General features: G+C 34.8%; 7 protein-coding genes and 1 pseudogene across 18 annotated transcripts; 5 read left to right on the top strand and 3 right to left on the bottom strand.

The window, feature by feature from the left end:
* Positions 1-7,359: 7,359 nt before the first annotated feature.
* On the top strand, positions 7,360-8,020 carry LOC109128435 (protein RESPONSE TO LOW SULFUR 2 pseudogene; annotated as a pseudogene). The gene has a single exon (XR_015578791.1). The product of XR_015578791.1 is annotated as a protein RESPONSE TO LOW SULFUR 2 pseudogene (transcript).
* Positions 8,021-10,304: 2,284 nt separating this feature from the next.
* On the bottom strand, positions 10,305-12,351 carry LOC104736487 (chloroplastic import inner membrane translocase subunit HP30-2). Its single transcript, XM_087482664.1, has 6 exons — positions 11,867-12,351; positions 11,638-11,753; positions 11,001-11,124; positions 10,743-10,891; positions 10,570-10,632; positions 10,305-10,480 (listed from the first exon to the last, which is right to left on the bottom strand). Exons 1-6 carry the CDS (start codon positions 12,152-12,154, stop codon positions 10,444-10,446), a joined length of 777 nt encoding a protein of 258 aa, XP_087338790.1. The 5' UTR covers positions 12,155-12,351; the 3' UTR covers positions 10,305-10,443.
* A 314-nt stretch (positions 12,352-12,665) lies between these two features.
* On the top strand, positions 12,666-16,011 carry LOC104736489 (DNA-binding protein BIN4). Of its 7 annotated transcripts, none has more exons than XM_087482659.1 (12): positions 12,666-12,868; positions 12,972-13,066; positions 13,163-13,424; positions 13,574-13,635; positions 13,975-14,212; positions 14,285-14,352; positions 14,429-14,482; positions 14,645-14,753; positions 14,981-15,027; positions 15,115-15,141; positions 15,326-15,401; positions 15,540-16,011. In XM_087482659.1, the coding sequence occupies exons 2-12, from the start codon at positions 13,016-13,018 to the stop codon at positions 15,692-15,694; spliced, it is 1,149 nt and encodes a 382-aa protein (XP_087338785.1). In that variant the 5' UTR covers positions 12,666-12,868; positions 12,972-13,015; the 3' UTR covers positions 15,695-16,011. The 7 variants fall into 7 exon arrangements, with proteins under 7 accessions (XP_087338785.1, XP_087338781.1, XP_087338784.1 ...); XM_087482658.1 differs by having other exon boundaries at positions 12,704-12,868; positions 13,972-14,212; XM_087482660.1 differs by having other exon boundaries at positions 12,710-12,868; positions 13,972-14,212; positions 14,297-14,352.
* Positions 15,903-20,446, bottom strand: LOC104736490 (pathogenesis-related thaumatin-like protein 3.5). Of its 4 annotated transcripts, none has more exons than XM_087482662.1 (6): positions 20,317-20,446; positions 18,604-20,011; positions 18,339-18,446; positions 17,953-18,041; positions 16,652-17,279; positions 15,903-16,549 (listed from the first exon to the last, which is right to left on the bottom strand). In XM_087482662.1, the coding sequence occupies exons 5-6, from the start codon at positions 17,146-17,148 to the stop codon at positions 16,087-16,089; spliced, it is 960 nt and encodes a 319-aa protein (XP_087338788.1). In that variant the 5' UTR covers positions 17,149-17,279; positions 17,953-18,041; positions 18,339-18,446; positions 18,604-20,011; positions 20,317-20,446; the 3' UTR covers positions 15,903-16,086. The 4 variants fall into 4 exon arrangements, with proteins under 4 accessions (XP_087338788.1, XP_010454792.1, XP_019090405.1 ...); XM_010456490.3 differs by having other exon boundaries at positions 18,549-18,708; positions 20,317-20,412; XM_019234860.2 differs by having other exon boundaries at positions 18,604-18,708; positions 20,317-20,412.
* LOC104736486 (uncharacterized) lies at positions 19,254-19,955 on the bottom strand. The gene has a single exon (XM_087482663.1). The coding sequence runs from the start codon at positions 19,953-19,955 to the stop codon at positions 19,506-19,508; it is 450 nt and encodes a 149-aa protein (XP_087338789.1). The 3' UTR covers positions 19,254-19,505.
* An 18,348-nt stretch (positions 20,447-38,794) lies between the features above and the next one.
* LOC104736483 (uncharacterized) lies at positions 38,795-41,215 on the top strand. Its single transcript, XM_010456478.3, has 2 exons — positions 38,795-39,256; positions 40,467-41,215. Exons 1-2 carry the CDS (start codon positions 39,095-39,097, stop codon positions 41,049-41,051), a joined length of 747 nt encoding a protein of 248 aa, XP_010454780.1. The 5' UTR covers positions 38,795-39,094; the 3' UTR covers positions 41,052-41,215.
* A 1,588-nt stretch (positions 41,216-42,803) lies between these two features.
* LOC104738150 (NAC domain-containing protein 91) lies at positions 42,804-45,266 on the top strand. 2 transcript variants are annotated; one of them, XM_087481720.1, is made up of 5 exons: positions 42,804-43,336; positions 43,505-43,785; positions 43,872-44,141; positions 44,230-44,733; positions 44,823-45,266. In XM_087481720.1, exons 1-5 carry the CDS (start codon positions 43,171-43,173, stop codon positions 45,009-45,011), a joined length of 1,410 nt encoding a protein of 469 aa, XP_087337846.1. In that variant the 5' UTR covers positions 42,804-43,170; the 3' UTR covers positions 45,012-45,266. The 2 variants fall into 2 exon arrangements, with proteins under 2 accessions (XP_087337846.1, XP_087337847.1); XM_087481721.1 differs by having other exon boundaries at positions 42,858-43,336; positions 43,488-43,785.
* A 9,399-nt stretch (positions 45,267-54,665) lies between these two features.
* LOC104736482 (heavy metal-associated isoprenylated plant protein 9-like) lies at positions 54,666-57,038 on the top strand. Its single transcript, XM_010456477.2, has 4 exons — positions 54,666-55,127; positions 55,217-55,451; positions 55,647-55,913; positions 56,459-57,038. The coding sequence occupies exons 1-4, from the start codon at positions 55,107-55,109 to the stop codon at positions 56,899-56,901; spliced, it is 966 nt and encodes a 321-aa protein (XP_010454779.2). The 5' UTR covers positions 54,666-55,106; the 3' UTR covers positions 56,902-57,038.
* Positions 57,039-63,868: the final 6,830 nt, after the last annotated feature.

The raw sequence follows: 63,868 nt of genomic DNA, 5'->3' as shown, positions 1-63,868 counted from the left end.
AGAGTATATTAGCAAAATTAGTATTAAAATAGTATATTAACAAAAATAACTTAATCCGCGGTGTACGACGGGTTATAATCTAGTTGTATGATAATCTTGTTCGAGTGGTTAAATTGACATGTTTGATAAAAGTTATTTCCATATATATATTTAATCCATGTGTCTCTGAAGGAGTTTATAGGTCCATTGAGTCGTTGACCTGAGTGGAATTGCAACAGATAGTAGAAGCACAGAACAACGCTTAGTTTCTGACGTACCAGAGACAAGGTGACCTGACCTGAGACTGAGCGAACAAGTCTGGTCCAGATCCTCTTTATCCAAGACAACCCTTTAATTCTACAAATATAAAATTATTGCGAATTAAAAAAAAAAAAACTAAATATATGCAATTTATTTATTTTGAAACACTTTTATGTAAAGGAGCTTGGCACGATACGCTTTTTTTGTTTCTCTTCTTATATCAGACAGAAATGCGTCTTTATTCAAAAAGATTCGGCGACCTTCGGGATGGCGGAGCCAGCTAATGTGATACTTACCTGAATAGTTGGAAATCTAAAGCCTAAAGAGAAGTATATGTTATTTGGTAGGCGAATAAAGAGATCCAAAAATTAGATATATGGCCTCACATCACATGCCATCGAGTTATTTCCATATATATATATATATATATATATGTGTGTTTATATCGATTGGTTTAGATGTCGATGTGATATATACCTAACATAAACAAAATAGAATACAAACAATCCAGTTTTTAAACTACACATGTAAAGTTTTGAATGGTGAAACGCAATAAGTCTCTTTAGGAATTTAGGATGGTTATTGAACAAATAACTAAGATATATATTGTGTTTTTTTTGTTAAAAGGTATTCAATTAAAAATTAAGAGAGAAAACAAATGAGGTTTTATAGGGCAGTTCAGATAAATTTAAAACATACAGAAGCCCAGCTGGGTAGAAATAGTAAAGCTAAAAAGATAAAACCTAGTTAGAAGAGAACCACAACTTGAACCAGTAGTTGTAATTGAACCAATAAAACGGTTGAGCTCGCCAACCACTCCAAACTAACTTCAATTATTGCCACCCGAAGACTTATCGATGGAAAGTTTGTTTTCTCAGATCACAGCCAGAAATTAGGTGTTTGCAATTAGGGTATCGTCCTCGCAGAGTTGGAAAACCAAAGGTGGAGAAGGTCAAGAGAGAGCGTCGGGTTCGTATCACGAAAGCTTGAGGCTCTGTTCTGGACGATGTTGTCAATCTGGCGAAGTAGAAGATCAGAGGATTTGTAGTTGTTTCGATGAAGCCGATAGTTTCTCTCCGTCCATAGCGTGTAGATTGTAGCTTGCCAGGCCAGAAGGATGAGTTTCTTTAAGACCCGAGATCCCCTGAATGATAAGAGACTCTGAAGCGTCACAGACCACGATCTAGAAGGGGTAAATAAACACCGCTCCGCAACGGTACGCCACACCAACCAAGCAAACGACCAGTCAAATAAAAGATGGTCCCGGCTCTCCGGTTCGGCGGCACATAGTAGGCAACAGGAATCGACCTGCAAGCCCCAGTTCAACATTCTATCACGAGTTGGGCATCTATTCAACACAAACAACCAAGTGAGGAACTTATGCTTAGGGATTCCTCCAGAAAACCACACAATACTATGCCAAGGTACGGTCGGTAACTTCTCCTTTAGAGCTGAACAAATGTTTCCTGTTGTATGAGAATCTTTAAGATAATCATCGATCCACCAGCAGTAAGAGTCCGGATGTTGCAGTAGGGTGATAGTTGAGAGCTCAATATGCACATTGACCAGCGCATCTGATCTTGCAGGTGGTAGCCTCCAATCCCCCTGTCTCCATAAGTCAGCTAGTCGAGCTCCACGTGGGATGCCTATTTGATAGAGTCCGACGCCTGAAAGATAAGTTTCCACTCTTCCCAGTTTACTCCAGTGGTCTGACCAGAATTGACAACTAGATCCATCTCCCACGTTCACCTTTATCCATGGATAAACTGAATCTCTGATCTTTAGAAGCTTGTTTGTTATCCAAGAGTATTTGCTGTTAGGTTTAAGAGTCCAGAATTTGCTGAGGTTATCCGACAGGAAAGCTGCGCTAAACCAAGCAACCCAAACTGATCCTGACCTGAAGAAGAGAAGCCAAATGAGTTTCGCCATACAGGCTTTGTTCCAGGTAAACAAGTCACGAATTCCCAACCCTCCTTCACTTTTCTCTGCTGTGACTGTTGTCCATGCGACTCTTGCTGAATGGGAACCCTCAGTCGTGCCTTTCCAAAGGAAAGCACTAGACAGTGAGTTTAAGATCCTAATGCACTTTTTTGGCAGGACAAAACCCGAGCACCAGAAGTTCGAAATACCTGCAATGACCGAATTAAGCATTTGAAGCCGGCCAGCAAAAGAGAGAGTCTTAGTAGACCAAGCGTTGAACCGACTCTTTACCTTTTGTAGCAACGGGGCACAATCCAATAAGGTGAGTTTCTTAGTGCATAGAGGTAATCCTAGATATCTGATTGGCAGTTTCCCGTGAATAATGCCAGAAATTGTTTGGATGTGAGCAATCTCAGATTGGGAGAGGCCTGAGGTAAAAAAACTAGTCTTTGGTAAACTAATCGCTAGACCAGAGACTGCTTCAAACTCACGTAAGACCTGAATAATATTTTGCACTGAAGAGGCAGATCCATCTGTAAAAATCAGCAGATCATCAGCAAAACACATGTGGGTTAGTTTTTGTTTTTCACATTTATGGTGATATTTGATCTTACCCTCTGCCGCTGCTTTGTCCAAACAGGCGGAAAGACAATTCATGGCAAGGCCAAACAGATAGGGAGATAAGGGATCCCCTTGCCGCAAGCCTCTGGAACCTTTGAAATACCCGTGAACAGTCCCATTAAACCCAACAGAGAAAGATGGCGTGCATATACAGGCTCTAAGCCACCTGAGATATAGTTCTAGAACTTCAATACCTCTAAGGCAGCTAAATATAAACTCCCAGCGTACAGTGTCAAAAGCCTTTGCAATGTCCACTTTGATAGTAATTCTCTTAGCACCATTCTCTTTGTGATACCCACTGACTAATTCAGCAGCTAATAAAGTGTTTTCAACTAACAACCGTCCTTGAATAAATGCAGTTTGGTTTGGCTGCACAAGATCAGGGAGAGCAGGCTTTAGTCTCGCCACAAGTAGCTTTGACACTACCTTGTACAAGGTGTTTAGACAGGAGATGGGCCTAAAATCCAATATCATTGAAGCACCAGGAGATTTGGGGACTAGAGCAAGTATGGTGGCATTGACCGCAGATGGGAGAAAAGCCGTATGAAAGAAGTGGATGATACTCGAGATGACCTCTTGACCAAGAATACCCCAAGAAGACTTGTAGAACGCTGAGGTAAATCCATCCGGTCCTGGAGCTTTGTTAGCATTGAGCTTGAACAGCACAGTCTTTATTTCCTCTGCTCCTGGTATTTTGACCATTGATTGTTTCAGTTCTGGTGGACAACGATAGCTCAAAATACTCTGAAACCAATTCATCGAAGCGCTAAGTGGCTGTAGGAATGCCGGATTTAGCAAAGACCGGAAGTGATTTACGGCTAGATTGCTCATCTCAATAGGATCTTCAATGACAAATCCTGAGGCAGAGGTAAAGGATCTAATGGCGTTGAAAGCATTCCGCATTTGCATAATCCGATGGAAATAGGTAGTATTTAGATCTCCCTCTTTTAGCCAGTTAATACGGGATCTCTGTCTGAAATAAGCTTCCTCTATTTTCCTGAGAAACTTCCATTTTGATTGAATGTCTTTTTCTTGTTGAAACAGAGCAGGGGTGGGATTCGTCAAAGCTTGGACCTGCACAGATTGAAGCAACATGTTAGTCTCTCTCACTCGGTTTTGAATATCCGAGAAGTTCTCTCGAGAAAGTGGTTTTAATTCTCTCGTTAAAGTTTTTTGTTTTGCACTCAAAGTTGACAAACATGTTTCCTGAGAATGCAGAATTTCGGCCAAGTTCCAAGCAGTATCAACCGTGTGGAGAAAATCAGGGTGTTTGGTCAGAAAGTTAAAAAATTTGAAAGGCTTTGTACCGGCTGAGGGTAGGGGTGCAAAGAGGTTTAAAAGGCATGGAGAATGATCAGAGATTTCAGGGGCTAGGAAGGAGACAACACTATTGGGGTAGGTAGTAAGCCAGTGGTTGTTTGCTAATACTCTGTCTAGCTTCTTTGCAATGGGATTAGAAACACTTTTGTTTGACCAGGTGAACAGGGATCCTTGAAAACGCAAATCAAATAACTCCAGTTGTAACAGGCAGTCCCTTAGCTCCAGCATACGAGAAGTTAACCGATTGACATCAGGACTAGAGTGCTCTGCGGGGTGGATAATTTGGTTAAAGTCACCACACAAGATCCAAGGATTGGAGTCAAGCATTAGTCTCTGTTGGAGCCCCAAGAGTTCACACCAAAGGTCAGTTCGCTTTTCACCAGTATTAGGCGCATATAAAACTGTGAAGAAAAACCTATGACCACCCTGAATGATGATTTCGCAGGTGAGCAGGTTTTTGGATTGGTGGATGACTGTAGCTGCAGCCGGAGCTTTCCAAATGACAATAATTGGTGAAGGATCCAAGGATTAGTGAAGTCATTACTATCGAGGTTGAGTATCCGTGGATCCCGCCTACGTGTACTCACTGCAAGGAGATAGGTCATGTAATCAGATTATGTCCGTCTGTACCCCTTCCTGGACGCAAACGAAAAAATCATCAGTCAAAGAAACTGTAAAAAGCACCGCAGTTAAAGCTAATGAAACAAAGGGACCAACTACACATGTAAGTGTGCCTGGTTCCCTTCCAAAGACTACTACTGAAGTTGGCTGTTCGTCGGGGCCTTCTTCAAGGAGTCAGCATGCCCCACCTCCTGAACATAGTTCCTCTCCCCATCAGCCTCAAAAAACCACTAAAGTGCTCATCCCCTCCATAAACGGTTCCACCTTGACCCCCACTCAAATAGCTACTTCTAATCCTTTCGATGTTTTAGCTAAGCCTCCTTTGCCACACCCTTCTGTTCCACCTTCTTTTCATGCACCTGTTTCAACCCCAGTTCTCTCGCCCACTAAGAAAACTGACCCCCTCTCTAAAACCATTGTCACCTCTTTGCCTACTGAAATGGTTTTAGACTCCCCTCCTGCTGCTTCTGAGAAGCATCTTCCTATCCAGGAGGATGTTTCTACTAGTTCTTAAACCCTCTTTCTTTTTCCTTGTATATACAACCTTTTTGTTGGAATATTTGAGGTCTTAATGATCCGGATAAGCTTCGGCCTTTTGTGTCTTGGCTAAATTTTCATAAGCCAACTTTTGGTGCTATTCTTGAAACCCATATAAGAGAACCTAACTTGAACCGTGTTATGAGCCTTACCTGTCCTGGTTGGCACTACGCCTCTAACCACAACTCTGATGACAGTGGAAGTATTGTGTCTTTTGATTGATGATGTTTTACCGTCGGTCGTAGATGGTACAACTTCTTGTGTAACCAAATATGTATGTATGTTTAATCTTCTCCCTTTCACTCTCTAAAAACTGTATGAATTCGAGTCATGGCTGTGTAATATATACGTTTTTAATTGTACTCTTTAACAAAAGAAAAAAAAAAGTAGAGAACTTCATGAATACACATGGAGAATTTTTCTAGTGTATAATCTATTCAATACATTGTTAAATCTATGGGTGTCAAAATGGGTAAAAACTAATGGTTCAACTCAATTCAACTCAAATCAAGAATCCTAATGAGTTGAAAAATTTAACAATGACTTGATGGATTAAATGAGTTGATGATTAAATGAGTTAATGAGTCAAATGAGTTTGGTTATAATAGGTTTATGAGTTAACCCACTAACCCATCAGTTTCTATCTTATCAACCTAATATCATCAACATCATCATAATTTTCCTGCCAAAATCTCAAACCCGCAATTTTCCCGCCAAAAACACAAATTCCTAATATTTGCTAAAAATTGAAATCCGTAGTTTCTTGCCAAAATTCAGAATTTATAATTTTCCCGCAAAAAACGCAAACCCGCAATTTTCTTACCAAAATTCAAATCTGCAATTTCCCGCCAAAATCTCAAACCCACAATTTTCCCGCCAAAAACGCAAACCTGTAAATTTCTCTCCAAAAACGCAAACCCGCAATTTCCCCACCAAAACGCAAACCCATAAATTTCTCGCCAAAAACGCAAACCCGTACATTTCCCGCCAAAAAAATAAACCCGTAAAATTTCCCGCCAAAAACGCAAACATGTAAATTTCCCGCCAAAAATGTAAACCCGTATATTTCTTGCCAAAACACAAACCTGTAAATTTCCCGCTAGAAACGCAAACCCGCAAACGTAAATTTCCCGCCAAAAATGGTAATTGTAATTTTCCGCCAAAATCTCAAAACCACAATTTTCCCGCCAAAAATGCAAAATCTGATTTTTCCTCTATAATTTTTCACTAAAAGTTATGTAATGGTGATAATGATGATGATAGTGAAAAGGATAGTAAAGATTAATTATTATTATTATTTTATATTATATATTAATTAATTTATATTGTAGTGGGTTAACCCAATTATTCATCTAACTCATTTAACTAAATAAATTGATGGGTTGATCTAACCCAATTGTTAAATGAGTTGAAAATGAGTTGAGTCAACTCATAAACTCATTTAACTTTTAACTCATTGGATAATGAGTTGAGTTGGGCTCGGTTAATCATTTTCACACCCATAGTTAAATCCAAAGCGTAATACAAATTTTTCTTTGTTTTTTTTTCTCTTGAAAACACAATGACCACTCACGACCCACCGTCAATAACATTTTTTATATGATTTATTACGTTATAGTCGGAGTATTATTCTAGTGTACGAAGATATTTTCATTAACATAGTCAATAAGCACAAGAAAATATGAAACTGAAATATATATACAAGGAGATTCATTACTATGGCTCTAAACTATTAAGTATAACAAAAGCTAGATATAACATATGAGCAAATACTACAATATTATGTGCTTCAAGTTTAATATTCTTTACACTTACAATGCTTCCAAAAATCTTTAGAGAACAATTTGCATCTTTCTTCAACACACAATGATCAAAAATAATACATTTTATGGGCCTCCCAATCATTAATGCCTACAATAGATTCAATAGTAATATAGCCACCGTAAAAAGATTGGTCAAGCGTTTTCAAATTTCCTACGTAAATCTACAAACGTTAAAAAAAAAAAAAATCACAATCTATTACTGGATCCAACGTGTATATCGGGAACATTTATTTTTTAAATGTGTTCTAGAGGACGTAAATAACTAACGATAAATAAGAACCAAAAACAAGAGATACCAATGAACCTAGACATGTACCCACCCAAAGCCCGGTCGCAGAGACGCCTATATAAGGAACATATCAATTACCAAAAGAAGAAAAACAACAAGTAAAAAAAACTAAGAAAAACTCAAAGATACAAAAAAAAAATATGGGGAAAGGAGGAAACTACGTGAAGATGGCGGTTTCGGAGGTGGAGGAGCTACGACGAAAGAACGGGGAGATGGAAAAGGAAGTGGAGGAGATGAAGAAAGAGATGTTACAGCTTTGGAGGCGGACGCAGGTGGCAGAGGAGGCGGAGGAGCATCTTTGCTCTCAGCTGGCTGAGCTTGAAGCAGAATCTTTAGACCAGGCTCGTGATTACCACTCTCGCATCATTTTGCTCATGAACGAGCTCTCTCGTCTCTCTTCCGACTCGGACTCCTGCTCACCATAGACAAAGATAAATATCTGTGTAAAGGATAGGTTCTTAGATTGTTGGATGCATGATGTATCCTCCAAATGGTTCATATCAATGCCATCATGTACAGTTTTTTGTTTTGTTAAAATTCGAAATTCCTTCGTAAATTCTTATTGCTTGCTCTCATCCCATTAGTTGGATGTCTAGCAATACCGAATATTCAATGCTAAATCTGAAACACATTTATGTTGTCTGAAAAAGGTGATGGATGAAGACGTTTTTGAAGGTAAAGCAAAAGATTTTAGAATATTACTGCTTGATTGAAAATATTCAAAATTAAAAATTAAATTAAAGACCTCTAAATTTCTTTTTAAGATTTTGAAAGCAATTAAGAAATCATGTGCTCTTCTTTCTCATTTTTTTCATACTCAATTCAATTCTAAGAAAATATAGCAAAGATAAAATAACTAGTTTGCTAAAAAAAAAAAGGATTTCGTTTTTTTTAGATTTCGTTGGGACTATTCCTGCATCTATGAAGGATTTGGGTCCCGTTGTTAATTTTCTATGGCATTGTAACAGTGGTTTTCTAGTCTTTGATGAAGTTTAGTGCAAGAAAAACATATAGTAGTAATACATATGGTTTGTTTTCTAGGAAAAGAATGAAAACCAATTTACGGATCCAATATTAGTAGTGTAAACATATATATAATGGTTATGATTAACAAATCTAGTTTCTAAAAATAATTCCGCACTTGAGTGTAGTTGAAAACACAATTATAAAAAGGGTCTGTTTCGGAACAAAATTAGTTTCTAACATACCATATTACCTGACCTAATCTGAGCTAACCAAGTTTGTTCCAAATTCTTTATTACCAGTTTTTTAATTAATTAGGTCCTTTTAATTCTCTTTTTTTTTGGTGCAACAAGACCTTTTAATTCTAAAATATTGCATTTAAAGAAAACAAAAAGGAAAATATGCATTATTCATTTTTTTTTAAGGGAGATTGACAGTGAGCTTTTTGAAGCTTTTTTTTCTTATCTTGAAAAACAATGTGTCTTTATTCAAAAGATTCGGCGACCTATTGGTGAAACTAATGTGATCTTTACCAGAAAAATTTGGAAAGCTGAAGTGCTGAACCCAAAAGAGAGGACCCATAAATATATCCTAATTCGTGGGGAAAATGAAAAAGTCTCATATATATGTAAGACATATGACCTCGCATCTACATGCCTTCAATGCGAGTCATTTTCATAAATATGTGTTTATATCAATTGTTCTTAGATGTCGATGTGATACCTAACACAAATAAAATAGTAAATAAACAATCCTATTTTCTAACTACATCCAAAAGTTTTGAATGGTGAAACGCAATCGGTTAGTTTTATAGGAAATTTAGGATGGTCATTGTCTCAACAACTCAAATATGTTATTAAACTACTTGCGCTTTGTTTATCTGGTTTATGTTTTTCTTGAAATGTATACGTTAACCTGTTTGAACCAATGTTATAAAGAAAACATCATGAATTATTATAAGGGAAAGCATATGCAATTAAGAATATATGATTCATTTTTAAAGCCAAGTACACTACAATTTTTTTCTTTCTTTTCTCTTTAAAACACAATGACCACTCACGAGCCACCGACGAAAATGACATTTCATATAGTTTATTAGGTGACTTTTGCGTACTATTCTAGTGAAGGTATTTTAATTAACATATTAGTCATTAAGCACAAGGATATGTGAATAAAAGAAGTACAAAGGAGGTTCATTACACTAAAACTAGCTATAATTTAATTTAAGTAACACGAGATTCAACATGAGCAAAATAATAAGTTTCTTAACAAATGCTTCCACGTTCCAACATCAATTTTTTCTTTCTTAAGTTCCAAAATCATATTTTACCAAAAAACACCAAAGTTCCAAAATCATATAGTGCATCTTTCGAAATCCATACTGAAGGTAAGAAAGATGATGTTGATTGTTATTGTTAAAAAACTTAAATTGGACAAACTCTTTTCCCCTTTCAGTTGTTTACTTCGAGTAAGAAAGATGATGCAAAGTTGTATAGGAATTCTGTTAACCACACAAATGTTGGGTTTCCAAAACCCATCAACAAATCTGTTAAAAAACTCAAAATCCATGTGTTTAGGTTTCTGTTAAATTAAAATAACCACAAACATGACTGTTTAGAGTTTAGAGTTTAGAGTTTGGCTTTCAATAATCACATTTCTGCTTGATTAAGAGTTTTTATTGGATTGTCCCTTTCAACCATTTCTAGGTCCATCATAGACAAATCAGATGTGGATTACATTTTTCTTTGCTATTGAGACTATATATTTGGTAAAAATATTTGAAAAGCGTTAATGACAAAAACACATGGGAAGATACAGATTCGTACTACACTTCAAAATTCAGCACAAATCAAGGGCAAGTTAAGATCATGAATCATTTGAAGATATGTTGCGACTTTATATAGTTTCGTTTCAAAGAAATCTAACATGAAGTATTTAGTAACCGAATCAAACGATAGCTCGTCAGACGATAGAAGAAATCAAAGTTTATTGCTAGCAACATCAGCCAATAATAATAATAATTAAGAATAATAATAGTGCTTGAGATCCTTATAACATCATCTTACAAAGACAAAGACACAGCCGAAGACACACAGAGGCTCTCAAGTCTCAACCACGACCCCGTTTGCCCTTCAGCTCAGGGTCCCTGCGTAATCACCAATATCAATTCACTTCACTTATTTGTTATTTCACATATTCAAGTCACTGAAATAGATAGAGAAGTTATATTCAAACCTTTGGATGTGATCAAGTATCAGTAGCCTTGGTCCAGGCGGGATGCTCACCTCTTTTAGCGCACTAGACACACGGAACAGAGTTTAGATGGCATAAGGTTTCAGTATAAAGACAGTTTTTATTTTTAAGTTGATACAGAAACGAAATCTCAGGAGCTCAAAACAGTACAGTACCTATCAGTGAGCAATGGCAAAGTGGGATCTGCTAATAAACCCTTCTTGAAGTTCTTTTCATACTTCTCTAGACCCAGTTTCAACAACATAGATCTGCCTTGATTGTAATATGGATCTTCAACGCTTGGTTTAGTGAATCTTTCACCCAACTGAACAAAACCGAAAAATAAGAGAATAGAAACTGATGATCTAATGACATGCCTACCTAGTTTCAAGAAGAGTATTATCTTCTACTATCCTCTATATATGATCACTCACCTTGAAAAATACTCCTTGAAAAAGAGCGAAACCGGCCGCAGTGGTGATAGCATTCATAGGCTGTCCTTGTAATCCTGAGCTCACCAGAGAATATGCAACTCCAGATCCAAATGCTGCGGCCACACTGCACAATTTAAAATCATGACTCTTTCCGCACTCATCGAGTTTCAAAAAAAAGAAAAACAAATAAGCCACTTTGAATCACCACACATCAAAGATTTGGGTTTATGTTGTTTCATTTATAAACACAGGTCAAAGCCCTACAAAGGAACAGTGAATCTTTTCTTAAGCATCAGAATGATCAATAACAAGCTGATTCCGGATAAGATTGTACTTCTGTCATCATAAACGATGAAATTTTCATTAAATCAAAGTCATATTTTTTCCCCTGTCATGGAATCTATACTATCCTATGACAGAGAAGCTGATTAAGACCTGTAACTTAAGCCAGCTTTATTAAAAAAACCTAACTGATAATCAGAAAACAAGTGCAGAACAGAACTGAGTCCTATGGAAATGTAATAACCAAGAAACAACAATTCACACACACACACACACAATACAATCTCTAGTGATAGCTACAGATCCATATAGGTTACAGCTACAATTCTCAAAGATCAAAATAAAAAAAACTTACGCAGATTCTAAATCCTCCTTGCCTCGAATCCGTTTCATAACACAAGCTATACCAGCATTAACACCAGTTATAGCAGCAAAGTTCCGAGCTTGAACCAAAGGTCCACCAACAAGAGCCTACAACAAAGTTTCACAACATCAAATTCAAAACCTTCAAAAAAAAAAAAAAAAAAAAAGCAATAAAGTGACATAAAAACCAAATTAGGGTTTAATAGAAAGGTTTTAAAAACCTGGGTTTGCTTTAACGAAGCCATAGCTTGAGGGTCAACACCACCAGCCTGAGGCATTTCAGGAGATAGAGTACCCATAAGACCACCGATAAAAGCTCCCTGAACACCACCCATGGCAGTGACTACGGCAGCTTCCACAGGTAACTTCTGTTTTGACAACCATGACTTGACACCAGTCTCAACCTCCTTGAATTTGACTTGGAACTGTTGAATTGGATTCTGTTGATCTTTCATTAAGCTCATCACCGCCATTGTTTCTCGTTTCTTGTCTCCTCCGTCTTTCCCCATTTTTTTTTTTTTTTTTGTCACACTTTTCGTCCTTCTTCCTTCTCCTTATCTCCCTCCTTTTGCCGTTTCCGTCTACAATACCTTATTGGGTCTTTACAAGCCCATTTGATTAGTTTATTGGCCCAAACGTTAATAGCGGCAAATTTCAAAACGATTAGAAAGAAAAAAATAATAAAAAAAAATCCTAAAATTGTGTTAAAAAAAACTGTAACAAAATCTTTAAAATTTATAATAATACATTAACATTCTATATATACATTATAAATTCACATTTTCGCAAGAAAAAATCTCCTCCTGCTGATTAAAATTTTTGTTCTCTTTTGCCTTAAAACAGAAATTGAAAACACTAACTTTCGCGTCACATCAAACATCACTAACAAAAATAGAGCGACATCTCTATTTATGACGATTAGGAATATAATTTTAATGAATCAGTTAGTAACCGTCGTTGTTGGCGACTACAGTGCAAGACAGGCCCATTATATCAATCTTTAGACCCATTGGGCTTTTTGTTTCAACCCGTAAAACGCTAACAAGCAGTTTGTGCCTAATCTTCTTCTTCCCGCGTCTTTCACACACACAGCTTCAATCTCGCCGCCGGCGAAACCTTTGCTTCTTCTCTCAGTCAATTCAGATTCCTTTTTCTAGATCTCGTCGCCGGAATTCAACCTCAATTAGATTCGCTGATCACTCAATTTCGTCTTCTTCTTCAGGGTAAGCTTCAATTTCATGAAAATTTCAGTCGAATCTATGGGTTTTAAGGTCTCTTTTAGGGTTTTTGATTTACAATGTATATTACCTATATGGATGTATCTAGGAGCTAATTGAGTTGAGATTGAAGTTGGGAAGAAGTGAAAAACTATGAGCAGCAGCCCCAGAGAGGGATCTCCCGATTGGCTTCGCTCTTACGAGGTTCTCAGATTCAATCTGATTTTCTAATTCGAATGATTGGTTTTGGGGTATTTTACAGTATCGAAATCGAAAAATTGGAATGATTTTGTTACGCAGGCACCTAAAATTACATCATCGTTGTCACTATCATCATCATTGTCTAAATCATCTCCAGATGATAGTCCTTTTAGGGAATCTGAAGTCCTTTCGTCTCTTGCTGTGCCTGATGACTGTGATGACATTTTGATTCTTGAGAAAGAATCTGTGGAGTCTTCTTCGTCTAGGAAGAAATCCAAAACGAAGGTTGTGACGAAGCAAGTGAGTATCGAGCAAGTGTTTTCTAGGAAGAAGAAAGCAGATGATAGTCTCAACCTTGAAGGTAACGGATGGTGATGCACAAAAAATGTGTTATCTTTTTCTGCTCTTGAGATTTTAGATACAAAACATTACGGGTAGGGAGTATATATGGAGTATTGTTTATCTGTTTAGCTCTTAAAAGGATGCTTTTGATTGGAGATCCATTTGCAGGGAAGCAGAATGGAAACAAAGTTGAAGGTGAAAATTTCCCTAGCAAGCATAAGGATGCTCAAGTAAGTTACTATTGGATACTGTCTCCATTGTACTCCTTAGTGTTGTTAGTGGGTAGTTATTGTGATTCGAGAATTTTCTTGTTAGGATGTCTCTGTTTGATTATCATGATTGTGTAATATACACTTAGTTATAAACTTCCTCTAGAGTAGCTTTCGGTTATATGAACGATGATGAAATTAGTTGGCGATCTCTTATCCGCACTCCATCTGTCTTAGTAAGAGTTTTTAGTTTGCGTGGATTAGCGAATTATGATATCCAAGGGTGTAAAAGTGCTAAATTCTAAAGTTGGTATCTTGTTGAGAACTTATGATTACACTGTTTATTATTCTCTTTAGCAGGGACAAAATGATTCTGTGTTGCTTCTCTCATCTGATTCTGAACCATCCTCCAGTAGTCCGATAAAGCAGGAAGTAACGGTGCCAACTGAAAAGGATGAGGATTTTGTTTATGAAGCTAAAGAGGGAGAACCTGTACTTAAGAAAGCTCCAAAGGAAAAATCTCCAAAAACAAAGCCTAAAAGTAGTCGCAAAACATCCAAGATTGAAAATAGTTCAGAAGGAATTTTGAAAAGTGAAGGTAAGAATTGTATCAAAATTTTGTGAATTTAGGATTCTTCTAAAGCAATGTAACAGTCCTTCCCTCATGCAGATAAAGATACAGATACAGATGCCATAATAGCCGAGGAAGTAACAACGGATAAGAATATCAAGCCTTCTGTAAGGACCTTGTGCTAGGACCATTATTGTTGTTTCTTCTCTGGTTCTTCCTTATGATCAGATTTTCAAATTCCAGGGTTCAAGTTCAAGATTACCTTTGGTACTTTCTGAGAAGGTGAATCGTACAAAGGTAATACAAACACCGTATGTTTCTTTGCACATGGTTTTATACTCTAGATATATCATTGTTATGGAAGCTGGTGACACTTATGTTTTGGAAAGGCCAGAACTGTATTAATTTTTAGAGTCTTATTTTTTTAAAGCTGATAAAAACAATGAACTATATTCACAGGTACTCGTTGAATGTGAAGGTGACTCGATAGATTTGAGTGGAGACATGGGGGCTGTTGGACGCGTGGTTGTTTCAGACACAACCGGGGACATGTACATGGATTTAAAAGGCATGTTCCCTCAAATATACATATAACTGGCTTCAGTCTCTCTGCTTTTTATTTTTTTATTTCTCCCAAGAACCTCCAAAAATGGTTCTCTTTTTATTAGCAAATCATGTAGCAGAATAGCTATGGCTATTGAATGCAACAAAGCTGATGCGGTTACAAGTATCCTATAACAGAGTTAGTTCATGACTGGAGTCTCTTTCGTAACACTTTGTCGTTTCATGTTTCAGGAACCATATATAAATCAACAATCATTCCATCCAGAACATTTTGTGTAGTACGTTTTTGGTTTCCTTCTATCTTTCCGAATTGTAAGCGCATTTTGTGGTTTATAATTATTCACACTAGTGATCTTGTATTTCAGGTTAACGTAGGTCAGACAGAGGCAAAGGTTAGTAATTTCTATTGTGCTTCCTTAGTTTCAACCATCCTAAGTTCTGTATATTCTTGCTCATAGATTTCGACTCTGTGTGCACTCTAAACTTTTGCTAAGCTAAAATTTTGAAGCTGGTTGAGAAACTAAAACATAAATCAGAACGATAGCCTAAGTTTTGGATTATATGTTTCCTTGTCAGATTGAAGCTATTATGAATGACTTCATACAGCTGACACCACAATCTAATGTGTATGAGGCAGAAACAATGGTGGAAGGTCAGCTCGATCTCTCGTTTCTGTTTAGAGCGTAAAGACATTATTGCTACTTTGTCTTCTTGTAGCACTATTCTCGATTTGGTAAACTGATTTTACGAAAATGATTGCTTCTCTGGCTAATTTTACAAACCCATTTAGGCACCCTGGAGGGATTTTCATTCGAATCAGATGATGAAAATAACAAAAACACGAAGAATGCTTCAAAGCCCGCTGATCAAAGTGGAGGAGCAGAGGAAGAAACCAACACAAAAGCCAAAACCAAAGCCAAAGCAAAAGGCGAAACTATACGATGACAAAACTCGGAATTTCCTCCTATGAAATCGATATGAAATCCCTTATAGTAAAAGAGCATTTGTTTCATGTGGAATCTTTTGCAGGTTTTAGGAAAAAAGAGAGGAAGACCATCTAAAGAGAAGCAGACACCAGCAAAAAAGGCTAAAACTTCTGCTCCTAAGAAGCCTAAAACCAAGAAATGAGTTGTGATTTTGATTTCTCCCACTCTTTTTTAAAAAGTGACAATTCGTTTGTTTATTTGATACAACATTATATACATCAAATAGAGTAATTTACATGTATGAGTTGTGAAGCCAATGCAGACAATTCAAGGCAATCTATTTGAATAATAAGCTCAGAATCTATGAGTTATGTATCACTTTCTCATTAGAAAAAGAAGAGTGGTGACGGTTCATGTCATGCCTGAATGCCTCAAAGCAGTTAGACTGAAACCAAGAAGCAACAAGACTGGAAAAGGTCGAAGTATATCGGATGAGGATCGAGTCTCTCTTTGACTCTGATCCTCAATTGGGGGATTCATATACTGGTCGTTTGGAACTTGGTTCACAGTGGGAGGAGGCATGAACTGCCCATTCCCATTTTGATTCTGAGGTGGGGGAGCCATTGATTCCTCGTTTGGTCCAGGTGGGTTCTGAGTGAGAGGCGCGATAGGTGGACTGTACTGATTTTGAGTCGGTGGAGCCACCACAGGTTGATTGTATTGATTCTGAGTGGGAGGAGCCATTGGTTGGTCATATGTTGGTGGAGCCATAGGTTGACCGTACGGATTCTGAGGTGGAGGAGCCATAGGTTGCCCAAACTGATTCTGAGGCGGGCTGGGAGGATCCGAACTCTGGCTGTCTGGTCTTTTTACCCTGGATGGGGATAAATAATCAATCAGAATCTGCAAATACTTTTTTGAAAAGTTGCGGAGTATTGTAAAACACTGAAAAGTGAATAGGCATATGGTATAATACCTGCCTGGGCAGAAGATAATGGCATACTCAGAAGCCTGGCAAGTGAAAGTACTGGTTCCATCATCAAAGGCATAGCTATAAGCTCTGGGACAGGCTCTCTTGAAGATGGAAGAGTACAAAGATGGTCGGCATGTGGTCGGGTTAGCAAATTGACCGCTGCAACAGTACTGGTCCAACCCAAAGGCCTCACAAGCGCTCTTGCATGCAACAACTCCTCCTCTCTGTTCCTCTTCCTCTCCCATCACTTGAAGCTCCTTTGGACAGCTATTGTTGACATCAGCAACACATCCTGTAGCATTACAAGCTCCAACCAGCCCACCACCGGTTGGGAGAGCAACTATGGGAAGGTTATACCCATCAACGAGACTGATATCGTAGAAATCTTTGTCATCAGAACCGTGACCAAGTGTGATCTCAAAAAGTGATGTTGGCGGAGCAGCACCATTACCGGCGCACTCCAGCTTCCCACCGCAGTCTCCGGTCATACATTTTCCCATGCCATTAGCATCAAAGTTGCAACCAGTCCTAGCCCATATCCGACCTGACCAGCCTAGAGCCGAAGGAATTCTAACAGACTGTCCCACATCAAGCCTGAACCCCGTCGTGGGTAGTGCCTGGGTGCCAGAGCCTGCAAGAGTTCCGGGCCATATAGTAAAGGGACAATTATTTGTGATAACAAACGTGGAGGCATAAGAAACAGAGAACAGTACAGAAACATAAAAAAGAACAGCCATGTGAACCATTGGTGATTTTCCCATTACATTTAAGTTTTTAGAAATACGGATTTGGCTGGGAGGTCCGTGGACCAGGGTTTATAACAAATAAAATGTAGAGGGAGAGAAGGTTTCAATGTTGAAGCGGTGAAGTTGCTTTCAAGAGCTTCAAGCCGCAAGACAATGAAGTAGGGTTTAGCATTACTCTTAGGAAACTGGCCTCTCCGACAAGGCAATTCTTTGCCTAACTTCCCCAACCTCTTTTCATCCGTTTATTAGATTATTATAGAAAACTAATGACATGATAGAGAATCTACACTAATTCCTTTTCAAACAAAATTAAAGTAAAAAGCTTAATTCAGATCCAGGTTCCTTGACATGAGTTGATAGTATAGTTATGAGATAAGTAACCAAATATCATCTTTGGTAAAAGTACTAAATGATTTAAAAATTCATATTCCTCACAATAAAATTTTATTTTTATACGAAATTCAATAATGAAAAGTGGAAAAGAATTAACAAAAACAAAAGTAAAATAAATTAGTGGTTGTTATTATCATTAGTTATTAGGGAGAAATATTCCCATACCGTTATCTTATCGTAGCAGCTGAGTCAAACTCTGATACTTTGCTTCTTCACAGGAGAATCTTCCACGATCCCAGGAAACAATCCAATACCTTAGACATTAACCTTTCTGTCAGTTAAACTATTGCATTAAATCCACGTAGAAAACACAATTTGAAGCAACCTTTCCCATTCTCAATTGAAAATTTTTTACAAAGCCCTCAAGTTGCTGCAAACCAAGAAATAGTATTCTAAATAAAGACTACATGGTGTTTTTTTATCTGAGTCAATTCAGATCATCATTGTATATGTACTTCAGAATAGATGGTTTTGTAGGTTGTAGTAGCCTAAGACTACAACAAATAGCTAGGATACGAGGAGGTGTATGTAGTATGTACACAATGACTTACCAAGACTCTGATTTAGGTGGGAGCAAAATAAGAGATCCGATTCCATCGGAGCCAGATATAATAACAAGTTGTCTTCATCAGAAACTTTACATTCTAAAGAGATTGTACCTGGTCATAGATATTGGAAAAAGATCAGAACCTCAGATACAGCCACACTAGAGAGAAGGGAACAAAAGTCTATAGTCATCATGACAGAAGATAAGAGCTCACAAGTAAAGAGAAAACGCCGGGTAACAATTCTGTAAACTTTATGTCACATAATTACCATGTTTAGCTGATACTTTTGAACACAGTTGGCTGCCACATCCTCGTTGGGTAGTTCATACCTATTCCATGCGCTCCTTCCTGCTGAGGACAAACGCAAGAGGACCTGCAAAGTAAGAGTTTAAACATCCATCCGTTAGACTTTTCCTTTGGTTAAACGAAAAAAACAAAATATATCAAACAGACAGATCAGTGTAAACAAAAGAAACACAATTAAACACTCCTGATTTTGCAACATTTGAAACCTGCACAAACAGAAAACATCTTCAGAACCCCCAAATACATCAATCAAGGAAAGTTAAATAGAACACATAATCTGTTAGAATTAGGTTTCGATCAGAAAGAATCAAAGGATTTTTCTGCAGGATAACAAACCATAAAATATCCTTTATATTAAGGAATTAGTTAGCAATGTGTAAAACCCTGTAGCACCACACTTACAGAAATCACCCATGGTGTGTCAGGATCTGCGTAATGATAGCACGCTAAAAGTCCATGGTAACCAAAACAATATACATAGCTGAATAAAAGCCTGTCTAAATAACGTATCCAATCACAAGCAAAAACTAAAGATGCACAAGAATGTATATCAAACATCACAAAGAAGAAGAAGCAAGTTTGCTACTCTATTACACCTAAATGCGACATCAATAAGATCCAGAAATAAAGCATTAGAATTATAAAGTCTCTCCTACATAAGTACTACATAGAGTTCAACATTCAACAATACTAAGATAAAGCTCTCTTTTAAGGCAGGGAGGATGCCTAGAACCCCCCTGCTGGAGCAATAGCACAAAGTCTCTCTTATCCATAGTTGTTCAAAAGAAAGAGAAAGGGAAGTTATTCTACTTAAGATAAAGAGCCTCTCAGTCTCAGGAAATTTTGAGGAAGACCAACATGGATCTAACTCAACTCCATCCCGTCTCCAGCTGGGCTGCAGATGGGGCTCACAGCAGAGAAAGACCTCTCGAAAGGAGAAGCATGGAACTGGGCATCACGACGACGACGCTTAAACGAACAGCTCTCAGAAGGATGACTCTCCGCATCGAGCTTCCTCCGAACACCTCTCACAGCCTGCTCCTCAACCGACGAGAGAGGGAAAACCCGGCCGCTAGCACGGCACAGAGAGCTATGGTTATCATAGAGAATCCTCTGGTTACAGTTCTTGTCGCAGACATGAGTCAGGCCAGTTAGTTTGCAGCGGTACATATTCCCACAAACAATCTCATTCTCACATTTCCAGTCACATTTGTGACCATGGTTGGGTCCATCGCAATCGCGACCCAGAATTGCAGACAAGTAAATAACATTGGGTGCAGATGTAACCATGGGAGATTTTCCAAATACCTCCATCTTTTTTTGTGTCTCTCTGTGATCTGAAAAGCTCCACACACACAACCTTTAACACTCTGCAGAACCCAATAGAGCCGAAGAAACCATCAATATCATAGCCAAAAGTTGTACAATCTGAGAGACGTAGATCACTCCACAAATTTAAGCTAATCAATTCCTCTACTTCACAAATCCAAAATTTGAAATGATTCAAAAACATAGACAGATCCTAATTGTAAGCTGCGAGATGAAGCTACCAGATCTGACTGTAGAATAATGAAGATTCTCCGAGGAAATTACAAATTCCAGAAGCAAATACACAAAGGAAGAGAAGGAGAGAGAGAGAGAGAGAGAGAGAGAGAGAGAGAGAGAGAGAGATTACCTGGAGAAAGAGAGAGAAGATACTGCAGCAAACCAAACCCTAATTTTCACTCTTCGAGAGAGAGAAATGAAAGCAAGACGAAGGAAGAACAAAGTGAGGGAGGAAGAGGATGAAGATATTTATAGATTATAGAAAAACTAACACTGTCTTTTTTAACGGATTATATTATCTAAACTCCGTTAATTAACGGTGTTATATGTGTACTTCAAACTAATTCGTCTATTTAAATTTCGAAATTTGTTTTGTCGTATCTGATAAATAAAATCACGTGTCACTAATTCAATGGTTATAGTATCTTAAATCCTTTCTCTAAATCCCACGCGGCAAAAAATTACAAAACTCCTCCCACCCAAATTTCACCTATTTTTTTTATCTTCTTATAGTTTACCTATTCGACTCAATATGATATTTGAATATTTTGCATTTTTTTACTTGGTAAATATGGTTAGTAGGTGGTTAGTGTTGAGTTGTGTGAATGAGATTAGCCATATTAGATTTTTTTTTAAATCATTATTTATTAGTTTCATTTTATTTTTTGACAGCATGTATTAGTTAATTTCGTAGAAAAGAGGAAAACGAAAGAAAAGGAGAAACGGTAAGGGAGAGTAGAGCGATGACTTTGGCCAACCTAACTTCATCCGTCTTCTCTGCTCCTTCACATCTTTTTTCCTTTTAACTTCTAAAAAGAAATATACTCACAAAATTTTGACCTTTTGTTGTCAGTTGACCGGGACTTGGGCTTAGTTAAAAGCCCATTGGCAAATTTAAAAGATTTACTATTACCTGAAATTGTCTTTTTCACTGAAGGTACACCGACCAATATTTTTGTCAACTGATGTAAAAAAAACAAAAAAGACAAAGAAAATTTTAGAAAGCAAACCCTGTTGTGGCCAGTGGCCTGACTAAAACCTTAAAATTTCAAGTGAGAAATATAATAAGAAAAAAGTGAAATAACTTAATCGTTGTGAACAAATTTCAAAAAAATTGAAAAAAAAAGGTTATAAACTCGCTTAGATGACAACAAACTGATTGACATTTGTTACTAAAATAAGTGATAACGAAATAAATTTGTTACTAAAAATATATATATATATATATATATATTTTAAAGTGATATTTTAGTGGATGATATTAATAGTTCAGACTTCAGATCAGTGAGCTAGCTACACAGACGCACTTATGTTCGTTCATGGATATATAAGTATAACCACGTGTTAACCTACTCGACGATAAACCCACGTGAATGAGGTACTACGGATGCTTACTTCAAGACAGATCCAACAATAATAGTAGTTTAAAATAAGACATATAAATTTCTTTCAGAACAAAGTCAACTAAAGTCTTTATTAATATGGTAACGGTAACATGTCACGCACTTCCAATTCAATGCTTATCTTATTAATCCATTTTCTTAGCTTCCCTAAAAGCCTCCTACCATTGTTCCTACTAGTAGTTGGGGAAACTAAATGAACTACATGCAATGCAAGTGACATAAACTGCTCTACCTTTTTTAGCTACTAAGTCGTTAACACTTCCAAGTTCTCCAATGGATGTGAGGAAACTAAGTTAATTGCAAGTACTTTGTGATATGCAATTCCTAACTAGGACCATGATGCTTGTGGATTTTTCAAAATCTTAAATTTTCTTAATGCCGTGGAAAACTTTTGATCAGCCCATAATATTTTTGTCTATTTGGAATTTTTGTAATTGAGTTGTTGTTGTACCAATAACTACATTACACCCGCGGTATATCGCGGTGCAAATTATTTATAACTAAAATATTTAAGTTATAAATTTTATTTGTTGGTTAAATATGTTACAATTGTATAATAATTTTTAATTTTATGATTTAAAGTTTAAACTATATAATACCATAATATAATTTGTTTTTTAAATAATATTTATTTAATCAATTTAATTAGATATGTTTATTCTCTAATACCGATAGTGTTAACAAAATAATGAAATGATGTTTTACCCGTATAACACCAAATTAATGATATTAAAATTTTAATCTATATAAATATCGACAAACCCATCCCGTTATATAACTTCGTCCAGAGATATTTTAATTCGCACTATATAATGTTAATTTTTTATATTTATTGTTTTGTATTATAAATATTAGCTTGAGTTGATATGTTATTTATTAAGATTGTAACCATTTGCATTTTATAAGATTGACGCTTCTTATAAAATTTAAATATTTATAATACTTAGAATTCTTTAAAAAGTTGAGCATTTCTCGTAAATTGAGTAATATATGTCCGTTTTTAAAATGTATTACATCATATGCAGGAAAAAATCACAATTTTTATTAACTTATATTATAAAATAATTCCAGATCATTTAAAAATAAATTCAAATAAAAATGAAAAGGAAATAAGGAATTATATATATATATATTTTTTTTTTTCAACCAAACTATAAATATTAAAATAGAACTCCAAGATTGGTTGCCCAAACAGGAGGAAACGAGTTTACAAAGGTAGATTCTGAGGTTGAGATCGTGAAGATCGAGCTAGGCAATCGGCTCTGACATTAGCGTCTCGTGGAATCCTGGTGAGGGTAAAGGAGGTATAGGAACTTCGAAGCAGTGAGAAATCCTCCAGCAGATTAGAAAAAGCCGGCCAGTCTTCCGGCGTCTGCACCATCACCGTTAGCTCTACGCTATCCGTCTCAAAAGCCTGACAATCGACTCCAGCCACCAGTAAAGACTCCATAGCCCAGATCAGCGCTTGTAATTCTGCATGTAGAGGTGATATACTCCGACGGTGACTCCGTGCTCCCAACAGGATCGTTGTAAGCTCTCCATTGCAGCACCACCAGCCCAAACCCTGGTAGGGATCTGTACCTTTCCAAGAACCATCAAATTGGCATCGGGGAGAGGAACCCCTGTCCTCCGAAAAAGATGGAGGATCCAGATAATTCACTGAGTAAGACTTGGCCTCCTCCCACAATAATTTATCCGTAGCCGATTGATTCAAAATCTAAAGAGATTCTACCTCAATACCCTGGAAAACCTTTTTATTCCTATCTTTCCAAACTGACCAAATAATCCAAGGTAGTTGAATGCCGATATCCGAGACCCCGGATTGCGAAGACGCCCGCCAAAAAATAAAGTCTAAATTCGCATAAATCGATGTGTATGGAAAACCCCCCTGGTCCATCCGTATAGGCGACAACTCCCAAATACATCGAGACCTAGGGCACTCAAAGAGCGCATGGTTTATAGTTTCCACTGCAGAATCGCATCTCTTACACACGGTGTCACAACGAACACCCCGATGTGCAAGACGCTCCAACACAGGTAGAGTACCCGAACCAATCTGCCAAAAAAAATGTTGGATCTTGGATGGTACATCAAGTTTCCACGATTGGGCCCGCAAAGCCGTACACGTCGGCCCATACTCTACATCCATAATTAATTCCCGAGCTAACTGGTAACCTGATTTGACCGAATATTTCCCAGATTTAGTATAATGCCATATTAATCTATCCGGTTGATGAGTTCTACTAACCGACATACTCTGGATTAGTTGTATATCCCCCGGATCAAAAAACTCCTTCAAAGTAGGTAGATGCCAATTCTTAGTCTCCGGGTTAATTAAATGATTAACCATTAATCTCGGAAGCCACAACCTCCCTCGACCATTCGCCGGTCTAGGGCGAATATCCGGTATCCATGGATCACGCCAAACCGAAATAGAATTGCCAGAGCCTACCGCCCATCGCGCCCCCTGCTCCACCAATCCCTTGATGGAATAAATACTTCTCCAAGCAAAGGACGGATTAGATGTTTTTTTTGCCATAAGAGGATGTTTGTTCCTGAAATATCGACTTTTCATCACCTTAGCCATTAAAGACGTTGGGTATTGAATTAGACGTCAAAACTGTTTGGCCAACATAGCCTCATTAAATTGTTCCAGAGCTCGGAAGCCAAGTCCCCCTTCAGCTTTATCTTTACATAGTTTGTCCCACGCAACCTAATGCATACCAAGAGCTTTGTCATTGGACTTCCACCAGAAAGTGGAAATTGCACTTGTTAATTTAGATGTTAGTTCCTGAGGTAGCTTATAACACGACATAACATGGGTAGGTAATGCCAAAGCCACTGATTTAATCATAATTTCCTTGCCACCCTTCGACAAACACTTTGCAGACCAGCCATTAACACGATCATCTAGCCGATCCTTAACGTAGCTAAACACCTTAGTTTTCGATCCTTGAAGATTCTCAGGAATACCCAAGTAAGAACCCATGCCACCCTCCTTAGAAATCCCAATAACTAACTTTAACTGGGATCGAATATCCGGAGTAACCTTTTTGCCAAACATAATAGATGATTTAGCCAGATTGACCTCTTGACCTGAAGCTCTGCCATAGGTACCGATTATATCCATAACCGTCCTACATTCCTGGGCAGTTGCTTTGCAAAAGAACAGGCTATCATCCGCAAACAGCAAATGCGAGACAGTAGGACTACCACGGGCGATGGTAATACCCGTCAATTTTTTCTCCCTTTCAGCCTTCTTAATATCAGCTATCAAGACCTCTGTGCAAAGAATAAATAAATATGGAGATAGAGGGTCCCCTTGTCGTAACCCCCTCTGAGGTCTAATAAACCCTCTGGGCTGACCATTCAAAAGAACTTGGTACGACACTGACGATACACACCACATAATCCACGAAATTCATCTCCTATCAAATCCTAACTTGACCAAAACCGCCTCCAGAAAATCCCACTCTACCCGATCATATGCCTTACTCATATCCGTTTTAAATGCCAAAAATTCCGAATTACACCTACTATTAGTATTTAATCCGTGAAACATCTCTTGAGCCACCAGGATGTTATCAGTAATTAACCGTCCAGAAACAAAAGCTGATTGAGTTTCTGAAACCAAACGAGGCAATAGACGTTTCAGACGGAAACACAACACTTTTGAAATAATCTTATAGCTCACATTACATAAGCTTATAGGTCTAAACTCCGCCATCCGCTGAGGCCGTTCCACTTTAGGAATAAGACAAATATTGGTCTCATTTAAAAGCGGATCAAAACTGCCAGTGCGAAAAAACTCTTTAATTAGAGCCACTAAATCTCCTTTGAGAGAAGACCGAAATCTTTGGAAAAACAAAGCTGTCATCCCATCAGGACCTGGAGTTTTCTCCGGATGCATAGCAAACAGAGCTTGTCTGACTTCCCTTTCCGAGATATCCCTGATAAGATCTCTGTTCATACCTGCCGTAACAATCGGATCAATTGCTTGTAGCATCTCAGAAATACCTCCACCGTCGGATTTCTTGAACAGATCCTCAAAATATGTTGTAGCTATATGTTCCATACCCGACGCTGATTCATCCCAAACGTTATTTGCACCAAATAAACCAATTATCCTATTCCGAACCTGCCGTTGTTTAGTGGATGCGTGAAAATATGAAGTGTTTTTATCCCCAACCCTTAGCCAAAATTTTCTGCTCTTTTGTTGCCAATAAATCTCCTCATCCCGGTATGCCTCTTTCAATTTCTTCTCAATTCCCCGAATATCTTCCAGCGAAACCGAGTCATCCATCTTCGCATCATGCAGAGCAGTCTTCAAAGAAGAAATAATTGATGGGCCAGTACTGACATTATTTTTCCTCCACCAGGAAATCGAATTCCTACAATTCCTTAATTTATCAACAAAACCCGGAATCCTAAAATTCCATGTCCGATTCCAACCAGACTCAACCGCTCCAGTCAATCCCTCCTTACCCAACCACCGCTTATCAAACCGAAATTGTCTTTGTCTCCTCCAGACCGCCGTCAAACAAGTTGCTAAAATTGGACTATGATCTGAACCAATCATCTCCAAATACTCTACTTTCGAATTGGGATAGAGGGCGTGCCAGTCTTCATTACCTAAAGCCCGATCAAGTCGGCAACGAATCACTTGATTATTACACTGATTCCCACGCCAAGATAATTGATCCCCATAACATGGAAATTCAAGCATCCCAATATCCTTAATCATTGAGATAAAAGGTTTGAAGGAATTAGCTGACCGCAGGGCACCACCCTGCTACTCATGGTTACCAATTAATTCATTAAAGTCTCCAATAATAAACCAAGGATCAATACGAAAAGATCCAATGTCCGTTAATTTATCCCACACTTTTCCGCGATGTTGAGGAACCGGGTCACCATAAACAAAAGAAAAATATACCAATTGATGATCAAGAACAGCTTTTGTATCAATTATACGGTCATTATGAAATAGAACAGAAAGATTTATTTCATCCTTATAAAATAAAACCAAACCACCACTAGCCCATCGGGGTTCAACAGTAAACATTTTATTATAGCCAAATTTTGATTGAAATTTTTGTAAATAAGAAAAACATTTCTTTGTCTCTGATAAAAACAAAATATCTGGTCGATGCTTCCTCCACAAATCACCTAAATAATTCTCTGTCAGATCAACCCCAATGCCCTGACAGTTCCAACTTAGGACCTTCACGGTTTAGCCAGCGGTTTCGGGAGAGCCCCCATCCCTATCTTTGCTGGTCTTATACCAATGCCAGCCGGTTTTCCATCCACAGCCTTGTTCCCTTGTTTTCCCATCCCATTCTGTTTGTTACCTTCACCTGCAGGTTTAGATAAAGCTTTAGCTAGCAAACATTTACCAGGGGAAGCTAAAATCAAACCAGGCTTCCTAACTAGTTTCTTAGGCAGAGAAGTAGGCCTCCTCGACCCCTCAATTCTCGTACGACTGATATTAACTTCTTGCAAAGCAGCCTGTACTACATTCACATCCAAATCAAACATTAAGGATGGTGAGGAAGTACCTTTCGGATCCTCCACATTGGGGATAGCATCACCCGAACCCAAGTCTCCCAAACCCGCATTCACCTGGTCGAGCGCAATCTCACCCTCTTCTGGAAGGTTACCATGTGAGGTAACACCCTCCTCGAGAAGATCATCAGTCGCTTCATCAAACTCAGAATCAACCAAAACCGCAGTAGTACCATGAGGAGGAGAACTCTCCCTAGCTATTCCTTGTTGAGCAATTCCTTGATCAACCACGTCAGGATCAACACCAAGAACCCCTTGTGACTGCTTCTCTAAGAAACCGCTTTTTGCCTTGTACAACGGTTTCGGCCAAGCTTTCCCTTTCCCCTTACGGTTAAGGGGGAAGGAATTAGCCTGTCCCATGTATCCTCCATGACCCCTCTGAATCTCCAGCTTATCTCCTGACCCGCTTGCAACTGCACTGTACGTCCGTTTCTGTTCCCTCCCTGAGCCATGGTGACGAACCTGATGAAACAAACCGGAACTACCCGCCCCAACAGAAAACTCATAAGCTTGGAAGTCCAAAGCTCTCTTGACTACCTTTCTAGGCTTCTCCCAGCCCCCAGCATTGTGGAAAACCCCTTGATTCCCCATCCCTTGTTGTCGCTGAACACCTCTCTTCTCAGGATGATGCTCAAACACGTGACTCCCACCAGCTTTAATCAACTCTGGACAACTCTTCTCATCGTGGGTAAGACGAGAGCAATTTTCACAATAGCCGGATAGTTTCTCATACTCAAGAGTCACCACCACTTCATCTCCAGATTCGAACGGCACCAACAACTTGAAAACAATAGGATTAAAGCCATTTACCGTAACACAAACGCTCCCAAATTCTCCATCAATATCTCGGATTATACCAATCTTCTTGCCAATGGCCTCCAAAGTAGCAACCTCCCACAGATGCATCGGAATGCCAGAAACTCTCACCCAAAAGTTGATGGCAGAAGGATTAGTAGGAGATACAATGGGATCCCACTTAACTAAGGAAAGCATCCAACTATCAAAATGGTAAGGACCATTCTGAAGAACCCCTTGAAGATCATCCGCATCCGCAAAATTGAACTGGAAAGTTCCTTGACCCAAATCAGCTCCCACCACTTTATCTTCAAGCTTCCATATCTTGGGCATGGTGGATAGCAAAGACTCAATCCGTTGCACCCCTGGATTCATCAGTCTCCCTATGAGTGTGAGATCAAACTGTTGAATCCTCTGAGCCAAGACCGAGTTTGATATTTTTACAACTTCCGTACGCATCAGCGAGCCCTTACCCTTCATAATCGCTGATTGAGACATTGAAGAAATCACTAGCCTCAAAAACCAAGCTCTATCCGCTACTAACCACCGCAAATCACCACTGAAAGAAAGTAGACGGAAGTGAGAAAATGAAAGACGGTGTTGTCGAGTAAAACCCAGTCCCCAGATAAATACCCCTATATCAATCTTGATACGCTGATATAATTCCGGAGATACTCCAATCAACCAAAGAAGAAATCTAAAATCCACAATCATAGCCCAAACAAATCCCAATACGTGTATCAGCTGAGAATAACATCCTGACAACCAGAGAACCAACCCCAAAACTCCCATAAACGATATTTCCGTTTTTAAGACCAACACACCCCAAACAGAATCCAAAATCGAAAACGAACCTTCAAACCCGATTCTACCAATATCCTCGAATCGAATCGAGATATCCAGCCATGCCAAATCTCCAAATCCCAATCGCATCGAATCTCCATTGAAAGAAATAAGATCCCAAACCGGAGGGAGATTCGTTTCGAAAATCACGATCAGATTTCCGGTCTGACCCCAACCATCCTCCCTCACCGGAGAACGAGAAAGTCCCTCTTTCTGTTTCCCAAGCTCGTCGAAGCCACTCATTCAAAAAGCGAATCGAATCGCCGAGATCGCCATCCGTTACTTTCCCAACGAAGAATTTTTTTTTAATTAACAATTAACAATTATAGGAATTATATATTTATGTTTGAGAGAGATAGAAAGATTTCTATATTTTTTCAAACCTTACTTAAAATTAATTTGAAATTTTTGGTAAATAATATTAAAATCAATGCATTAAATGCAAAAACTGCTGCAAAAATACTAGTATAGATAATAAGAGATATAGCAATATTGTGCTGGTGGGAAACCCTCGAGGAATATACCGTTGCCGAATCAGCTGTGAAATAAATAAAGATGAACGTCACAGATAGTTGGTGGGCATGTAGTGGGCCTCTGGTGTTCTGAAAAGGTACCACTTTCCTCAAAATTTCTCCTTTTTTGGTTCTTTAATTCTTTTCAATAAAAAGTTACATACATTTTATTTAATTTATCTGTCCAAAATGAGCTATTTAAAATTCCACTTTTAGATATATTCTAAAATAAAAAAAAACTTTCTCTCTCTTCGCTCTCTCAATCGTTCAGAGAGAGAAATTTCTTGTGAGATCTTATCTTCCATCGATGGCTTCATTAGTCATGGTGTTCGGATTTTGGCTCTGGCATGCGTTGGCTTTCTATGCAACGATGTCCGGCTTCTGACTCCGGCATACGTTGGCTTTCTATGCAACGATGTCCGGCTTATGGTTTTCCGATGGTGGCTGGCTTTCTCTAGCAGTGGTGGTTCTTGCAAGCTTTGTTCCCGGAATTCTTCCGGCTTTAGTTTTTAGTTTTTGATCTCGTTCGATTCTAATCTGCTTCGGGTTTGCTTGACTTTGATTTCTCTTTTTCATTCCTTTGATCTAGATTTGTAATTCTTCAATCCTCCTTTCTTCTAAAGGGTTTAGTTTGATCTTTGAGCTTCTTGGGTTTTTTTCATTTTAAAGATCAACTTTTTAGATGTGGATTGAAGTTTAATTTGGTGTCTTGGTCTGATTTTGATGAAATTAGAGCAATTGTTTGTCTTTCTCATTGCTGACGCTTGTTGAATCATTTGGGTTGGTTTGATTTCTGGTGATTCTTATGTTTGCATAATAAAGACATGCTCGATGGATTAATCCTAGCACAAGTTCCTTGAAGATTATAAGTTTGATTGAAGATGAAGATGAAAAGTTCTCCATAAAGTGGAGTCATATTCTCATCAAACCTTATTTGGAATCTCGCCTTTAATTCTCTGGGTGAAGCTTGAGATCTATAGCAACTTTCCGGCGAATATGGCCGGAGTTAAAGCTTTCCGGCGTAACAATATTCTGCCGGTGTACGAGACTCCCTTCTCTTCAACTTTCCACGTGTCATCCAAATCGTTTTCTATTTGTCACATGTACTATGTGTTGTACATCGATTTTCCTTCAGTCTAGGGTTTTCTTATCTGGGCTTTTAGGTTTTTGGACTTTTAGACTTTGGGCTTTCCTTTGTAAGATATTTTGGCTTGTCAAAGTTTGCTTTTCTAATAAAACAACACACTTGTGAAAAAAAAAGATATATTCTAAATTTTTATTAATAATTTTACACCAAATTTGAATTTTGAGTCTCAGAAAATGTAATTCCTTATAGATTAATATGCAAAGTTTATTGAGAATTTAGAGTTGCATCACTACAGACTATCGAAGATATAGCTTCGATATATGTCATGAACATAATTTGTAGCAAAAATTTGTGATGATAATTTACTAATTAGAGACAAAATTTAAATATAAAATCTCGTAGTAAAAATATAGCCATTTGTAAAAAATAGTGACAACTTTAGATATTAATAAAGTTTTTGATAAATTGCTACTAATAGATAACCATATTTTGTGACAAATATACTCACTATTTTGGATCGTAACTAAATTTGTGGTAATTAGTTACTAACTATTTTTGTGGTAATTAGTTACGATTAAGTAACAATATTTTTATAACAATTATAATCACTATTATGGATCAGTACTAGTTATTATTTTATTTTTTTTGTCGTCTGATCAGTACTAGTTATTTTTGAGGTAATTTAGCTTCGAACCAAAATCAAAATCTGTACAAACCAAAATTTGTAGTGCATGCATAGTTGTTCATCGTAGATTCGTGTATTGCTAGGAGAACTTGTCCAATCATATCATACTAATATTAGATCATATATTTTCAACAATCTTGTCATAAATTAACGAAAAAAAACTATGCTCAAATTTGAAAATTTACTGTGACCTATTGATCGTTTATATATAGCTGAAATAAAATTTTCTTTATTCTCGTTTTTATAAGATAAATTATGTTATTATATTAAAATATATCTTTTGCAATGAAATTTGTAACTTACAAAATTTAATATATACTCTGTTTGTCTCTCTCTTGAAGATAGATGTTATGTAGTCTTTCCATGTCTAACAAAGATTGATATTCTACCACTTATAGTTAATTAGTATTAATTTTTTTGTAAATTTCAAGAAATAATCATCAAGAAAATTTGAAAATCTTAATAGTTATTGGTCTATAAATATATAATACTTTTTAATAAAAAAAAACAATATTGTATTTAAATTTAATAATCATTATCTCTTAATTTGTGTAAAACTCCTCAAACATCAATCTCTAAGATCATCATTATCGGTTTAAGATTAAAGTTTAAGACATCCCATGATTTGAGGATGTAAAATGTCTCTGCCTAGACATTATTTCTACTGTTATGTAGTCTTTCCTAGCCCTGAGCAAATAAACCGAATCCGATTAAACCGATCCGAAAAACCCGATTTTGATCGGATTCGGATACTGTGTAAAAACCGATCGGTTTATTTTTGGATTGTGAATCGGATTTCGGATATAAACCGATCCGAACTGAAATCCGATCGGTTATCCGCTAAACCAAGGACACCTTGTTAATTCTATATACATACATATATATACAGTTTTGTTTTGTCCTTCAACACCCCAAACCTCCTTTTCTTTTGTCTCGACTCTCACTCTCTCGATCCTTCTCAAGTCTCGACAGAAAACTTTTTCCGACTACGGACTGCCTCTCAACAACTCAGCCCTAGTTCCCTTGCTTTATATTGAGATGCAAATCCCAATTTCCACACTAGAAACCCTAGTTGATAACGAGTGCCGTCAATCCCTTATCCCCTGTCAATTGCGTCAAGGAATCACTCAGAGGTACTTTCTTCTCTGCTTTCGTTTTCTCCTATTTAAGCTTTCTTTAATTTCATGGTTTCTAGTTTCTAGTTTCTCCCTTTGAAGTATATGTGAAGCTTTATCTTTTGTTCAAAGTTCAGAACTTTAGATCTGTTTTTTAAGTTTTATCTGGTCGTGGGTTGCTTGAAAGTTTGAAAGTAGTAGTAGGAATAGGAACATATGCTTTCACAAATCCTTGTTTGATTTTACAGGAGCTAGCTACAAACGTTTTTGTAAAATGTTTGTCATAATCTCTATTTTTTTACTGTTTGTGAAGTGATGTTGTGATTGATTTGTTTTTTTAAACATAGTTCATGACTGTTTGTGAAGTAATAATGTGATAGTGTAATGGATTGGTTTTAAAAAAAATAGTGTAACTGTTTGTGACTTTGTGAAGTAATACCGTGATTGATTGGTTTTGTTTAACATAGTATGTGGATGTTAGTGAAGTTATTATGTGACAGTGTTATTTAGTTGTGATTGATTGGTTTTCTACTTTTCTTAAACCCGCAGATGGATTCTTCCTCACCTAAACCCGCAAATGACTTTGGAAATGAAAAAGATGGAGAAGAAGTAAAGTCTCAATCTCCTAAAACTGGTCACACAAGTCATGAAACTAGGAACAAAAGGAAAGAAGAAGTCGATGGTTCAATTCCTAAGGCTACGATGGATAAGAAGAAGAAGACTAGGGTAATACCAAGGTCATGGGTATGAGATCATTTTACAAGACTCGTAGGAGAGAAAGATAGATGTCGTTGTCATTATTGTACTAGAGAGATGGGTTGTGCGACAACTAATGGAACTACTTGTCTGAAAAATCATCTCGGAATCTGCAAGGAATGCAAGGTCTGGAAAGAATGCAGAAGTCAGACTCAACATGTTATAAATCCTACTAATGATAGTTTGCAGATGTCCAAAGTTACTGAAGATGTGTTTAGGGAAGCATCTAATGAAATGCTTGTTCTCGGTGAATTGCCACTTTCATTTATTGAAAGTTTGGCTTGGAAAAACTTCTGCAGAAAGGTTAATCTTCACAAACCTCACTCTCGAAGAACAGCTACTAGGGACATTGTGGAAACTTATGTGAAGAAAAAAGCAGAAATGATGAAGGTTATTGCTGCTAATAAGCAAAGGATTTCTCTGACAACGGATATATGGGTTGCACCTACGACAGGAGCTAGCTACATGGTCATCACAACACACTTTGTTGATGCAAATTGGCACCTAAGGAAGATGATCATTGGGTTTAAGCACGTCTTTGACCATACAGGGTCAACAATAAGTTTTGTCCTTCTTGACTGTTTGGCAGAATGGGGAATAAGGAAGATCTTCACAATAACAGTTGACAATGCTACTGCCAACACCAATGCTCTGAAGAAGTTCAAAGAAACGTTCAACTTAGTAGGAAATGATGCATTTGTGTTTGGTGGAAAGTTCATGCATTTACGTTGCTGTGCTCACATCATTAATTTAGTTGTGAGGGATGGTTTGCATGATCTTAATAAGCGTGTGGAGGCCATTCGAAATGGTGTTCAGTATGTTCGATCTTCAAGTAAAAGACTCGAAGCCTTTGAGCAGAAGGTTGAATCAGGAAAAATGACAAGGGGAAGTTTGTCATTGGACTGACAAACTAGATGGAATTCAACTTTTCTTATGTTAACAAGAGCTTTGAAATTCAGGTTGGCTTTTGATAGGATGGAGGCTGAAGATAAGCTGTATAATGATTACTTCTGTGAAATTGTTGATGGAAAACCGAGGAGTGGGCCACCAACTAAAGAAGACTGGGATGAAATAGAGAGGCTAGTTAGGTTTCTGGTCGTCTTCTACAACTCAACCTTAGTGGTTTCAGCATCTTCTACTGTCTGCTCTCATAAGTGTTACAATGAGATTGTTACCATAGAAAGGAATCTTATAGCATTGAGCAATAATTCTGATGAGAAGCTCAACTTAAAGGCAAAGGCTATGAGAGACAAGTTCGATAAGTACTGGGGTGGATTGCAGAAAATAAATAAGATGCTAATTGTAGCTAGTGTGTTTGATCCGAGGAACAAAATGAAGTTTGCTGGTATGTGCTTTGATATGCTATATGGTAAAGATAGTTCAGAATCAAAGGAGCTTAGCAAGTCAGTCAATGATGTTTTGGAAAAGCTGTTTGAAGAGTATAGTATTGATGCGACAATGGTTGTTTCATTCTCTCAGTCACAGTCGACTGCAACATCATCTTAAAGTGATATTGATCACAAAATGGATCTCGATAGTGATCTTGAATATCAAAGGATGGACACTATGTACAAAGAGATGGTATATGAGATAGGTTTTCAAGATGCAAGTACGGAGTTGGAGCTATATCTGAAGGAGAAAGTGAAAAATCCGAAAACTAACCAGCTTGGGATACCATTTGATGTCTTGGGATGGTGGAGGATCAATGGTGCCAAGTATCCTATTTTAGCTTCAATAGAAAAGGATGTGCTTGCTATGCAAGTGTCTTCTGTTGCATCTGAATCTGCTTTCAGCAATAGTAATAGAATCCTAGAACCATTTAGGAGTTGCTTGAGTCATTACATGCTTGAGGTTCTCATGTGTAGTGAGCAGTGGTTAAAGAGTGAGATTCAGTTGAGTGAGCAAGGAGTGGTTACTACTCAGCAAATGCTTGCTGAAATTGAGTTGCAGGATAGTCTTCAGAGAGGTAAGTCCTTTTCATTCTATCATTTTTCAATTGTGCATTTGAGTATTAGTGTACTTATTAACTTTGTCTAATTTAATTTTCTTTTAGAGTTTGAGTCTCAATGCAAGTTGGGGAGCTGAATTGAGAAGTCTCTTATCTACTAGAAGTAGACAAATAATACGGTATGAACAAGTCTCACCTCTTTAACTTATTTTCAGCGCTTTAAAAGTGGTTTATACAGAGCCTCGAGTTGCTCATGAGTCATGTCCCTGGTACTTTTAATTTCTTAAAACCCGATCCAAAAGTCAGTTTTTAATAAAAAAATTCGATGATTTTTAAGTGGTTTATGTTCTGCAGCTTTCTTCTTGTTCCTTCGTTTGAATCAAGTTTTTTTGTTTTAGTGTTTTACACAGGTTCTTTTCTACATTATTCCACGTTTGAACTGATTGAGAGAGGAATCAAGAATGCTTGGAAGTTGGAATTGTGTTTGGATCAGTGAACTTACATCGCTTGTGTTTCAGTTTTTTTCAGTCTTTCCCTTTGGAACTTATTTGTTATTTCAGTTTTATGGTTTGGATTTTGAAACTTGGAGATGGAGTACTTTGTTTAGTTTATGAACATGATTATGAACTTGTGAATTGTTTGGTTTAAACTTTAAAGGATTTGTTAGGCTAGTTTTGAATGTAGTTTATTCGGATTGGTTCAGATAGTTCGGGTTCTTAGTATAATTCAGATTATAATGCGGATTTTAATCTGATTATAGTTATCATTCGGATTTCTTCGGATTCTTAAAAAAAATTGAAAACCGATCCAAATCCGAAATAATCCGAACCGATCCGATCCAAACTATATTCGGATTCTAATCGGATTATATACAACTCAATACGAAAAAACCGAAACCCGAATAATCCGATCCGATCCGATCCGAAAATCCGAATGTCCAGGGCTAGTCTTTCCATGTCTAACAAAGATTGATGTTCTACCACTTATAGTTAATTAGTATTAATTTTTTGTAAATTTCAAGAAATAATCATCAAAAAAAATTGAAAATCTTAATAGTTATTGGTCTTTAAATATATAATACTTTTTAATAAAAAAACAATATTGTATTTAAATTTAATAATTGTTATCTCTTAATTTGTGTAAAACTCCTCAAACATCAATCTCTAAGATCATTATTATCGGTCATACTGATACAAATGTCTTAAAAATATATTAAGATTAAAGTTTAAGACATCCCATGATTTGAGGATGTAAAATGTCTCTGCCTAGATATTATTTCTACTGTTCAAACATCTAGAGACACTATTATTATTATTATTATTATTTTTAAAGACATTTCAATGAGATGACCAATGTAGATGCTCTAAGGGACAAAGGGAGTATTTTTTAGCTATTTCATAATAAAGATACATTATTTATCATCTTATTTTTATTTGGACATTTGAAACCCAATAGTTTTTGGTTGGAGTAAAATACCCAATATATTAAATTATTGTCAAATAAAATCTTATCTTTAAATCGATAGTAGATTTCAACCAAGACTTGAGCGTGTTCCGTTACAGAATTTTTAGCTGGCGTTAAATATTAGTCAGACGTTTTTAAACGTATATATACAATCGGTTTACTGAACATTGTTGATCTGTCGTCGTAGCCTAGTGGTAACGTGTGTATTTTTTAATTAAAAAAACCCAGGTTTGACACCCTTTACCTGTGATGTTGCAAAAAAAAAAATTTCCGTTTCTTTTGAAACCATCGATGCTTTTTGTCCCAAAACCATTGGCGAAAAACAAGGAACGATCATCATCATCTACTATAATCGTAGTCGTTGATGATGATGATGATGATTCACGATTTGTTCCTCTCTGAACCATCCTTTGCCGTTGTAGAGAATTTTTGGATCAGAACTATTGGTTAAACAGAGCCTAGAAAATACGAGATCTAAATCGAATATGAAAAAGCATCGACGGTTTAAATTTCACACCCAATTTAAAAAATAGTGCCGATTTCAAAGTCAACATTTGCAAATATTAGTCAAACGCTGACTCAGATGACACATGTCTATTGAGGTGGCATCGTATATCAAAACGACGTCGTTTTGGTGTTATAATTTAATTTTGAAAACAAATGTACTACCACGGATCGAACCCAGATCCATCAAGGGTTTTAAACAAACCTTTTACCATTTGATCCCACAAACTTATTCGAAAGGCAGGGGAACTTTAATGTTTATAATGAACCTTACTAGAGAAATTCATTGTGATCACCATTCTTCCATTCCCGTCGCTTCTTCCAGTGGTTTGCTCTGTTTCAGGTGCTAACCTCCACGAATCATCGACTTAAAGAGATTATTTTACTGAAAAAAATTTGTAAAATAACATGAAAGACCACTAAGGGCAGATCTGGGAGAGGAGGAGCCAACGAAGCCGGATCTGGATGGAGAAGAAACCACGGCGGAGCACGACCAAGAGCAGCCATCGACGATACCAAAGAAAAAAGGGAGGATGAAGATTCTCACCCAGTGGATATAGTTATAAACATAAAAATTACATAATATTTCGAATAAGGCATTTGGATAATTTGGTAAAAGGTTTGCGTTAAAAGCTTCTTGGACAAGGGTTCGAGTCTAGTGTCTTACTTTTTATTTTGAAACGAAATCACATGTCAAAACAACGTCGTTTTCGATATATGATGCCACCTCACTAGCCATGTGTCATCTGAGTCAGCGTTTGACTAATATTTGCTGATGTTGACTTTGAAATCGGCACTATTTTTTAAATTGGGTATGAAATTTAAATTTTATTTGAGTACAAGTATAAATTGGCACCGATAGTTTGTACAAGTAGAAATTGACACTTTCCATATTGTACAGGTCGAAAATGGCCATTTTCCCGCTACATCAACGTATTCATTTAGTTTTGTTAACTGATTATATATATCAGTTTAAACACGTGTCGTTGAAATTTAACGCCAATTAAAAATTCTGTAACGGGCGATTAACGTTGTTAAGTCCCGGGTTGAAATCTACTAACGATTTAAAGATGATGTTTTATTTGACAATAATTTAATATATCATGTATTTTTTTTTGTCAACCATTGGCTTAAGAGGCCGACCTATTAGCCTAATCTCTACATTCGCAGAAAATATATCATGTATTTTTATTCCAATAAAAAACTAATGGATATTAAACATCCAAATAAAAATAAGTTGAGTTTTTTTTTTAGAAATTTTCCCAATATTTATTGGTCTATTGTTGTACTACATTAATATTATTAGTTATAGAAACCTTTTGCATGCTTTTCAGTTGGGAGTTGTTGAAAGAAAAGTCTTTGGAGTGTGAGTTGTTTGACAAACAAAATTAGATAACATCTTGTGCATGCCTTAATTATTTCAATTTTTATGTGGTGAATTCACTAATGGAACTTTTGACTACAAATGGTCTACATGGATTAATAATAAAGTGGTGAAAACTAATTAATAATTAATTTAATATTGTTTACTTTATATATTTTAAATAAGTTTCAAAGATTTCTTAAAATATTTTTTTGATAGGTACAAGCGTTGTGTCCTTTTTAACTTGTAAATAAGATATTTATGATATGTCCTTTTTAATACTATCGCAACTGTTTAAAACTTAAAAGTTTGTAGTCTTTATAATCTATAACTGCTTCGGAATTCCCGTGAATTGGAACTGAACTTTTCGTTTAGTGGTTGTAGCAATTATTTGTAAATCTTTGCATTGAATAGTAGTAATTAGTAAAATGGTAATTAAAAGTTTAAAACTTTAAATGACGAAATATATTATTCGTTTCAAACTTTCAACTAGATGTCAAATATATTAATTTCACTTAGTAAATAAAACGTGTATTTATAGCAAATAGCAACGGCCGGTCCAAACTTAACAGCTAGGGCTTGTCTTTTACAAGTGGAGATTTATAGGCCTTATATACATACTAGTATTAACTAATAACATTAGCACGTTTTATATATAAAGACTCAAATCTATAAATAGAGAGGTTGGGAGAGTGAGAGGAAACGGCTGAGAATCAGGGAGAAGCTCAAAACAAATTAGAGAGCATTAGATACGAGAGGGTCCACGTAAGACCCGTACTCCACTTTAATTCTCTCAATCTCCTTCAATCTCTTTTATTTTATTTTTTTGGTTACAATTTCTTGTGATCGATCTCTCGATCTAAAGACGATGAAGCGTGAGTATTTGGATTACACACTGGTTCCTTTAGGACTGGCTTTGATGGTGTTCTATCATCTATGGCTTCTCTACCGTATCATCAACCGTCCATCTTCGACCGTTGTTGGCCTCAACGCTTTCAATCGCCGCCTTTGGGTCCAAGCCATGATGGAGGTTCGATCTTTTTCCTTATACTATAATATCTCTTTGCGTTTGGTTTTAAACTTGATATGGTTTTTCACATATATATATATATATATATATATATATCTAGGTCTCTCCATATGGTTTATGCATGAGGTTTTCTGGAAAATGCAGAAAAATAATAATTTGATTCCTGCTTATTGGATAATATTTTGAGGGTTGTTGGAGATAACAAAGGAGATTCCTGTGCATATCACGTGGATGTGTATTGCATATAGAATTAATTTACACATAACGATAAAAAGATAAATTGATTGAAAAAAGTATTTGATAGATGATAAGTATCATGCATGTACAGAGATTTTCCTGGGAAAGAAAATCTTATCGACGGTTTCAGTTCCTTCTGAGTTGGAGGATGTGAGGTTGAGAATATAAGTATATTTCTTTTCATTAATATGAATATAAGTATATTCATCATGCATGCATCGATCATGACTAATTGACAAGTGAAATTGTTACATTAAAGTAGTATCAAAATATTTGTTCTTTAGCTTTTTGTCTCTCAGATCTTTTCCTTTCTCGTATTGTTCAGAAAAGCGCTAGGCGGTATCTGGGCGGTGACCCAACGCCTACCGCCTAGAACGCTTAGTCGGGGCCTAGACGGTTTTTAGGCGATTTAGGCGTTTACAACATAAAACATTATATATATATATATAATTATATTAAAATATATGTTATAAAAATAAAAAATTTATAAATTATAAACAACGGGAAGAAAAATACATTTATTTAAGTTATATTAACAACATATAAATGTTTATAATTACGTATATAGATATAAAATATAATAATTTAATTATATGTAATTTAAAAATCAAAAATAAATAATAAATAAAATGTATGTAATTTTAAGCGGGTTAGGCGGTCATCTAGGCGTCTGCTGAGCACCTAGCGCCTAAGCGGCCGCCTAGACCGCTTGAACACTGATGGGAACATAATTATATTAAAGCTCTTTACGTAACTGTCGGATTCTGGAAATTTCCTTAATAAATGAGTTCTCATGCGTGAAAAGCTAATCACACTAAAAAGATGCTTCGCAACTTCTGGGATTTTTTTTTTTTTTTTTTTTTTAAATGTTAATAATAAGTACATTATTTCATCCAATATTTTTAATTTTTACTTTTTGGTTGGATTTTCAGATTTTTTGCACTAATAATAGATTTACAACTAATGAAAATAGGATTCATCCAAAAACGGCGTTTTAGCGGTTCAAACGCTAAGGAATAACATAATGGCGTCAACTCTATTGGCATCAACAGCAATAATGTTGTGCTCACTAATCGCGGTACTAATGACCAGTGGTACAGGAGAGCGTTCGGTTTGGTTTGTGTTTGGTGACAAAAGCGACCAAGCCTTCTCGCTTAAGTTCTTTGCAATCCTAGTGTGTTTCCTAGTCGCGTTTCTTCTAAACGTCCAATCAATTCGTTATTACAGCCATGCAAGCATCCTCATCAATGTCCCATTTAAACAGCTCATGGCTGTTTCTTCAGGTGGTCGTGGTAATGGTGGTCTCATGATAAACCAAGACTATGTGGCTGCAACGGTTAACCGTGGGAGCTACTTCTGGTCGCTAGGACTAAGAGCGTTCTACTTCTCATCGCCTTTGTTCCTATGGATTTTTGGTCCCATCCCAATGTTCATAACTTGTTGCGTTCTTGTTTGTTCGTTGTACTTCCTTGATTTAACGTTTGACTCGATGAAATGTACCGTTGGAGTCGCAGATGGGGAGGAGCCAGAGATTAGAAGCTTAGCTCAGAATGTTTAGTAGTTTTTTTAAGTAACGATGGTTAGGGAGTCAAAGAGTTTTGTTTAATTAAGGAAACATACAAATCTTAAAGTTGTATCGATTCAGGTTCAATGGTTGTTGAACCTGTGTCAAAGAGTCACTCTGTTGCTAATTGAATAAAAATTGTCAATTTAACATTAAAATTATCAGTTTGGTATATTCGAGCTACATGAAACTGGACCGTACCATGTTTATTTTCAACCTTTTTCCTTGAAAAAATATAAAGAATATGTTGTCAAAAACAAAACAAAAAGTATAAAGAATATAGAATCAGTTACAACTTAAATTATATATTTTTTAATTCAGTTGGGCTTGATCAAAACTATTATAAATTATGGTTACAAATAAGTTTTCTTCTCCGTTTTAAATCCCCTGAAATCGGTAAAGTACAGTAAGTAATAGATAGATCGGTGGTGCTAGGACGTCACATTTTAATTGTTATTCTGGTCAACCACATTAACTGTTTGAGATCTCCGTAAAAGCCGTTTATAAATTTGTAAAGAGGATCCACAAAAGTCAAACATATTTAATACGAATTCTGTTGAAAAAAAATTTGATATATATATTTTTAATTTCTGTAACTGTTCAAAATTGAAAATGATAAGACTAATATATACAGAGACTAATTTCCTACCAAAAAACAAAAATATACACAGAGAGACTAAAAACTGAATTTTTCTTTATAGTTGAAGTTTCTGATAATCTATTTAAAATATACACATGTCAATATATAATATGGTGTTTGTAAAGCAGTTGGAGGAGGAACCAATAAAAAAAACTCTCAATTGTAAGAAGTCACAACAAAGTTCAAGAAGACGGCAAATTTGACACAAAATTAAAAACCATTGTATACAAAGAAAAAACTATAGTTGGACTCATGATTCTCCAAATAAGTGTTGAAACAGAGCGGACAAATCCATTCATGAGAAGACAAATATTCTTCTAAATCATAAACTCAAAAAGAAAATTATGAGATTCCCACATGGTTTTCAAGTACATAGAGGCATACAATATATTTGGCATTCAGCCGAAGTTTTCTTCCGTAGTTCGATGTTTTTCTAGTTTCTCAAATTGCTCTCATGCACAACATCAACAAGCTGGTTTTGTTATGAAGAGAGTTCATGTCTTATTCCTTGGGACTACTCATCCATCGCTACTCCAACTATTTTCCCTTTTGTTTTGTTTTTTTTTTTTTTTTTGGCTGTCCAGTTTTAAGTGGTCTCTGTTTTGAATCTTTCATAATTAGCTTTGCTTTTTCCCTACTGATGAGGTTACAACTTACAAGTATATTTTGAAAGATTACAGTCTACAAGTATATCGAGTTTTTTTGTGTGTATAATACCTCTCTTGTTGGGCTTAAACAACAAGCTCAATTAGTTAAATGGACAAGCTCAATTAGTTAAATGGACAAGCTCAATTAGTTAAATGGACTGGTCACTTGTGTAATTTTCAAAATTCATATAGTAAACCAATTATTAAAATATTTATATATATTCTTTTACTAAACCACTGACATTTAAAAAGCAGTCAGGTTAACCCAAAAAAAAAAGAAAAAAACAGCTCAGGAAAGAGTGAAATTTTCGTACAAGCTCCTTTTGCCTCTTCCACGTGTCAGTATATAACTCGTTAACTGACATATCAGTCTTTCATGTAACCTCACTTTACTAATATAACCCTTACTTTCCACAGGCTAGCATAACTATTTTACATCCACAGTATCAGGGTTAAAACAGGTATTTTATATATTATCTCTTTACGCGTAAGAAACGTGGTTTTGAAGTTTCTGGGAAGCAGTAGTAGCGCGTGTAGACACAACACACTGTTTTTTTTTTTCTCTTCATGTCTTTTTGATAACTCTCTTGGCTGACCAAACCGTGTCACATCTCCTTCCCTTCTTCTTCACTTTACCAAATTTTAGGTTTTTTTTTTTCCCATATTTGATCAAAATTCTGGAATCTGGGTTTTTTTTCCTTAAGTTTTCTTCTGGATACCTTTTGAATCGCATCTCTGATCCATATTTTAGATATAAACCTAAACTCGAATTTGTGTTTTTTTTTTCCCTTCTCTTCTCGAAGTTTCAAAGTCGCACGCACCTCCTATGGATGTATTATCGCTGGCTTCACTACCTGTGGGGTTCAGATTTAGTCCAACGGATGAAGAGTTAGTAAAGTACTATCTCCGGCTCAAGATCAACGGTCACGATGACGACGTCAGAGTCATCCGTGAGATCGATATCTGCAAATGGGAACCATGGGATTTGCCTGGTAAATATTGTTCTTCCCTAAATATTATTAGCAATTCGATCTTGATTTACTTTGGTTTAGTTTTGATCAATATTTGCTTAGCTTGGGGGTAGTGGAATCAGTGTATTTGAGTTAAGTATTAGAGAAACAGAGTAAAGATTTATGTTTTTAGGTTTTGTGATGTTGCAGATTTTTCTGTGGTGAAGACGACAGATTCAGAGTGGCTCTTCTTCTGTCCATTGGACAGGAAGTATCCGAGTGGAAGTAGGATGAATCGAGCTACTGTGGCTGGTTACTGGAAGGCTACAGGGAAAGACCGTAAGATCAAATCAGGGAAGACCAAGATTATAGGTGTTAAGAGGACTCTAGTCTTCTACACTGGTCGTGCTCCTAAGGGAACACGGACCTGTTGGATTATGCATGAGTACCGCGCTACAGAGAAGGATCTTGATGGAACTAAGTCTGGACAGGTATAAAACCAACTTGAGTTATATGACATAATATACTGGTGTGTGTTTGGTCTTTTAGAGTTTCTGATTAGTGTTTTGGTTAGCAGAACCCTTTTGTTATTTGCAAGTTGTTTAAGAAGCAAGATATTGTGAACGGAGCTGCACCAGAAGATTCTAAGTCATGTGAAGTTGAACCAGCGGTCTCGTCTCCAACTGTTGTGGACGAGATGAAATCTGAGGTTGAGATGTCTGAGGTATCTCTTGTTTGCCTTAAAACCGAAGACACGAAGCCTTCTTGTGATGTCACAGAGTCTTCTCTTCTAGTCTCCAGCGAATGTCGTAGCGAAAACTCTGCCGCTGAGGCTACAACCACCGGAGTAAGGATGAATAAATTACATGTCTTTTCGTTACAGTAGGCTGTATATAACTGCTTTTGTAAACTCACAAACTTTATTTTAATCGCAGCTAGATGATATTGATTGGCTCTCATATCTGGAGTTTGATTCCTTGAATCAGAAGCTGTTCTCTCCGTTGCACTCTCAGTTGCAATCTGAGATTGGATCCTCTGTCAATGGTTATCAATCTGGTTCAAACGAACTGTTCAAAAACAACAATGGGGATCACATTCAGTCTCAGTACGGTACAAACGATGCGGATGAATATATGACCAAGTTCTTGGAGTCTTTTAATGAGATTCCTTATGAGCTTCCAGAGAGGAAAGAGTTAGTGGAACAGAAGCCAGAACAGATCCCACATCATGAGCCACATAATATTCTCAGGACATGCAACCAGATCAGTGATGTATCTCAAACAGGAATTAAGATTAGGACACGACGGGCACAAGCCCCTGGTTGTGCTGAGAAGTTTGTAATGCAAGGTGATGCCCCAAGAAGGTTACGTCTTCAGGTTAACCTTGACAGTCACAAGTCAGAAACTGACAGCACGCAACTCCTATGTATCAAGAAAGAGGTGAGAAGAAGTTAAAAAAAAAATATTGAAATAGGAACCTTTCACATGCGTTACATTTTTCTAACCTTATTTCTTACGCTTTAAAATAGATTCAGGTGAAGGACACTACAAGGGAAACTCTAACGAAAGGATGTGGTAGTTTCATCAGATCAAAGAGCAAGACCAGTTTCATATTCAAGAAGATTGCAGTTATGGGATGTTCATACAAAGGACTTTTCAGAGCTGGTGTGGTAGCGCTTGTGTTTGTGATGTCGGTTTGCAGTCTAATAATCGCATAAACTCGCTGGATCGGATGTTTGTTCGATCATTCGTATGATGAGGATAAAGAAAAGTTTTTTACAGGTTGAGAACTTGGGTTTGTGTATTATAGTGTCTTTGTCTAGGTTCTGCTTCTGCATCTGTTGTTGTTGTTGCGTTCAAGATGAACCATGGTCTGTTTAGGAGGGTAGTTGTTTACATGTACGACAGTTTTATAGTTGGTATGTTTAGATGTAATAGGGAATCTAAAGCCTTTGGAAGTTTATTTCTGACCACATGCGTCTTCAGATTGTGTTGTCGCCATTACCATATACGATTTTAAAACATCGATTCTATTCAGGACACTCGAGGATTACTAGGCTGCGTTTCTATTTGAGTTGCGTTTTGACATAAAAATTGTGTAATCATTCGTGATTTGGTGCTATGTGGCAAATAGTATATTCCACAATTTCAACCAGGCCTCTGTTAAAGCTAATAAATCTATTAGAGAACTAATCTGATTTTAGTAAATAAGTTGGATAATGCTTAAACTCATATGGATCGATCCATCAACATTTGAGTACAAAATACAATTCTTTCCACTACATTAAACATCGTAAATACGTAAAATATGTATTTTCTATTTATTTTCGATAACTACAATACTACGTAAATAACTGCGATAGAAAAATAATCAAAATTTCAGTTAAGTAGTTTGTATTGTTGTTGTATTATTTTGTATTTAAACCAATAATATATGCTTGAGTACAAAAATACAATTCTTTCCACTACATTATTAAACGACATTTTAAATGCGTAAAATATGTACATTCGAATCTTAACGCCATTGCAGTTGGACTCATGTCTCCTTCCACATGCGATGCACCCAACACCAACTAACTTTATCTCAACTATTTTTAGAATTTACGTATCATATTTATTTAATCAAATTCAATATTCCGATTTTAATGAACAGAAAAGGCGACGCACACTTTTAAAGCGTAATATACAATAGTGGATATAAATGACTCCATGCAAGAAAAAAATTAACATGGCACTGCATAAAACAAAAGTCTATTTATTCAAAGTATAGAGTTTTTAGCTTAGTCAATTTGGCTTTCTTTTTTTCTTCTTTTCTTGACTTTTTGGATATACTTTTGAATCAGATTAAAGTCTCATGTTGCCGGTTGGTATAAAACGGAACTTCATGTTATTTCAGAACGATATGCAAAAATATTTCATAAATCATTTTCTTATTTATGTTTCATAAACAGTAATATATCAACAAATGCAAAAAAAACATTCGTCAACATTATTGTCTTAATTTTTGATTCGTCGTAACTTTTATTTTTTGGGATTGTGATACAATCTGATGAACTTTGAGATAAAGAAACCACTTAACAATGACCATTTTGCTTAGTACATTCCACTAAAAACAGTTGTTGAAACCCAATTATATATGGCATGTCAAAAGTAAATATAGTTCAGACTTAACCTATGAAAACGATCGGATCCGAACTATGTCAATTATTCCGACTTGAACGTTCTTTTATAGGTAGGTATACCAAAACGTAATGTCCAAATCCACAGTTTTAACCAAAATTACCAGTGACCCCAAAAAAAAAAAAAGTTACAAAAATTTCAACATGGAAGACTATCTCAACAAATTTACCAAACGTCGGAGACAAATATCTCCAGCAAAATCTATATATAATAACAATTCAAAAAAATATGACTATCAATTGTGTTTTTTCAATCGTACCTTTTGAATATTTTTCGAAAAGTCGTGATGGATCATTAAAACAATTATTTATGAAAAGTTACAACTGTTCACTGTAAAGTTGTGATTATTGGAACATTTGACTGTTTGAACTGTTTTCAATTTTTTTGTCATGACACAAAATCAACTAAAATTTCAATCTCAATGGTTTATAAATGTTTCTAAATTACTTTATAGCATTCATTCTTTTAAAAGTCAAGAAATTCATCTAATTCTTGATTTAACAAAAAAATTTGGAATGATGAATATAATAGCAATCCGAAGAAATGCCACCAAAAGTTGTGTTTTTTCAATCGTACCTTTTGGATAATTTTCCAAAAAAATCTGTAAAAAAATTAAATTTTGTGTTTTACAAAAAGTTGCGATTATTCATTGTAATGATATTTTTGTCAAGTTGCAACTGTTCATTGTAGAGTTGTATTTATTCGAATATTCATATCTTTTAAAATCTATATATATTTGTCTATTTGAACTGTTTTCATTTTTTTGTCATGACAGAAAATAACAATCCTTTTGTTTCAAAATATAAGATGTTTTAGCTAAAACACACATATTAAGAAACAACTATTTTTAAAAAGTTGAACCAATCATAAAATATGAAATTAATCTAAAAGTTGCATAGAAATGTGAAAACATATTATATGTGAAAACATCTTATATGATGAAACAAAAATACTTCTCTAGACATTCTATATTATGAAATGGAGGGAGTATAAACTTTCAATCTCAATAGTTTTTACAGCTTTCTAAATTATTCTCTAGCATTCATTGTTTTAAAAGTAAAGAAATTCCTCCAATTTTGATTTAACAAAAGATTTTTGGAATGATAAATCTAATTTACAACTTTTAGTTAATTTTAAATATAAAAATTTAATGAAAATACCTGGAGTTTCTTTTCCAAGAGTTAGATGGATTATATAGTGAGTTTTTGAATTTGTCTTTTCAATATGGTAATAAAGATGTCTTCTATTTAAAAGTTGTTTATATGGGTTATTAGTTATAAATATAATCCAGTGCAGACACAATATTTGCGATTTTTCGTAGTACCTTTTCGTAAAATTTTGTTTTTATTTGTTTTTTTTGAAAAAAAAATTGAAACAGTTGTATCTGTTCGTAGAGTTGTGTCTTTTCACTATATTTTATTTATATTTTTCATCACAATTTTTCATTCTAATAGGTGTGTCTATTTGGTGTGTCTATTTAAATAGTCATGTCGTTTGAACTCTCTTTATATTTGTCTCTTCATTAATAACGAACAAGTTCATTGAAACAAATTTTCCATTTTATGTTGAATCTAAATAATTGAATATTAATATCTAATATTCATCGTTATTCTATAATCTAACAAAAACTTTAGAAATGGTTATAGCAATAGAGAAATTTAATACAACTTAATAAAGAATTTACATTTGCGTCTATTTATCATAACATTTCTTTAAAAATAATTTAATATTTAAAAATAATAATAACAATCTGAATAAATGCGAACAACACTTGCAATTTTTCGTAGTATTTTTTTGAAAAAAAATTGTTTTTATTTGTTTTTTTTAAACTCAAACAGTTGTATCTGTTCATTGTAGAATTGTGTGTTTTCACTATATTTTATTCATATCTTTTATCACAATTTTTCGTTCTAATAGGTGTGTCTATTTAAAAGTCATGTCTTTTGAACTTTATATATTTGTCTCTACATCAATAACTAACAAATCATTGTTCGTTGAAACAAATTTTCCGTTTTATGTTGAATCTAAATAATTTGGATATTAATATCTAATATTCAACATTATTCTATAATCTAAATCAAATTTTAGAAATGATTATAGCAATATAGAAATTTAATAAAACTTAATATATAATTTACAGTTGCGTCTATATATCGTAACTTTCGTTAAAAAATATCTTCATTTATTTTATTTTGTTTTTAAAAGTTGTGTATTTTAATTTTAATTTTTCTTTGATACAGTTTCACTCACTATTAAATATATTTTTAATTATAATTATTTAATAGAAAATTATATTTACTCATTACAACCATTAGTTCAATATTCTTCTACCAAAAAAAACCATTAGTTCAATATTTTTAGTTAGGATCACTTTGTCATAATGATTTTTTAATTATAGCTTTTTATCATAATTTTTCATAAAATATCTTATATATTTATTATACTTTAAACAATGTTTTTTGCAAAGTTGTGTTTATTCTACATAATATTTTTTGTTAGAAGTTTTTATTTTTATGGTTGTGTTTTTAGTAACAGTTTATGTTTAATGTTTATATATTCAAACTATTCTATTACATTCAAATGATTTTATAATGTATAGTTTTAAATTTTAAATTTTATTTACTTTTTTCTAACATATTTTCCCCGCGATGTCGCGGGGGTCTGAGTGGTTGTATAGACAGTGGGAATTAGTATAAGGATGGAGACAAGGAAGATACTAGTGATTTTGACTATGTATGTTGTTTGGCAGCTTTATACAAATTAAATAACTAAATTATCTATTGATTTTCTTTTGTTTAAATTAAAAATTAGGTATTGATTTGAGTCATTCGAAATCGTTTTGCTTCTATATTTGTGTTGCAGAGACATCAAAGTATTTGTGGACGTAGACATCTTTCTACTTCACACTCAAATAGATTATATTTTAATCACATTAGCGTGTGATTTTTTTTTTTGAGGAGTATATATTAAATATTAGGAGTACGTGGAAGACTATCTCAATTTATTTAATTTGTAGAAGATTACTAAAAGATAGTGTAATGTATTTTTAAAGTTTACAAGCGAATACATAACAAATACTAAAATTATATATATTTTTTAAGATTCCTAGAAATCTTGCCAAACCCACCATGAAATATGGAAATACACGTACTTTTTGTGAAGTAAAATTTGGATAAAAGATGCATACATAGACACGCACATATGTGTATGCATTGATGATGGAGCATGTTGTATAAGCTGAGTCAGCTCCAGGTATTTGGGCACATGTAAACATGGACCCGAACTGATTACCTTTTATTTCTATTTAAATAATAAAATTGATGTCTTCATAAAGATTTCAACGCAAAATGTTCTAATTCCATAAAAAGATAAAATACATATATATATATATATATTTTTTTTTTTGATAAATTACACACAGTATTAATATTACATAAATAAGACATATCTTATATAATATGAGAACGTTTTCTCCTGACTTTGTATAACACAACGACATTTGATAGCATATATTTTCGACACATATCCTCACTTTTTAATTACTTAATTTTTTTAATTCATTTTTCTCAAAATTACATACATTATTTATCATATTCACTAAATTTAAATGATATATATATACTTAAAAATATATTGACATTTACGCAATGTATTTTTAGTAATTATATATTGATATCATTTATCAATATTTTTATAATTACCATAACATTATAGTTTCACATAGGTATCATTTACCAATATTTTATATAATTACCATAACATTATAATTTTGCAAATAAGAAAGAATTGAATATTAATATTATTATTCTGGAAAAGATAAATTTTCAATAATTAAAGATTTAAATATTAATATCATAATTTTGGAAAAATATAATGTGATGGTTATTAAGTTCTTTACTAATTTCAAGCTATAATAATATTATAATATTATAATAATATTTGTTGACAAAAGAATTATAATATTTGTTTCACAGTTTTTGTGCCAAAAGATCAAATCGGTTTATTCAAAAATAATTTCAAGATATAAAACAATATGATAGTTTATTTTTCTTTAATAGTAATCGTTAACACAATTTATTGCATATTAATTCTTTAAAATGTTACTCCTATGTTGTTTGAAAAAATTTCAAAACAAATATTTCATCATATGAATACACTTTAATGTATTAATTGAAATACAATTTGTGTTTTACAAAAAAAAAAATGGTATATTTATTCTTTGAAATGTAACCATAACTCCCAGAAAATGATGTTTGACCCAGAAAAAAAACTGAAAAATTTCTCATACTACTACAAATTTATCTATAAATAGCTAGATAAAGTCTTCATCAAACACCATATTTGACCTCTCACATAATTTTCTAAATTTTGTAATATTTAACGTTTTTCTCTATGTGACATTTGTAGGTTTTGAAATAAATAAGTTGATATGGGTTCCAAAGCCATGTGATTCTTCCAAATTCAGTTTTTATTTTCTTACACAATTTAGTCTTAATTCTTATTTTTAAAAATCTAATTAACATCTGATTTCTTTTCACAACATTATTGTTTGGGTTATACTATATATATATGCACTTATTTTCTCTTCTCATATGTTCCATTATTTTTCCTAGCCATGATCGATTATTGATGATGTGATGATAGTGCTTACCCGCAAGCAGAGCAAGGCAATGAGATTTAACCATGTGTACAAGCTTCATCAATACGCATTTAACAAGACTCACCTCTAACACGTGTTTATCAAGTTGAAAGATCCAAAAATCACCCTAAGCTTATCCTGATTACATTCTAGAGAGAGAGACAGAGGGAAATAGAGAGAAAAACAATGTCTTGGAGAAGTAGGAAGATTTGAGTTATTTCTTCTTCCATCCATCACATGATTTTAGAAATAAAAACATAGAAGAAAAAAAAGATTATCTGGTAAACAATTATTTTATGTTCTCTTAGGTTATGCACTAAAAAAAGTAACTCGATAATACAATGGTATGTTACTCTTTTTCGTTGGTCATTTTGAGTATAATAAAACACACACATATATATATATATATATTATTTTTAAACAGAAAAGTATAACACAAAAAGCAAATTTATTTGATATAATAATATATCAATATATATTAATAACATATTTTTACTCAATTCTAAACTAAAATTCAGTTTGCATTTAGTATGTTCAATAGATATAAAGTATGTGATAAAAATATAGAAATATCTAACAGAGAACTTTATTTCCAAATGCAATTAATCAAGAAACACAAAGAATTCTACTTCTAGAACACAAATGCATTTGAAGTCATTTGTATAATTCATTAAGATTAAAATATTTTATTGCTAAAATATTCAAATTATAATAATAAAACTTTTAAGCATGTGTAAAGCATGCTGGTAATATATAAATAGCAAAATTATTTATGCTACCTTTAGTATCTAATTAATGAAATTAATTACACAGAGAATGAAGGAAGAGCATGAGTTTCGGCTCAAGAAGAGGAGGTGTCTGGTTTTTTAAGATATTGATGTTTTATAGATTATGTTAAAAACGGACAAACTAACACATAATGTCCATGTTCAACCGCATTCTATTATATACATAATCAATGTTCTTTCTCCCAACGTAAAAAATGTTTGTACATCTTGATTGTGCATCAAAACATGAAGAGCTCTATATTTTATGGGATACAGACTAAATATTTTAAAGTAACATTTCATATTAACAAAAAATTTCAGTTTAATGCTTAACTAATCAATAGTCACTTCATTTTAAGTGACTAAGAATACTTATTTAAAAACAAATAAAATAACAAACATTAGATAATTTATCGAAACACAAAATATAAAATTTTAAATATTTTTATAAATCAAAAATATGTTAAAATTATTATAAAGTTATCTCGCGCGATGCGCCGAGTCTACTTCTATTATATATATATATATATATATATATATATATATATATATATTTCAAACCCGTTAGCATTAGGAATTATTTTCTTTCGAAAACATTATAATCGCACAATATCATTTCTATGCTCATTCGTATATATGTAGTCTCTAGATTCTTACATCATCTTGAATAACAAAAAGTTAACTAAAAAATTTACATTTCGTACCAAACATTGATTAAACACCGCTCAACTAAATACATTTAGAATCTGAGTGAATTCTCTGCACACTTTCATCTATCATTTTCCTATAGCTAAGGTTGTTTTAGTGGTTAGCCGCAAATGCCTATAAAAGGATCACTTTAGTTTTATCCAACTGTATAGCTATTTTTTTTTTTATATAGCTTTAAAGTGATTCTAAAGACTTTTTAGCTAGGTTCAAAGACTAATTTTATTGGGTAGAAAGAAATCATGTTAAATTTTGAATCTCCCTAATCAGTACTACTCGAAATCAGGTGGCGGAACTGTATAACTATTTTAATATTATATAATTCTAATCACTTTGTGTATGATATAGCTACATATCAAATAGGGCACATTGATAGTGATATCAACCTAGCTAGCTAGAAGGTGATATGATCTACGTGTTGTCGATAACGTACGCGCGCCTAATTTACTCTTTAACTTCAACATAATTACGTAAATTAACACCAGTAGGCAGTAGCACAATTGAGCAACAAACAGCTATTGGTCTACAAGAGTCATCTAAACTGTCAAACAAGAATAAATAATTTTTTCTCATTTGTCCAAATTTAATCTAAAGCATCCCACGTGGTCTCTACTTTCCACCATGCCAAAGGCTCTCACAAAAATTTTAATCCACAATTTTTTTTTTTTTTTTATATATAGTTTTCATTTTCTTGGGCACCCCACGTTGGGTTGCATCCATCCCAAAAATTGCTTTTTAAAAAATGGGGATGCTATTTTTCTATTTTTATGAAAAATAGAACACATTTTTTTTGTGTCTCTTCGACTGATTAGATAGTCCTTAGTATCGATAATACAATTAACCGAAACTTGTGGTTAAAAGAATATTGATGCTTCTTTTAAAAGAAGATAAATCAAATCAACCAAATCCGCTTTAACGAATGAAGAAAAACTACGTAATAGTTTCCATACAATGTATACAACTATATCTTGATCCGTCTTTTCTAACTACTTTGGACCATATTAAAATTACTTGGACGAACGAGAAGTCAATAATACAATTTCTGAACTATTCTTTATGCGATATATACTCAAATAACCTAGGAATTGCGATCAATACAATTCCAATATAAAATGTTAATCGAATACATAGTAGTATATATAGTATTCAAAATTGAACCATGAAAGTTTTTGATTAGAGTCTATTAAATGTAGGAAATGCGAGAATGAGAAAATTAGGGTACCAAGTAAATGACATGTGGTAATGTATCACCAAATTAACAATGATAGGAAGATATAAGTACTTTTTATCTGTAAATGTGTCAAAACTTCATTAAGCTTTCAACTTTGTAACGTAAGTATTTTATTGATAAATAAAAAAATTAGCTGCAAGAAAATGTTGGGTAGAAATGATCACACGTCATCTAATCATCTTTTCTCGTACTAACATTGGTTTATTAGATTTAAGAATAGGAAAAACTGGAAGAAGTTTACTATAGAAAATAAAAAGTGAAAATTTTATAAATGTAATCAATAAAGTCGGTGAGTATGATGCAAAGTATTGTCCTTTTCGATGCCAAAAATTATTATCTCATGGTCCCATTCCTTTCCTTTTATGTATATATATAGTTTTCCTCGTTATCAAGAATATACGTTTCTCACATGAAAATTAAAAATAAAATAGAAGTGAAAAAACAACTGGAAGGAATTTACCAAAAATCCATTGTTGTGAATTAGAATATAATACATATGTGGTTCGTTCCTTAAGCATATATTAATTTCTGATGCAAAACATGTAGATTATGGATGCAGTTAAAGATCAAATAACAATTTAAATGACATGCTACATTTTTAGATAAAAATTACAATTTTACGCAGAAGCTTCATTTTCGTTTTTTGTATCGAAGTACATATTATTACTTCGGTCGTTTTAAAATTTGATTTCAGATGGGTAACTGAAAAAATTGACTCGGCAAAACGAACAACAACATCCGGAAACTAAATTCTAATGTTGAATTCATCAAGGCTCACCATCCATACGATACGTAAGAAACAAACGGACCATAATTCAATTATCAATACGAAGACATTACAAAATCATTCAAGGTACGTACATGATCTTGAACACCCACATTCTATGCCTATAAAACCTACCGACCTCGGACCATCTTGTCCCAGGCTCTCTTCAAAATATGGTAAATTCCAAAGAGAAAAAAAAAATCGAAAAAGTTATTAATAACTACAAAACATAATTAGTGGTGAGAATAAATCTATATATAAGGTACAAGGGTGAAGGGGTGTGTCTATATATGTTGGATGATTAGTTTCTGCCATGTGCTATGGAATCAACCTCTTATGCTTTATGTTCTGTTTAGTTCCTACCTTATACTAAAACTTTAATTATTCATCAATAATTCCATTCCCCCTTCGTATTTATATATTATAGTGTTTCATATATATACTCGTTCTCCCTACTCATTCCTCCATACATATTCTCTTCCTCGTTCCATTTATAATCGTCGTATAACCACAGATTCTAAAAGAATGGGCGAAGAAGTAAAACCAGTAAGATTCAAGCTCTTCAATATTCTTAATTTGCAACAAAACTTTATACATGTTTATCGTTAACTTATAGTTGATTTTTTCATTATTAGGAGGCAAAGGAGGTAGCATCAGTTCCAGAGGCCGTTCCAGGGCCGGCCAAAGCGGAGGAAGAGGAGAAGAAGAAAGGTGTGGACGAGGAGAAGAAAGATGCAGCTGAGGAGGAGAAACCAGCGGAGGAGGAGGAGCCGCAACCACCACCACCGCCTCCACCATTCATACTCTACGTCGACTTGCATTGTGTAGGATGCGCCAAGAAGATTGAAAGATCTATTCTAAAAATTAGAGGTAAACAAATATATAAATAGATGGAGAATTAGATTCGGCCAAGAATTATTGGTCATCACTATTTATTAAAACAAAAAAAATTAATAATAAAAACCAATAGCTTCATTCTCTAAATCCCAACTAGCTAAATATTGTTTTATAAAGATCCATAAGTAAAATAAATAGCTATTAAACTTTAACTGTAAAAATGTGTAGGTGTGGAAGAAGTGGTGATGGACATGAATGAGAACCAAGTGACGATAAAGGGAGTGTTGGATCCGCAAGCAGTTTGCAACAAAATCAAGAAGAAGACTAAAAGAATGGCCAAAGTCCTCTCTCCACTTCCGGCGGCCGAGGGAGAGCCTCTGCCACCGATCATAACGTCTCAGGTCTCCGGAGGCCTCACCACCGTTGAGCTAAACGTCAACATGCACTGCCAAGCTTGTGCTGACCAGCTCAGGAAGAAGATTCTCAAAATGAGAGGTACATATACATACTTTTCTTTGGATCTACTCAAAACCGAAATACCCCTTTTTAATGTAAAACTTGTAATAATTTTTAAAATGGGCAAATCCATAAAATATTTCGGTTATATTGATATATGTTATTTTATTTTATGATTTGTTTTTCCGAATATATCTAAAACAGACGCACCCATGTAAAAATGACATAGATGTCATTATATCACGTCAAAAAGAAGAGTCACTATATGTCTATATATCCCGTTCTGCATCACGTGCATGTTTAAACTAAAGTTTGTTGATGACATGAGGTTTTGGTTTCAAAGAATTTAAATCGCTTTGTTGATAATAATATTAAAATTAGAAACATTCCGTAAAAGTGAATTAAGTTGTTTAAATTTTGTTCGTATATACGAATATTAATATAGTCTGTAACTCAGTTTGAACGAAAAATCAGTGTGTTAGTATTGTCGTTAAATCACTATATTAATTAAATAATGATTAAATGCAAATCGTTGTTGTCACATTGTTCTATATTTGGACTGACTAATATATATTGTTGTTTAGGGGTACAAACAACTGTGACGGAACACACCACGGGAAAAGTAATAGTGACTGGAACAATGGACGCCGAGAAGCTTGTAGATTACGTCTACCGTCGGACAAAAAAACAAGCCCGAATAGTACCCCAACCTGACCCGGAACCAGAAAACCCGGCTGCGGAGGAAGTGAAGAAGGAGGAGGGCGGAGAAGGCGAGGAGAAACCGCCAGAAACTGGAGAGAAGAAGCAAGAAGAGAAGGAGGGAGAGGCTATGGAAGAGGAAGGTGGCGGAGAAGATGCGGGTGCGGCCGCTATGGAGGAGGGAAGACACTATGAGATGGCCGCGATGGCGGATGAGGAAGGCATGAAGAGGATGATGTATTATTATCAGCCCTCATACATCATCGAAAGGGTTCCTCCGCCGCAGCTTTTTAGCGACGAGAACCCTAATGCTTGTTGCATTACTTAATTAATTTGGTTTCGTATGGTCTTTGGAAAAATATATAATTAGGGTCATAATTACGTAAGAAACTGAAAAACACAAAAAGTAAGAAAATAGGTAAAAAAGACGTGTAAACTACTATATATATATATATTGTTTTATAATGTGTGTTTGGTATATACGTGATCGCAACTGTCACAACGATCGATACGGAATCTATTCAAATTCATGTAAGAAGAATGTGATTGATGGGTGCGTTACGAATTTGTTTTGTATATATTCTTCAGGGAATTTATTTATTTATTTTAGTAATGAAAATAGGAATTAAAGAGACAGGAGATTCTAGTGGGCAATAGGAGATCTACGTGGGTGTGCACATGGTGTGCTTCTTTATTCTTTTGCTACGTCAATCTCCATTTTTCGGACGTGGCAGCTTTTCCAGCCTACCTTGTCTAATTCTTCTCAACCTCTCAAGTTTTTTTTTATCGTTACAAAAAGATTTATATAAAAAATGGAAAGGTTGGAGACTCCTTTAAATGGGCTGATGTTTTGTGTCCAAATAAATAATATATATTCAAAATATTAATATTGTAGACTTCTTTGGTATGGATAATAATGCGAAAATATTTATATGTTTGGTTGTAAAGATAATAAATTTGATTATTTAGACTATATTATCTTTAATGATTTTTTATGCTATATTATGTAACACTTAGAAGATTTGATGTTAGCTTTTTATATATGCTTCCCTTTTAATGTTATATAAGATTTTAAATTTACTTTATTCTCGTTGTTTCTTTTTTTTTACTTTTAAAAAATCTAAAAATTATCTTCATCGAGATAATAAATATTTTACTGTATTTGAAAAATTGGCTGATGCATTGATGCTCACAACAAAGAGTTGGTCTTCATCCAACATCTACCTAGAACAAATTCCCGTGTATAGTTGTACAAAAATTAGATGCTCGTATAACCGTTCTTGTGCATAATGTAAGCAAAGTTTACTACCAAGACATTAGAGTTGCCAAAACAAGTATTTCTAGAGAAGTAAATCTTGATATTTGGACATGTTTACTCTTATTGTTGAGATTCATATCAATTACATTTAACGGGTCTTTTTTTATAGACTTTTCATAAAATTCTTTGTGAATTCAACTAAAATTCTTTGTTATAAATTATTTAAACTTCATAATAAATATATTTTGAAGATGTGCATACACCAAAAAGAAAAAAATACAAAATTTTAAAATTGGTTTTTTGCTCTTTTAAAAGTTTACGTACACTTAACTTGGGGGAAAATGGCCATTTCCGACCTATACAATATCGAAAGTGTCAATTTTTACTTGTACAAACTATCAGTGCTAATTTATACATGTACTCAAATAAAATTCAAATTTCATACCCAATTTAAAAAATAGTGATGATTTCAAAGTCAACATCAACAAATATTAGTCAAATGCTGACTCAGATGACACATGTCTATTGAGATGGCATTGTATATCAAAACGACGTCGTTTTGGTGTTATAATTTAATTTTAAAAACAAACGTACTACCCCGGATCGAACCGTGGTCCATCAAGGGTTTTAAACTAACATTTTACCATTTGATCCCACAGACTTATTTGAAAGTAAGGGGAACTTTAATGTTTATAACTATGAACCTTATTAGAGAAATTCATTGTGCTCACCGTTCTTCCATTCCCGTCGCTTCTTCTAGTGGTTTGCTCTGTTTCAGGTGCTAACCTCCACGAATCATCGACTTAAAGAGATTATTTTACTGAAGAAAAATTGTAAAATAACATGAAAGACCACCATGGGCAGATCTGGGAGAGGAGGAGCCAATGAAGCCGGATCTGGATGGAGAAGAAACCACGGCGGAGCATGACCAAGAGCAGCCATCGACAATACCAAAGAAAAAAGGAAGAGGAGCGAGAAGGATGAAGATTCTCGCCTAGTGTGTATAGTTATATACATAATAATTACGTAATATTTCAAAAAAGGCTGTTGGATAATTTGGTAAAAGGTTTGCTTTAAAAGCTTCTTAAATCAGGATTCGAGTCTAGGGTCTTACTTTTAATTTTGAAACGAAATCACATCGTCAAAACGACGTTGTTTTTGATATATGATGCCACCTCACTAGCCAGCGTTTGACTAATATTTGTTGATGTTGACTTTGAAATCGTCACTATTTTAAAATTTAGGTATGAAATTTGAATTTTATTTGAGTACATGTATAAATTAGTACCGATAGTTTGTACAAATAGAAATTGACACTTTAGATATTGTACAGGTCAGAAATGGCCATTTTCGCCTTAACTTGGCTTTATAATGAACCATGAGGTTTGAGGTCCACTTTTAAAGCTTTGAATTCACTCCAATTTCCACGAATGCTAGACTTACCATTGATAACAGCCTTTTTCTTCATCTTCTTAAATAGGAATAAACGAACCTTGAAAGCCATTATCTCGAATATCCCGTTAATCTTACACTGTTCTACACAACATAACAAATTGGTCAAAATCCAATGGATCCTCCATTACCAAGTTATGAAACTTGGTGTCTTGTACTATATTGATTAGACTCGCTTTAATTATGAAGTTAATGTTTTCTACGGAGGAACCCGAAAACCAGTTCCATTTCCATAGATGTTTGACTCATCAAATGTTCCAATAATTCGATTTTTTTTTTTTTTTTTTTTTTGTGAATTGTTTGGCGTTTGTTCTACTCTAAACAACATATGACCAAAATAGTATTTATATGAAAAAGCATTTTATACACAATCAATGCGGTTATATTAGATAAATGATTGCATTTTTGTTAATACTTAATTTAAATAGATATAAAAAGATATAGTAGATGTGTTTAAGAACATGACTTGAATCAATACTAGCAATAGACGCATGGACACGTCTTTCCCGAACAATTTTGTCTTGTAATCCATACCAACTTTAGTAGCTCCACAGAGTCATCCATACCAACTTTAGTAGCTCCACAGAGTCATCCATACCAACTTTAGTAACATTTTGGCTGTTTGTTACAAAAATCAGCTGCAACATCTTTATGGCTACACTATAAGCTAAAATCTATTACATGACTTGATTAAATACTAGCAATAGACGCATGGTGACGTCTTTTTAGAACAATTTCGTCGTGTCATCCGTACCAATTTTAGTACCTTCGCAGAGTCATCCATACCAAATTTAGTAACATTTTGGCTGCTTGTTACGAAAACCAGCTGCAACATCTTTATGGCTACACTCTCGTATAAGCTAAAATCAATAACTAGATTTTGTTACGGAGGCTTTAGACCATCATTAATAGAGCAACCCTTCTAAGTTATTCTCATATAAATTGATTATATAATTAATACTAAATTAATTAAAGCAATCCTAAGCGAACTTAAGCAAAATCACCTATTTACTAGAGAAGCCAAAACAAGGTTGCTCAAGCATTTAACCAAGAAACAAATCAAGGGAGAAACATAAAAAAAAAGAGTTATTATGATGTTTCATCTGTAAAGGAAAATCACATAGTCATTATGATGTAAATTCAACATATCTCGGTTAATATGTCTCAGTCCATCGATTTGTAGATTTTACAACAACACATCTTCGTTTAGATTTTACAACAACACATCTACGTTTAGAAGATTCTACGTACGACAACTTCTCTTTCCTCCTACGCTTATTATGCCCAGCCAAACGTTTACGACAACTTCTCTTTCCTTCATCAAACTCTTCAAGCACATGAAACCTGCAAATCTAACCAAATATGATTACTGACAAGGGAGACCGAGACATAAGAAGACCCAATAATACTAAAGTTGAATCCTTTATCTAAACCCATACCTGCTACATTGCTGACAAAACCGCTGCATAATACCTCCAACAAGTGCACTAGTAGCTTTAGAATGCATCTCACAAAGACACAGACCTTATGACGTCTATGGTAATCCTTAACCTTGGTAAAATCAGCTCCACAATTCTCTACCTGACAAGCTCGAGTCTGTAATCCTCCACCAAATTTAGTCTTTTTGGCAATATTACTACCACCACAACCACCAAGATTTAAAGTAAGCTTCGGAGTATCATCATCATCCATTGGTATCACAGTAACAGCTTTTCTTTTATTCATATTCTCCATGATATCAACAACAGTTGCTTCATCAGAGCACGCCGAGGAGGTGTTGGATGAGCCGTGATTCAACTGTCTGGCTACGAAGAGATGACCATCCCATTTCCAATCATTCAAATCCCATTCTACAACACTCGTTTTTCCACTAAACCCAAAATAAATGTGACCTTCTTCTTCTCCACCTTGAGTTCTTCTAGCTTCCATCACAAACCCCCAAATTGAGAAAAAAATGGAAAAATAAAAAACAAAAAACAAAATCCAATTCATATGGATCGAATGAGGCTCGAAGAAAAGGAGACGTGGCTTTGTCCCCAAAAGAAAAATCAAGTCCCTTTCTCCATTGGAAGAAACCTTATTCCTCCTCAATCAGACAAAAACTGACATATAACTAACTAAAAAAAAGGGGACTTGATTCCAACAACTCCAAAAAATTCAACCTTTTTTTGAACAAAATCAGCAAAAAAACCTAACCCCAAAATCTGAACTTTTTGTAATTGAAATCCAAAAATAATAAAAAGAAAAACACCATCTTCAACGTCGACGTTACCACCATCGGATATCAAGAACGGAGATTACAGGAACCCCAATCAATCGCAGCAAAACGCCGTTCTAGAGATGCATATGTGTCTGTTATCATCAGCAAACCCAATTCTCTGGTTTTGATCGGAGATTACAGGAACCCCAATCCTCGTTGATGATGATTGAAACTAGAATTTTCATTGATGATGTTTTACGGCGATTTCGCCTTTTTCAATTGAGAGAGAAGAGAGAGGAGGATCGGAGAAGAAAGAAAGAAAGAAAAAAGTGAAAAAAAAAATATATTTTTTCGCTTTATATTTATGCATCTACCTATCATAAAAGGCCACGTAGCGTTGCTACGGCCGTTGCTTAGGTTACCTCCCATAGAATCGATTCTCTGCGTAATAGATCAAAAAATTGATTTTTAATTAGTTTATTGGGCCCCAATAATAAGAGAAACGGTCAGTAATGATGCTCTTAGTCATTAATAGAGAAACACAATGTTGCCTTCGTAAACAAGAATACAAGATCATTGCATGATTAATGTTTATCAACTGAGACAAAGGAAAAGTTCGAAGATAAAAAATGAAGAAAGATTGCTTGCCAACCCAAAACTTTATATGGAGAAATTGTGTTATGAATTGTAAACATGCTATTCACCCTGACTTCTTTATGTATTTAATGGGTATTTTTCTTTCAGTTGGGGATGAAAACACAGAATTGGGAGATGTATTATGATTCAGGAACATATTTCATGTCTTACAGCTGTGTGTGTGTGATAATTCCCAAAACTTCAATGTATTCTTGTTAATACCTTAAAGTTCAAAGTCTTGATATAACCAAATATTAAATTAATTTTCATACTTTTTTACTTATTAAACTACTTAAATTCTTGACAAAAATTTAGCGAATTTTCATTCCATAGCCAAATGCTACTATTTATTGGTAAAAGATATGGATACAAGTATTGTAAAGAACTTGTTTTTTTTCGTCACTTGTCTCTTAAAGAACATGGATTTCACATGAGCTTTTAACATCATGTTAATTATTTTTCGATAAAACACACTATTTTTACATGGTAATTATTACTATACATCACTATTTATTATCAGTTTTGCCACCACATGTTTTTGGCCAAACTGTGCCAAAATTTTGTATGGCTATAATTTGAAACTGACGGGTTGCGGAAGAGGTTTTTTTTTTTATAAAGCCATGGCCCTTATCTATCCACCAACACGATTGAAGATTATCGATTGTGTTACAAAAACATAAAATTCTAGCATAATATGTCCCAACTATTCGGTGTTGGAAACTCATCATTCAAACTAAAAAAAAAGTCATTATCAAATGAATAAGAAATATAGTTTCAACATGAATGCTAACTACACGTTTTACTTTTACTAAAAGAAGTAAAAAACATTATAACAAAGAACATTTGTTATTTTCCTTTAAAATAAAATAAATAACATCATGAGCATTCATTTATGTAACACATCACGCAGGATGTCTTTATTTCCCCTAGGGTCTACAATCATACAAGTCGTTGGACTAATTATTGGCAAATATTTAGTTGAATAGACTATTCCAATTGATTGTTTACTGGTAACGATTAATGTTTAAACTGGTTCTGAGTTTAACCTCAGGTGCCTAAGTCGACCAAACTTTTACTTATATTTTCATTCAATATAAATTATATCGTAACAAAATGTAGTTACCAAATCGGATGCACCAGTTTGGCATCTGCTGCTCTAGGATCGGACTACATAAGTTACACTAGTCAGTCCAACCGTCTTCTATAATACATTTCAATCGATAACATTGATTTTATCCTCATTCAAACGTCTCTACAAACAACAAGATTACCAAATGTTTGTTTTTATATTTCGGATTTGCTTATTTGAATCATCTCTAATGATTTAAAATCATATCATAACGCCACATGGAGATAGTTATATCCCGATGTGCAACTTCATCATGTAGCACCGTATCAACATTAATTGCATTGCCCAAATCATAGCGTCACATTCAGACTCTTCTGGTGTTAGTCTTCACCATCTTGCCCATCCCACCATTTCTATCACCTACTTAATGAACATCGTCATAGTTTCAAATTTCAATAAAATCAGTTTAATTAGAATTAGCACATCTTATGATCTGTATTTAGTTTTGCAATACAATATATTGTATTAAAACCATCATAAAAAGTTTAATTAATAAAGAAAATGAACTGTTCTTAATTCAAATGTATGTTACTTTTAATGCCACTGTTTGTTTTATCAGTATTAGAAAAACCCATAAACGCTTAGCGAAGTTCTTGTAATAATTTGTTAATCAAGATCAA

Source organism: Camelina sativa, chromosome 13 (assembly GCF_030686135.1).
Source record: "Camelina sativa cultivar CO46 ecotype springtype chromosome 13, ASM3068613v1".
Lineage (NCBI taxonomy): Eukaryota > Viridiplantae > Streptophyta > Magnoliopsida > Brassicales > Brassicaceae > Camelina > Camelina sativa.
Note: the sequence above shows the minus strand (reverse complement) of the source record. Positions and strands in the feature narration are given on the sequence as shown.

What these genes read in the sequence shown, in the direction of transcription:
- LOC104736487 (XM_087482664.1), bottom strand. Translation starts at nt 12,154, where the DNA reads ATGGGGAAAGACGGAGGAGACAAGAAACGAGAAACAATGGCGGTGATG. An exon ending in TTCAAGGAGTATTTTTCAAG is followed by an intron (nt 10,892 to 11,000) that starts GTGAGTGATCAT and finishes GGTTTTGTTCAG; the next exon opens with TTGGGTGAAAGATTCACTAA. An exon ending in TTGCCATTGCTCACTGATAG is followed by an intron (nt 10,633 to 10,742) that starts GTACTGTACTGT and finishes CCGTGTGTCTAG; the next exon opens with TGCGCTAAAAGAGGTGAGCA.
- LOC104736489 (XM_087482654.1), top strand. Translation starts at nt 13,016, where the DNA reads ATGAGCAGCAGCCCCAGAGAGGGATCTCCCGATTGGCTTCGCTCTTAC. An exon ending in ATTGGCTTCGCTCTTACGAG is followed by an intron (nt 13,067 to 13,162) that starts GTTCTCAGATTC and finishes TTTGTTACGCAG; the next exon opens with GCACCTAAAATTACATCATC. An exon ending in ATAAGAATATCAAGCCTTCT is followed by an intron (nt 14,353 to 14,428) that starts GTAAGGACCTTG and finishes TTCAAATTCCAG; the next exon opens with GGTTCAAGTTCAAGATTACC.
- LOC104736490 (XM_010456489.3), bottom strand. Translation starts at nt 17,409, where the DNA reads ATGGGAAAATCACCAATGGTTCACATGGCTGTTCTTTTTTATGTTTCT. An exon ending in ATTATCTTCTGCCCAGGCAG is followed by an intron (nt 16,550 to 16,651) that starts GTATTATACCAT and finishes ATCCCCATCCAG; the next exon opens with GGTAAAAAGACCAGACAGCC.
- LOC104736486 (XM_087482663.1), bottom strand. Translation starts at nt 19,955, where the DNA reads ATGGAGGTATTTGGAAAATCTCCCATGGTTACATCTGCACCCAATGTT.
- LOC104736483 (XM_010456478.3), top strand. Translation starts at nt 39,095, where the DNA reads ATGAAGCGTGAGTATTTGGATTACACACTGGTTCCTTTAGGACTGGCT. An exon ending in GGGTCCAAGCCATGATGGAG is followed by an intron (nt 39,257 to 40,466) that starts GTTCGATCTTTT and finishes TAATGAAAATAG; the next exon opens with GATTCATCCAAAAACGGCGT.
- LOC104738150 (XM_087481720.1), top strand. Translation starts at nt 43,171, where the DNA reads ATGGATGTATTATCGCTGGCTTCACTACCTGTGGGGTTCAGATTTAGT. An exon ending in GGAACCATGGGATTTGCCTG is followed by an intron (nt 43,337 to 43,504) that starts GTAAATATTGTT and finishes GTGATGTTGCAG; the next exon opens with ATTTTTCTGTGGTGAAGACG. An exon ending in TCCTATGTATCAAGAAAGAG is followed by an intron (nt 44,734 to 44,822) that starts GTGAGAAGAAGT and finishes GCTTTAAAATAG; the next exon opens with ATTCAGGTGAAGGACACTAC.
- LOC104736482 (XM_010456477.2), top strand. Translation starts at nt 55,107, where the DNA reads ATGGGCGAAGAAGTAAAACCA. An exon ending in TGGGCGAAGAAGTAAAACCA is followed by an intron (nt 55,128 to 55,216) that starts GTAAGATTCAAG and finishes TTTCATTATTAG; the next exon opens with GAGGCAAAGGAGGTAGCATC. An exon ending in ATCTATTCTAAAAATTAGAG is followed by an intron (nt 55,452 to 55,646) that starts GTAAACAAATAT and finishes AAAAATGTGTAG; the next exon opens with GTGTGGAAGAAGTGGTGATG.